This window comes from Mobula birostris, chromosome 3 (assembly GCF_030028105.1).
Source record: "Mobula birostris isolate sMobBir1 chromosome 3, sMobBir1.hap1, whole genome shotgun sequence".
Lineage (NCBI taxonomy): Eukaryota > Metazoa > Chordata > Chondrichthyes > Myliobatiformes > Myliobatidae > Mobula > Mobula birostris.
In genome coordinates this window covers 7,141,979-7,214,067 of record NC_092372.1, presented here as the reverse complement: position 1 = coordinate 7,214,067, position 72,089 = coordinate 7,141,979, and the positions used below count along the sequence as shown (strand labels likewise).

General features: G+C 43.7%; 1 protein-coding gene across 1 annotated transcript; it reads right to left on the bottom strand.

Annotated features, from left to right (window-relative positions):
- Window positions 1-13,208: 13,208 nt before the first annotated feature.
- On the bottom strand, window positions 13,209-61,220 carry LOC140194882 (putative endothelial lipase). The gene is made up of 10 exons (XM_072252187.1): window positions 60,055-61,220; window positions 57,795-57,991; window positions 51,319-51,498; window positions 42,772-42,883; window positions 37,004-37,228; window positions 35,281-35,523; window positions 31,365-31,485; window positions 28,916-29,143; window positions 22,398-22,502; window positions 13,209-13,651 (listed from the first exon to the last, which is right to left on the bottom strand). Exons 1-10 carry the CDS (start codon window positions 60,137-60,139, stop codon window positions 13,639-13,641), a joined length of 1,509 nt encoding a protein of 502 aa, XP_072108288.1. The 5' UTR covers window positions 60,140-61,220; the 3' UTR covers window positions 13,209-13,638.
- Window positions 61,221-72,089: the final 10,869 nt, after the last annotated feature.

Genomic DNA, 72,089 nt, shown 5'->3' with positions numbered 1-72,089 from the left:
TGCCAAATTAGTTTAAACCCACCCGAACAATTCTGACCAACCTGCCCACGAGGATATCGGGTCCCCTTAGGTTTAGGGGTAACATGTCCCTTTTGTACAGGTCATATCTTCCCCAGAAGAGATCCCAATGAACCCCTGCCCCTTGCACCAGTTCCTCAGCCACGCAAATCATCCTATTCTTACCCTCACTGGCACGTGACACAGGCAGCAATCCAGAGGTTACTGCTCTGGAGGTCCTGTTTCTCAGCTTTCTACTGAGCTCCCTAAAATCTCTCTTCAGGATCTCCTCACCTTGTCTACCTACGTCATTGGTGCCAATATGCACCGAGACTTCTGGCTGCTCATCCTTGCCCTTGAGAATGCCATAGACATGATCTGAGACATCTCTGAAGCTGGCATCAGGGAGGCAACATACCATCTGAATGTCTGTATCGTGCCCACAGAACCTTGTCTCTGTTCCTCTGACAATGGAATCTCCTATCGACACTACAGTCCTCTTCATCACTCTGCTCTTCTGAGCCACAGCTCCAGACTCAGTTCCATTCCAGTCCTGATGAACTTGGGCTCACAGTAAATACCCAACAAACTTTGTCACCACCGTGAGAAACCATGAGCCTATGCTGGTGAGGTTGGAAAGGTGATGACGTAAACGGTTAAAGAAGAAAGAATCCTGGAAATAATTTGGAAGGTGTGCAGCTCAGGTGGCTGATGGTTGGGTTGAGTTGTTTTCTGATTTTGGCAATTAACTTACAAATGTTTCATCACCATGCAAGCAGAGACAGTCAGTGCGTTGTTGACTGCTGTGTCCTCCGAATGCTTGGCCTTTATATACTTTTCAATCAGCTGATTGGTCATCTCTTTGGAAACTTAATTATGAAAGGACAATCCGTTTGGTCACTTCTTGGCTGGTGTGTCGTTGACCTTGTAGGCATCTTTGTATGGATTTTCATAGGATGTGCTTGTCAAGTAGAGACACGGAGAGCACTTTGAAAACTTCTGTTTATCATAAGAGAACGCATACAGATCGGATCCTATTCTATCACAGCAAACACCCAAATGCACACAAGAAGATCTGTATCAATACTGTTCTGAAGAGCAGAGACACGCTGCAGCACAGCGGAACGGAAGGATAAACAGGAGAAAGATCTCTTCAAAGTATTTGCACGAAATGAATACCCACGGAACTTCATACAAAGATGCCTACAAGGTCGACAATGCACCAACCAAGAAGCGACCAAATGGGTTGTCCCTCTGTATACTTGAAATATCTTGGAAATGATGGCCCAGCTGCTCCAAGAACATAGAATTTTGGTTGTGCACAAACCAACAGCAACATTGAAGAAAGTATTCCGCAGACCAAAAGAAGGAACTAAACTATTAGACGTGAACAATGTGGTCTACAAAATCCAATGTGGGGGCTACAGGAAATATTACGTCGGCCAAACTGGGAGAAAACGATCCACAAGATCCATGGACATCAACTGGCTGTAAGGGAGCATGACCAACTCTCCCTCGTGTCACCCCATGAAGTCAAGAGGGACACAAATCCAACTGGGCATCTGTGAAAGTCATGGTGCAAGTGAACACACAGCATGCAAGAGAATTCCCAGAAGCATGGTTTTCTGCAAACAACTCTGTTAACAAACTCATAGACCTTGATCCTGTTTATGAGCCAGTGCAGGCTAAATTCCAGATCACGATGCATGGAGTTTGCTACACAGCCAATATGAACAAGATTTCTTCCCCACATCACACTTCAGTTTCCAAAATGTCGACCAATCAGCTGATTGAAAAGTATATAAAGGCCAGGCATTCTGAGGACACACCATAGCGCGCTGACTATGTCTACTTGGATGGTGAAGAAACATGTACAAGTAAATTGCCAAGATCAGAGAATAACTCATCCATAAGACTATAAGACATAGGAGCAAAATTAGGCCATTTGGCCCATCAAGTCTGCTCCACCATTCAATCATGGCTGATCTTCTTTTCCACTCTTCAGCCCCACTCTCCATAACTTTTGATGCCTTGTCCAATCAAGAACCTATCAATCTCTGCCTTATGTACACCCAACAACCTGGCCTCCACAGCTGCCTGTGGTAATAAATTCCACAAATTCACCACCCCCTGGCTAAAGGAATTTCTCCGCATCTCAGTTTTAAATGGATGTCCTTCTATCCTGAGGGTGTGTCCTGTTGTCCTGGACTCCCCCAGCATGGGAAACATCCTTCCCACATCTTCTCTGTTGAAATTTTCAACATTCAAAAGGTTTCAGTAAGATTCCCCCTCATCCTTCTGAATTCCAGTGAGTACAGACCTAGAGCCATCAAACGTTCCTCATATGATAACACTTTCATTCCTGGAATTATCCTCGTGAACCGCCTCTGGACACTTTCCAATGCCAGCACATCTTTTCTAAGATGAGGGGTCCAAAACTGTTCACAATACTCAAGGTGAGGCCTCACCAGTGCCTTATAAAGCCTCAGCATCACATCCCTGCTCTTGTATTCTAGACCTCTTGAAATGAATGCTAACATTGCATTTGCCTTCCTCACCACCGACTCAACCTGCAAGTTAACCTTTAGGGTGTTCTGCACAAGGACTCCCAAGCCCCTTTGAATCTCAGATTTTTGGATTTTCTCCCCATTTAGAAAATAGTCTGCACATTTATTTCTACTAACAAAGTGCATGACCATGCATTTTCCAACATTGTATTTCATTTCCCACTTTCTTGCCCATTCTCCTAAGTCTAAGTCCTTCTTCAGCCTACCTGCTTCCTCAACACTACCTGCAACCAAGAAGGTATCTGATAAGGGAGGACAGTGGACCATGGGAGAAGACAAATGAGGAGGGGACCCAGAGGGGGATGACAGGCAAGTGAGGAGAAGAGAAGGGGGAAGAGGGGAGAAATTACCAGAAGTTAGAGAAATCGAGGCTTATGTGATTCCCTGCCCTCCTTGTTCCTGCCTCTTACAAAGCAGTGATCATGACATCAGTCCAGATTTAACTTGCCAAAACAATGGAATCACTCATTAGGAGAGGGCTGGATGACGTTATCAGAGTTAAAACTGGGGAATGTGATCCTAATTGGATCTGCGCAAAATTTTTAATCCTTGTGGAGTGACAGATGATGTAGCAAACAGTCTAATATATTTTGCTTCTGCTGAGGTTTTCCAGAGGTTTGGAAACCCAGTGAGAACTGCAATCAGGTGAAAGTTCAAAGTTCAAAGTATGGAGGTGTGTACTGTATATTATACACAACCTTGAAATTCATCTCCTTACTAGCAACACAAAAGAAAGAAACCCAATAGAACCCATTAATAAAAGTAAGCGAATAACATTCTGAACTGAAATGACAAACGTGAGTCCACAGCATTGAAGCCAGTCACAGATGATCCAGAAGCCCGTTAGTTGCAGATCACAGCCTCAGTTCAATGCAGAGACGAGCAGAATGGCCAAACATTAGCTCAATCTCCACTCTCGGGCCCAGGCCCCACTGCCTTGATTCGGCCTTAGCACACAACGTTGCAACCGTCCTGCACCTTCGAGACTTCGGTCCACATTGCAGAAATGGCAGATCGTACAGGCGATCAAAAGCTCAACTAGAAAAGGGAAATTACAGCCTATTGATTGCAGTATCATTTCTGAGATAAAGTCTGTTTAATACAGTAATTTTTTATTTTGTGTGTTTTATTTGCTACCAGCAAGTCGTCACTATGCTTCACCAGCGCCATCTTAAACCAAAAAGAGATTCCCTACATAGAGAGTCACTCCTCAGAGATTGACATTTTGTCTGCAGTTGAGAGTCTCAGAGACTATTGATCAATCACACAGCAGCAGAGGGTCCACGCTAGGGAGTTAGTGGGGTTCCTCCTAATGTAACACGTAGCCCCCAGTACCAGACCTCCTGTGGAATGTAAAACGGGGCATATACCAGATTTGTAAATCTCTGGCAATGTTGGAGATCCTGGATTATACTTCCTGCTTCATTCTGGTCACAAGAAACTGGTCAACAAGCAGCCAGGTAAGGTGGGACTCATTGTAACTTTGATGCCTGCTCTGGCTTCAGTGACGTTTACTCCACTACGTGCTGAACTTAGCTCTGGGCTCGGTGATGTTTATTCCGCTGTTTACTGAACTGAGGCCTGCTCCGGGATCGGTGACGTTTACTCGGCTATGTGCTGAACTGAGTCTGACACTGTGGCCTGCTCTGGCTGCTCCAGGCTCCATGTCTGTGGACTCACTTTTGTTCTAAATACTATTTGCTTACTTCCATTGCTTGCATGATTCATATTTTTCTCTCTCTCTGCACGTTGAAAGTTTGTTAGTATTTTTAATGGGTTCTTTTGATTTTCTTTGTTTTGTGGCTGCCTGTAAGGCGACATTTCTCGAGGTTGTATCATGTATACAGACTTCAATAATAAATGTACTTTGAATTTTGAATTTTGAACACTGGCATCAACCAGAGACTGAACAACAACACACGAGAGATTCTGCAGATGCTGGAAATCCAAAGCAACACACACAAAATGCTGGAGGAACTCAACGGGTCAGGCAGCATCTTTGGAGGGGAAAGAACAGTTGATGTTTCGGGCCGAGACCCTTCATCAGGACTGGAGTTTCTAGTCCTCCCTCTCCTCCCACCATCTTATTCTGGCTTTGAACGTCTTCCTCTCCAGTGCATTGAAGCATGCAGTGAAACGCATCATTTGTTTCATCATTCATGATGAGCTGGGTATATAGTGTTTGTTTATTTATTCATTCATTTGTTTACTTGCTTATTTATTTAGAGATACAGTGCGAAATAGGCCCTTCCAGTCTTTCAAGCTTCATTGCCCACCAACCCCCGATGAGCCTGTTTTAACCCAAACTTAATCATGGGACAGTTAAAATCAATCAATTAACCTACCTGGTACGTGGTTGGACTGTGGGAGGAAACTGGAGCACCCAGGGGAAACCCACACATTGCACAGAAAGGACATACAGAGATTCCTTACAGAGGACAGAGGGATTGAATTCCAACCCTGACACTCCGAGCTGTGACACTACACTACTGTTTTACCATGCTTCCAGTGCTGACATATGCCCACAACTCACCAACCCCAACTATAACCCAGTTACTGTAAAGAAATTACAGGGCCAAATATGTTCATTGAACCTACCAGGTCGAGTTGCTGAAACTGACTGAACACATTTATGCAACTCGTTGAACTGTAGTAGGGGAATCAAACACGGTTACTGAAACTCCAGACACTAGGACATGTACATCAGAAGATGAGGAGTTAGTTAATTTTTTCCCTTGGAGCACTGTTCCCTCAAGCTGCACAATTACATGGCCGCAAAGTAACTGAAATGCTCCCACACACATAGCCGTTGTTGCCGCACAGCTGGAATTTTCTTTTATAAATGTTAATATAATACTATAATTAAAAAATTATGCTAATATAATTTAAAATTGTTAATATAATTGTGAAATACCCTATAATTATGTGTTAGAAACCATAGAAACATTACAGCACAGAAACAGGCCTTTTGGCCCTCCTTGGCTGTGCCGAACCATTTTTCTGCCTAGTCCCACTGACCTGCACCTGGAACATGTTGCTCCATACACCACTCATCCATGTACCTGTCCAAGTTTTCCTTAGATGTTAAAAGTGAGCCCACATTTACCACTTTATCTGGCAGCTCATTCCACACTCCCACCCCTCTCTGTGTGAAGAAACCCCCCACTAATGTTCCCTTTAAACTTTTCTCCCTTCACCCTTAACCCATGTCCTCCATTTTTTTTTCTCCCCTAGCCTCAGTGGAGGCTATGATCAATATAATCCACCAATTTTCTAAATAATAAACATACCACAACCTTTACTTCAAAACATTTTAGAGCTTCAGGTTACTTTACATCATCAGTGTTTCAAGTTACAACACTGTTCCAAATTGTAACAATAAACACAATGAAAGTTGGTGCTCATTGGCCTGCTGAACACCGAAGCTGTCTTCTCATATTACAAAAAAAACATGTAAAGTGCTCAGCAGTTTCCAGGCCACGTAAAAATTTCCTGCTTAGAGTATTGATTGGTCTGCGCAGCTGTAAAAAAAAATTAGAGAGAACTTCCTGACACACCTCTGACAAAGACGACATTTCAAAAGCAATTTATTTACTATGAAACACCCTGCAGCTGCAAAGGCACTACATAGATGTCCTGATGAAGGGTCTTAGACTGAAACATTGACTGTTTATTTCCCACCATAGACGCTGCCTGACTTGCTGAGTTCCTCCAGCATTTTGTGTGTGTTCCTCCATAATAATGACTGATTTTCCTTATGAGCCCCTATACCAGTAAAGGCCTGTTTCTCCAGCATGGCCTCTGTAGCGAGCTTCACATTCTTAAGATAAATATTAGCTTTACTTCAAATAAACTCCTCTCGGCCTTCCTCACGGGTACAGAGATCGATTATAACTTTGTCATTGAAGTGTTTGTTACAATCGATGCCTGCACCCGGCTGGAAGCCCGAGAAGAGTTTATTCATCATATACACTAGGAAATCCTTTCTCATTAGCTTTACTTGTCACATGTATATCAAAACACCTTTAAACAAGTTTTGTTGGATTTTTTTAACAAGGGTTTCAAGCCGTCCCCTGGCTACCCAGTTTGACTGAGGATCTCATTAAAGATGGATCCTTCGAATGGTTTCATTTGAATGCTGAAGCACAAAGATTTTTTAAAATTTGAAAGCTTAGTCTGTTTTTTCATGAAGTTACAGGATTAATGTTTAATGTTTTTCTGTATGAATAATTGCATCTTTTACTTTTGATAAAACTTTGTAAATAATTTGCATTGGTATTTTTAATACTGTATTTTTGATATACGAGAATTGAATTTCTTATTTGGATATTGTTTTGTCTAGGTTGGAATATAAATAACCTTGAAACTAATTGGAGCGATCGCCAGGTTTTTTGGGGGGGTTGTCTGTAGTTGTAGATGTCGGCTTTCTATTGGTTGGCCTTCTTTCTTTGGGAAGTGGGCGGGGATATGGTTCTTTTTCTCAGAAGCTGTTTTCGAATTTTTAACCAACTTGTTGCTTGGTTACCATTTCTCAAGGTTTATGGGTTAGTTTCAACTTACATTTTAACCCTTCCTTTAAATAATATTAAAAATGGACCAAACTATTAATTTACTCAGCTTTAACATGAAAGGGTTAAATCCCCCTGTTAAACGTAATAAGATTTTTACTTATATTAAGAAATTTAAGGTTCCTATTATTATCTTACAAGAAACTCACATACGCAGATGTGATAATTTATGTTTTTTCAGCCGTTGGAATGGACTTTGTTTTCATTCTTCTTTTCAAGCCAGATCTAGAGGAGTTTCAATTCTTATAGATAATACATTTTCCTTTGTCCAACATAAAGTAGTGTTGAATACCAATGGACATTTTGTTATAGTTTCAGGAAAACTAGTTAATAAATTAATAGTATTTGCCAATGTGTATACCCCAAATGTAGATGATCCAGGATTCTTTGAGCATTCTTTTTTTCATTTTTACCAGATCTGAGTCTTTATTCTCTGGTGATGGGAGGAGATTTTAACTGTTCACTAGACTCAATGTTAGACTGATCATCTTCTAAACCAGTGTCTCTTATTAAATCAGCTTTGTTTATTCAATCTTTTTATTGAAGTGTGGTATTGTTGATGTTTGGCATTTTTTATATTGTTTAGATAGGGAGTACTCATTTTTTTCCCATGTCCATCATATATATTCCAGGATTGATATTTTTTATCGATAGTCAAATGATTTCATCAGTTCGTTCCTGTGAGCATAAAGAGATTGCTGTCTCAGATCATGCTCCTGTATTTCTATCTTTAAATCTCACTGGTCTTCCTCAAACAAGCAGATTTTGGCATTTTAATACAACTTTATTATCTGTTAAGGAATTTTTTAAATTTCTAGAGAGGCATATTATTTTGTTATTTGAAGAGAATAAAAAGGGAGAGGCTTCTAATCTTATTGTATGGGATACTTTCAAGGCCTATATTAGAGGACAAATTATTTACTATATGCGAGTGAAACAATTAGATCAAAAATATGCTATAGCTCCTGATCCTGTTTTATATAAAAGATGTGTTGAAGTTAAAACTAAATATGATCTTCTGTTAACATATCCAATTGAAACTCAACTTCTTAAAGATAAAACTCAATTTTACGTTCATGGAGATAAATCAGGCAAAATATTGGCCAACCAATTAAAAACTTCTGTAGTTAAACGACAAATTAAAGAAATTTGTAAAACTAATGGTGACAGGACAACTGTGAAACAAATGATACCTTTAGAGAATTCTATTCTAAACTTCATAGTTCTGATTTCCCTAAAGATAGCACCGTAATGAATAATTTTCTAGATCAATTAAATATCCCTGCACTTTCTGCAGATAATTGCAAACAGATGGATTAACCCATTTCTTATGAAGAAATTGCTGAAGCTGTACGTTCATTACACTCGGGGAAGACTCCGGGTCCAGATGGAATTTCTGGAGAATTTTATAAGGCTTTTTCCTCATTAGTTATACTGCAGTTACATTTAGTCTTTTTGGATTCTTGCAAATTGGGTAGCTTGCCTCAGTCTTTCTATGAAGCTTCTATTTTGCTTATCCTAAAAAAGAATAAGGATCCAACTGTATGCTCTTCATATAGACCAATTTCATTACTCAATGTTCATACTAAAATCCTTTCTAAAGTTCTGGCTCGTAAGATTGAAAATATCTTACCTTCTATTATCTCTGATGATCAGACTGGATTTATTAAAAGCCGACATTCCTATTTTAATATACGCCATGTATTAAATGTTATTTACTCTCCTTCTCAGGAGATATCAGAATGTGTGATATCCTAAGATGCTGAGAAGGCCTTCGATCGGGTTGAATGGAATTATTTATTTAAAACCTTAGAAAAATTTAATTTTGGACCAGATTTTATTCAGTGGATTAAATTACTTTATCTATCTCCTTCTGCTCGGGTTCTCACTAACTTTCAAAATTCCAAACCATTTAATCTGCATGGCGGAACTAGACGAGGTTGTCCGTTGAGTCCTTTGCTCTTTGATTTAGCTTTAGTACCCCTAGCCATTGCTTTTCAAGAATCTAATGATATCTGTGGTATTTTAAGGAGAGGTATTACTCACAAAATCTCGCTTTACGCTGATGATATATTGTTTTTTATCTCTAATGTTGAGACCTCGTTACCTTGCGTACTTTCTTTACTTTCTTGTTTTAGGCAATTTCGGGATATAAATAGAACCTACTTAAGTGTGAATTATTTCCTTTAAATAACTTGGTATCAATTAATACTAATCTCCCTTTTAAAATTGTAAGGAATCAATTTACTTATTTGGGTGTAACAGTCACTAAGAATTACAAACACCTGCTTAAAGAAAACGTTCTTACTTTATTGAACCATGTAAAAAGGCAATCATTAAATTGGTCACCTCTTTCAATGTAGTTGATTGGACGAACTAATTCTATTAAAATGAATATTTTACCTAAATTGATTATTTAAAAAAGATTACCTAAATCTTTTTCAAGCTTTACCCGTTTTTATTCCTAAATCGTTTCTTGACTCTCTTGATCCTACTTTGTCCTCAAGTACATGGAAAAATAAACGTCCTCGATTAAATAAAGTTCATCTTCAAAAATCTAAAAAGTCTGGAGGTTTAACCTTACCTAATTTTAGGTTTTATTACTGGGCAGTTATATACAATATCTTACGTTTTGGCTATATTATATTAATCATGTAGACTGTCTGGATGGGTTTCTTTAGAAGCTAACTCTGTTAATAAATTTTCTATTATTTCTCTTCTTGGATCCTCACTTCCTTTATCTGTAAGTAAACTAACTGATAATTTGATAGTTAAACATACTCTGAGGATCTGGATACAATTTAGAAAATACTTTGGTTTATTGAGATTTTCCCTTTCAAGTCCCACATATTCTAACTTTTTATTAATCCCTCCATGACTGATTTAGTTTTTAAAGAATGGGACAGGTTAGGTATTAAATGTTTTTGGGATCTGTCTGAGGGAGGAAATCTTTTTTCATTTGAGCAATTGTCAGCTAAATATAGCTTACCCAAAACTCACTTTATTAGATACTTACAAATCAGAGACGTTCTAAGATCTCAATTATGCACATTTCCTATAAGCTCAGACGAGAACTTACTAGACGTAATTTTTAATTTGACACCTTTTCATAATAGTTCAATATCTAATATTTATGGTATGTTACTGGAGACGAGAAATGTTCCTTTAGACAAAATTAAGAATCTCTGGGAACAAGATGTACAGACATCATTATCTGAGGAAACTTGGAATGAAATTTTTAAACTGGTTAATACTTCATCGTTATGTGCTCGCCATTCCCTCATACAGTTTAAGGTACATAGATCTCATATGACTAAGGATAAGCTATCTCGTTTTTATTCGGATATATCTCCCTACTGTGACAGATGTAATAATGGAGAAGCTTCATTAATTCATCTGTTTTGGACTTGTCCGAGTCTTGAAAAATATTGGAAGGAAGTTTTTCAAACTTTTTCTTTACTTTTCGAAGTCAATTTTAAGCCTAATCCTCTGACGGATATTCGGTATTGTTGCCGGACAAGATATCAAGCTGAAGACATCTGATTTACATGTTTTGACCTTTAGCTCTCTTATAGCTAGGAGGGCGCTTTTGTTTAAATGGAAAGATGTTTCCCCTCCTACTCATGCTCAATGGTTATACGATGTTATGACATGCTTAGATTTAGAGAAGATTCGTTGTTCAATTTCTGAATCTTGTCAAGACTTTCAAACATTGTGGGGACCTTTTCTGAATTATTTTCAAAACCTTCAATTTGTTGTTTAAATTCAGATGTTGGCTATTATTTTTTTTATATGAGAAGGTATTTTACCTTTTTTCTCCTTAATAAACAGCTTCAGTCTTGGTAGGGCAGGGGTCCCCAACCTTTTTTGCACCACAGACCGGTTTAATATTGACAATATTCTTGTGGACCAACCGACGGGGGCGGGGGAGTAGGGATGCCAACTTTCTCACTCCTAAATAAGGGACAAGAGTAGCAGTCAGATACGGGACACTTGTGTTTACCCCAAGAAAGACTACCATGACCATGAAGCCTTGCGTGGGCACCTGTGGGCACATGCATGACGTGCGCATGTGTGTACGTGCCGATTTTTTTTTTCTACAAATCGGTTTTGGCTTAATCTTCCCGATTCTGTTAAATGAAACTACACTATACCTACATAATTTCTACTTTATATAGGCTGTGTATTTATCATATCATTCCTGCTTTTACTATATGTTGGTGTTATTTTAGGTTTTATATGTTATTTGGTATGACCTGGTAGGTTATTTCAAGTTCAACAGTGCATGACAGGGAATGAGGAAAGGTGCAGCTGACTCATATCGTTTCATATCGCCAAATCATATCGTTTCTTCGCGGCCCGGTAACACACGGTTTGCAGCCCGGGTCCAGTGGTTGGGGACCAGTGTGGTAGGGGTTAGATTTTTTTTGTAATAAATGAGTATATTTCAATATAGCTATTGACTAACTTACATGAATACAGGTAATGAGATTGTTATTATGGATAGATGTAACGTAATTGGTAGTTTTTAAAATCTTTTTTGACCTTGTATATATACTTTCTTGTACTCTGTATTCTTGTATGTAGAAACTAATAATAAAAATATTGGAAAGAAAAAAAACTCCGAAACATGTGGTGAAATGCTTCTGGCCAGTTCATGGATCAACACCTGCATTAATGCTGTTTGTTCCAAGACCAGAGGGCACAGAGAATCATGGAGCACACAAGACCATCAGACATAGAAGAATGAGGCTATTCGGCCCATCGAGTCTGCTCCACCATTCCATCATGGCTGATTTATTATTCTTCTCAAACCCATTCTCTTGCCTTCTCCCTGTGACTTTTCAAGAACCTGTCAACCTCTGCTTTAAATATGCCAGATGACTTGGCCTCCTCGCCGATACTGTGCTGCCATGTTCTTCACGTGGAGCTGCCGATAAATCCACGATGCCGAGGAGAACTCAGCTCTCAGTTCCGGGCAGCATGTGGAACACATTGTCTGAGAACTGGGGTATGCTCAGCCGAGAGAACTCAGTAAATGATCGGACTGTATCAGCCAGAACTGTGGAACTGCTCCTGGATGAAGAATAATTAATTGTTTGTGTCTGCCTGTCTATTTATTTAGAGATACTCCGCAGCACAGGTTCCTCCGGCCTACTGAGCCGCACAGGCCAGCAGCCCACTATTTGACCCTAGCCTACTCGCAAGGCAATTTACAATGAACAATGTATTTACTAACCGGTCTGCATTTGGAATGTGGGAAGAAATCAGAGCTCCCAGAAGAAACCTACGTGCACATTTGAAGGAACATTGTTACAGCTAAATAGGACCCTGGTCAGACCCCACTTGGAGTACTGTGCTCAGTTCTGGTCGCCTCACTACAGGAAGGACGTGGAAACCATAGAAAGAATGCAGAGAAGATTTACAAGGATGTTGCCTGGATTGGGGAACATGCCTTATGAGAATAGGTTGAGTGAACTTGGCCTTTTCTCCTTGGAGTGATGGAGGATGAGAGATGAGCTGATAGAGGTGTATAAGATGATGAGAGGCATTGATCATGTGGATAGTCAGAGGCTTTTTCCCAGAGCTGAAATGGCTAACACGAGAGGGCACAGGTTTAAGGTGCTTGGATGTAGGTACAGAGCAGATGTCAGGAGTAAGTTTTTTTTTAATGCAGAGAGTGGTGAGTGCGTGGAATGGGCTGCCAGCAACAGTGGTAGGGGCGGATATGATAGGGTTTTTTAAGAGACTTTTGGATAGATACATGGAGCTTACAAAAATAGAGAGCTATGGGTAACCCTAGGTAATTTCTAAAGTAAGTACATGTTCAGCACAGCTTTGTGGGCCGAAGGGCCTGTATTGTGCTGTAGGTTTTCTATGTTTCTACGAACATGCAGACTTTCTTGCAGATGCCACTGGAATTGAACTCCAGTCTCCGACGCCCCAAGCTGTAATAGTGTCACGCTATCTGTTATGTTACTGTGGTGCCCCAGAACCCATTGAGGCCCACACCCTAGCTACAGTCACAGATGTCAGACAGGGCACACATTTTAATTAATTTCTTCCATTCCAATAATTACAGAAAAATAATTTTATTTTTAGACATAGTCCACATCAAGATATAAATAGCATTTAAACAAAGTCTACATTGTACAAAATTGCAGCAAACCAATATATACAAAACAGACATTTTCTCTTAAATTATCAGTATAAAACTCTATATAACGTACAGCTCTGGAGGTCGCTGCCCTGGCAACCGTAGTGGGCACAAGTGAGTGAACGTGGGCCAACATTCACGGGGCACCTCATTTCATCAATATGCAGTCAAAGATCAGATTGTGTCAGCTAGGAGAAAACTCATGCTAAGCAAGTTCAGTGCGGAGAGCAAAGTGCCCAGCCAGAATCAATTTGTATTCGACGTGACTGCGTTGGCGTTTTCAGATTAGAATCCAGCTCAAGGCATTCTTCAGGTTCCCTCGACGATACGTCAAATTCACTTCAAACATTCATTGTAACAATCTAGAATACAAACAAAAAATGGATGATTAGCTGTATTTATCACACCATCTTTAAAGTTTTTTCCGCCACGCAGTTAATCTGACCGACCATTCTAGTTATTCACCCCTCCCCCACCCCAACCCCTCCATCTAGTACCCCAATCTAAATTATGCACAGCTTTGTGTTGGTGTTGATCCCTGCTGGAAAGTGCTACAGGCCTACTAAAACAAAACTTCATGCCATCCTAAAAAAAAGTTTCTATCACCTCCCCCCCCACCCCGAGGTATCATCATCATTACATCCCATATCGTGTGACATGGGCAATCATGATCTCATGACCATGATCGTTCTTGGCAAATTTTTCTACAGTAGTGGTTTGCCTTTGCTTTCTAGGTAGTGTCTTCACAAGACGGGTGACCCTAGCCATTATCAATACTCTTCGGAGATAGTCTGCCTGGCGTCAGTGGCCGCATAACCAGGACTTGTGATATGCACCATCCACCAGCTGCTCCTGTGCCGCACATGACCATGACCCTGATCAGGGGGCCTAAGCGGCTACTACTCCTTCCAAGGGTGGCATTCAGGCTAGCAGCTTGTAAGGGAAGGAGCGCTTTACAACCCCTTTCATAGCAACCTATCTCCACCCCACCCCCAAGACAGTTAACATAGAAACATAGGTGCAGGAGTAGGCCATTCGGCCCTTCGAGCCTGCTCCGCCATTTATTATGATCATGGCTGATCATCCAACTCAGAACCCTGCACCAGCCTTCCCTCCATACCCCCTGATCCCCGTAGCCACAAGGGCCATATCTAACTCCCTCTTAAATATAGCCAATGAACTGGCCTCAACTGTTTCCTGTGGCAGAGAATTCCACAGATTCACCACTCTCTGTGTGAAGAAGTTTTTCCTAATCTCGGTCCTAAAAGGCTTCCCCTTTATCCTCAAACTGTGACCCCTCATTCTGGACTTCCCCAACATCGGGAACAATCTTCCTGCATCCAGCCTGTCCAATCCCTTTAGGATTTCATACATTTCAATCAGATCCCCCCTCAATCTTCTAAATTCCAATGAGTACAAGCCCAGTTCATCCAGTCTTTCTTCATATGAAAGTCCTGCCATCCCAGGAATCAATCTGGTGAACCTTCTTTGTACTCCCTCTATGGCAAGGATGTCTTTCCTCAGATTAGGGGACCAAAACTGCACACAATACTCCAGGTGTGGTCTCACCAAGGCCTTGTACAACTGCAGTAGTACCTCCCTGCTCCTGTACTCAAATCCTCTTGCTATAAATGCCAGCATACCATTCGCCTTTTTCACCGCCTGCTGTACCCGCATGCCCACTTTCAATGATTGGTGTATAATGACACCCAGGTCTCGTTGCACCTCCCCTTTTCCTAATCGGCCACCATTCAGATAATAATCTGTTTTCCTATTTATCCACATTAAATTGCATCTGCCATGAATTTGCCCACTCACCCAACCTATCCAAGTCACCCTGCATCCTCTTAGCATCCTCCTCACAGCTAACACTGCCGCCCAGCTTCATGTCATCCGCAAACTTGGAGATGCTGCATTTAATTCCCTCATCCAAGTCATTAATATATATTGTAAACAACTGGGGTCCCAGCACTGAGCCTTGCGGTACCCCACTAGTCACTGCCTGCCATTCTGAAAAGGTCCCATTTAGTCCCACTATTTGCTTCCTGTCTGCTAACCAATTCTCTATCCACATCAATACCTTACCCCCAATACCATGTGCTTTAAGTTTGCACACTAATCTCCTGTGTGGGACCTTGTCAAAAGCCTTTTGAAAATCCAAATATACCACATCCACTGGTTCTCCCCTATCCACTCTACTAGTTACATCCTCAAAAAATTCTATGAGATTCGTCAGACATGATTTTCCTTTCACAAATCCATGCTGACTTTGTCCGATGATTTCACCGCTTTCCAAATGTGCTGTTATCACATCTTTGATAACTGACTCCAGCAGTTTCCCCACCACCGATGTTAGGCTAACCGGTCTATAATTCCCCGGTTTCTCTCTCCCTCCTTTTTTAAAAAGCGGGGTTACATTAGCCACCCTCCAATCCTCAGGAACTAGTCCAGAATCTAACGAGTTTTGAAAAATTATCACTAATGCATCCACTATTTCTTGAGCTACTTCCTTATGCACTCTGGGATGCAGACCATCTGGCCCTGGGAATTTATCTGCCTTTAATCCCTTCAATTTACCCAACACCACTTCCCTACTAACATGTATTTCGCTCAGTTCCTCCATCTCACTGGACCCTCTGTCCCCTACTATTTCTGGAAGATTATTTATGTCCTCCTTAGTGAAGACAGAACCAAAGTAATTATTCAATTGGTCTGCCATGTCCTTGCTCCCCATAATCAATTCACCTGTTTCTGTCTGTAGGGGACCTACATTTGTCTTTACCAGTCTTTTCCTTTTTACATATCTATAAAAGCTTTTACAGTCAGTTTTTATGTTCCCTGCCAGTTTTCTCTCATAATCTTTTTTCCCCTTCCTAATTAAGCCCTTTGCCCTCATCTGCTGAATTCTGAATTTCTCCCCGTCCTCAGGTGAGCCACTTTTTCTGGCTAATTTGTATGCTTCTTCTTTGGAATTGATACTATCCCTAATTTCTCTTGTCAGCCACGGGTGCACTATCTTCCTTGATTTATTCTTTTGCCAAACTGGGATGAACAATTGTTGTAGTTCATCCATGCAATCCTTAAATGCTTGCCATTGCATATCCACCGTCAATCCTTTAAGTGTCATTTGCCAGTCTATCTTAGCTAATTCACATCTCATACCTTCAAAGTTACCCCTCTTTAAGTTCAGAACCTTTGTTTCTGAATTAACTATGTCACTCTCCATCTTAATGAAGAATTCCACCATATTATGGTCACTCTTACCCAAGGGGCCTCTCACGACAAGATTGCTAATTAACCCTTCCTCATTGCTCAAAACCCAGTCCAGAATAGCCTGCTCTCTAGTTGGTTCCACGACATGTTGGTTCAAAAAACCATCCCGCATACATTCCAAGAAATCCTCTTCCTCAGCACCTTTACCAATTTGGTTCACCCAATCTACATGTAGATTGAAGTCACCCAGTCACCTGCTGTTCCTTTATTGCACACGTTTCTAACTTCCTGTTTAATACCATCTCCGACCTCACTACTACTGTTAGGTGGCCTGTACACAACTCCCACCAGCGTTTTCTGCCCCTTAGTGTTTTGCAGCTCTACCCATATCGATTCCACATCCTCCCGGCTTATGTCCTTCCTTTCTATTGCATTAATCTCATCTTTAACCAGCAACGCCACCCCACCTCCTTTTCTTTCATGTCTATCCCTCCTGAATATTGAATATCCCTGAATGTTGAGCTCCCATCCTTGGTCACCCTGGAGCCATGTCTCTGTGATCCCAACTATATCATAATCATTATTAACAATCTGCACTTTTAATTCATCCACCTTGTTACGAATGCTCCTTGCATTGACACACAAAGCCTTCAGGCGCTCTTTTACAACTCTCTTAGCCCTTATACAATTATGTTGAAAAGTGGCCCTTTTTGATGCTTGCCCTGGATTTGTCGGCCTGCCACTTTTACTTTTCTCCTTACTACTTTTTTGCTTCTACCCTCACTTTACACCCCTCTGTCTCTCTGCACTGGTTCCCATCCCCCTGTTGTGAACTAACCTCCTTTCGCCTAGCCTCTTTAATTTGATTCCCACCCCCCAACCATTCTAGTTTAAAGTCACCTCAGTAGCCCTCGCTAATCTCCCTGCCAGGATATTAGCAACCATCCTAGTTAGCCCACCCCACCCCCATCACTGCACTGTAAACACTTTCAACTACTTTTTATAATGTTGCTTGTACTGTAAATACTGTACATGCCGGCATTTACGCACATCTGTTCCATATTAAGGGAGAGGAGGTGTTGGAGTTGTTAAAATACATTAGGACAGATAAGACCCCGGGGCCTGACGGAATATTCCCCAGGCTGCTCCACGAGGCGAGAGAAGAGATTGCTGAGCCTCTGGCTAGGATCTTTATGTCCTCGTTGTCCACAGGAATAGTACCGGAGGATTGGAGGGAGGCGAATGTTGTTCCCTTGTTCAAAAAGGGTAGTAGGGATAGTCCAGGTAATTATAGACCAGTGAGCCTTACGTCTGTGGTGGGAAAGCTGTTGGAAAAGATTTTTAGAGATAGTATCTATGGGCATTTAGAGAATCATGCTCAGATCAGGGACAGTCAGCATGGCTTTGTGAAGGGCAGATCGTATCTAACAAGCCTGATAGAGTTCTTTGAGGAGGTGACCAGGCATATAGATGAGGGTAGTGCAGTGGATGTGACCTATATGGATTTTAGTAAGGCATTTGACAAGGTTCCACACAGTAGGCTTATTCAGAAAGTTAGAAGGCATGGGATCAGGGAAGTTTGGCCAGGTGGATTCAGAATTGGCTTGCCTACAGAAGGCAGAGGGTGGTGGTGGAGGGAGTATATTCAGATTGGAGGATTGTGACTAGTGGTGTCCCACAAGTATCTGTTCTGGGACCTGTACTTTTCGTGATTTTTATTAACGACCTGGATGTGAGGGTAGAAGGGTGGGTTGGAAAGTTTGCAGACGACACAAAGGTTGGTGGTGTTGTAGATAGTGTAGAGGATTGTCAAAGATTGCAGAGAGACATTGATAGAATGCAGAAGTGGGCTGAGAAGTGGCAGATGGAGTTCAACCAGGAGAAGTGTGAGGTGGTACACTTTGGAAGGACAAACTTCAAGGCAGAGTACAAAGTAAATAGGATACTTGGTAGTGTGGAGGAGCAGAGGGATCTCGGGGTACATGTCCACAGATCCCTGAAAGTTGCCTCACAGGTGGATAGGGTAGTTAAGAAAGCTTATGGGGTGTTAGCTTTCATAAGTCGAGGGATAGAGTTTAAGAGTTGTGATGTAATGATGCAGCTCTATAAAACTCTGGTTAGGCCACACTTGGAGTATTGTGTCCAGTTCTGGTCACCTCACTATAGGAAGGATGTGGAAGCATTGGAAAGGGTACAGAGGAGATTTACCAGGATGCTGCCTGGTTTAGAAAGTATGCATTATGATCAGAGATTAAGGGAGCTAGGGCTTTACTCTTTGGAGAGAAGGAGGATGAGAGGAGACATGATAGAGGTGTACAAGATAATAAGAGGAATAGATAGAGTGGATAGCCAGCGCCTCTTCCCCAGGGCACCACTGCTCAATACAAGAGGACATGGCTTTAAGGTAAGGGGTGGGAAGTTCAAGGGGATTATTAGAGGAAGGTTTTTTACTCAGAGAGTGGTTGGTGCGTGTAATGCACTGCCTGAGTCAGTGGTGGAGGCAAGATACACTCGTGAAGTTTAAGAGACTTCTAGACAGGTATATGGAGGAATTTAAGGTGGGGTCTTATATGGGAGGCAGGGTTTGAGGGTCGGCACAACATTGTGGGCCAAAAGGCCTGTACTGTGCTGTACTATTCTAACATATCTGTTCTTTAACCTCTAACTTTGTTTTTATATAATTCCTTCATGTTGAATGTTGTTTTGTTGCTTGACACTGACACAGCAAGTTCCTAAATCATGTACTGTGAACATGCAGCACATGGAGAACAAAGTTGACCCTCGATTTGCCACATGTATATGAAAACATTAGGAAGATTTAATACATGTCATGATATTAGTCAGATTAAATACTTGTCATAATAAATCTGGTAAGACGGGAACAATGGTCACACACTCAACATCTCAGCAACAGCTTCTGCCCCTCCACCATCACATTTCAGAACGGACAATGAACCCATGTCCATTAGCTCATGATTTTGCTCTTTTGCACTATTCATTTAATCTTTAAATATATATTTCTTATCATAATTATTTGCAATTTTTATGTATTACATTGTACAGCTGCCACAAAACAATAAATTTCACGCAACATGTCAGTGATATTAATTTAGATTAGATAGATTATGAGGACACTTAGTTCTCGTTTATTGTCATTTAGTAATGCATGCATTAAAAAATGATACAATGTTCCTCCAGAATGATATCACAAGAAACACAAGACAAACCAAGACTAAAACTGGCAAAACCACATAATTATAACATATACCTACAACAGTGCAAAGCAATACCATAATTTGATAAAGAGCAGACCATGGGCACGGGAAAAAAAAGTCCCAAAGTTCCGTTAGCCTCATCATCTCACGCAGGCGGCAGAAGGGAGAAACTCTCCCTGCCATGAACCTCCAAGCACCGACAACTTGCCGATGCAGCACCATTGGAAGCACTCGACCGCAATGGACTCTGAGGCCGTCCGAAAACTTCGAGCCTCCGACCAGCTCTCCGACACCAAGCACCAAGCACTTTGACCCCACCCCGGGCACGGAGCATCAAGCAAAGCCAAGGACTCGGGGCCTTCCCCTCCGGAGATTTCGGACCACACAGTAGCAGCAGCAGCGAAGCAGGCATTTCAGAAGTTTCACCAGATGTTCCTCCGTGCTCTCACGTCTGTCTCCATCAAATCAGGATTGTGCACGGCACCCTACTTAACAAATAACAGACATGACCACCGGAGTGGCCGCTGCGAGCTGCGTCGCACCACCATCTTCTCCTCACCCAAATGAAATTAATGAGGGGGAATCTCATTGAAACCCGTCAAATATTGAAAGACCCAGAAAGAGTGAACGCGAAAGGGATGTTTCCTATAGGAGGCCTCAAAATAGCAGAACAGCCCTTCAGAATGGAGAGCAGGAGGAATTTCTTTAGCCAGAGAGTAGTGAATCCACAGACAGCTGTGGAGGCCAAGTCATTCAGTACATTTTAAGCACAGGTTGATAGGTTCTTGATTAGGCTATGTCCACACTACGCCGGATAATTTTGAAAATGCCAGTTTCAAGTGAAAACGACAGGTGTACACACTAAGCGTTTTTCAAAATATCTCTGTCCACACTAACACGGATATTTGGGTGAATCTCCTCTACTGGGCACGTGGAGGACACACAGAAAACAAGCGAAGAGGAAATGGTGTACTTAGTGCACGTTTGTCCAGTTACAAAGTAGAAAAATTTCAAAGGCATTGTTTTTGGCTCTCACGCAGGAGGACTTAAAACTAAAAAAAAAACAAATACTGGAGCGTATGGAGACAACGGACAGTATGACCCGGCTGATGACGAACATTGAAAAACTGAATAACTCTGTTGCATTAATAAAGCACCTTGTTAAATGTATAAAACGTCTGCATCAGTGTTATCTTGTATTTCCATACAATGTCACATTAGGCTGTTACACATCTATTGTCATAAAAGTACTTGCATAAATAGGTAAACCGCCTTCATACAAGCAAGGACAGAAAACAGGGCAAAGTGAGTATACTTATTTATTCAGTAAGCTATGGGTCGAAGTATTTGGTGAGTACATTTCTAACCCTTCTAGCTTCAGTCTCGTTGCCGTCGGTTCTGAAATTGTTGGGTTACGTGGGGGGTTGTGTTCAAGAAAACAACGAAATGCCGCGCTGCGGCCATCTGTTTCGGCTCGTCATGACAGCATTTTTAAATAGTCAAAAAAGCTCACTTTACAATTTAACTCTCACGTCGTTCACACCGACTGCATGTTATAACAGCCATACGGCAGTGCTTGCGCAGTACCAAGCAGAAACAGAAAAAGCATTGTTGTTGTGGTGTTGTCATGACAGCATTTTTAAATGTCTCTGTTTACCCCGTATACACTACAACGGATATTAGGCATTTTCAGATTTATTCACTCTGGAGACCATTTCTGAAAATCTCCGTTTCCGGGGGATGAAAACGCCGCTTTAGTGTGGACGGAGGGTCAAAACGAAGAGAAAAAGCTTCGTTTTTAAAATTATCCAGCGTAGTGTGGACGTAGCCTTAGTCAAGGTGCCAAAGGGTGCAGCCAGAAGGCAGGAGATTGAGGGTGTGAGGGAAAAAAATAAGCAAATATTGAACGGCAGAGCAGACTCGATGCACTGAATGGCCCAACTCTGCAGCTATGTCTGATACCTCAAGAGTGGGTGGACTTTGTGTTGACTCTATAGCCGCTCAGGAACTGGGTCCTTCACCCGCTCAGGAACCGGCTTTCAACCCGCTCGGGAACCGGGTCTTTCACTACAGGATTTGCCATGTTTGCTTTGCTATTCTAGGAACTGGCTGATCCGACCGATAGTTAAAATATTTTAAAATGAAGTTCAAATGATTAAAATTGTGCATTTTAAAGGTGCATCAGAATGTCTAGTGGATAAGGAAGACCTTCTTCACATAGAGGATAGTGAGAGTGTGGAATAAGCTGCCAGCGGAAGTGGTGGCTGTGGGTTCACTAAAGAGAAACTTGGATAAGTACTTGGAAGGGAAGGGTGAGGAGGCATATTGTCCAGGAGAGGATCGATAGGACTAGGCAGATTAATAACTTGTCACAGACTAGATGGGAAAAAGGCCAGCTAGACTGGGTAATAGGATCTTCCCTCAGGCTGAGGGGCTAATGAATACCCTGCCACCACTGAGGTCTCGTCACTCGGACAGTGAACTGTTTACCTGCATTTTGAATTACATTTTATTGACTTACTTGTGGTAATATTTTGTCCTGTGTGCTGTGTGGATGGGTGTATAGTGATCCAGAGGAACATTGTTTCATTTAGTTGTATATATGTACAGTCAGATGACAATACACTTGGATTTCACCTTTCTGAGCTGTAGTGCTCTATAGCCCTATGAGTCTGTGTACCTGGTTTTATTCTTGACTGGCCAGTGATCCAGACACTTGATATAAGTCAACTCATTCCCAGGCGAGATCTTGGTTGCTGATGGATTGATTGCACAGAATGTATACCTGAAAATAAAAATAGCTTAAAGTTAACATGAAGATGTCTAAACCTCTCCCTCCCTCTCTCTCTCCCTCCCTCTCCCTCCCCCTCCCTCTCCCCCCTCCCCGTCTCCCCCCCTCGCTTTGCCAGTGAACAGAAAAGGAATGGTTCCACCAGCAAAAGTGTAGAGTTTGAGCTTTTGTCCATCCTTATTTTGTAGAAAGTACAACAGTGCAAAACCAAGTTTCTGCACTATTGCCAAGTGCTAGGAATATTTTATTTTACTTTGATAATAAGTTTACTTCAAACTTTCGAAGTTCAAAGTAAGTTTATTATCAGAGTGTGTCTATCTCACCATACACAACCCTGAGATTCATGTTCTTGCAGGCATTCACAGTAGAACAAAGAAATACAATAGAATAAATGAAAAAGTGCAAAGACTGACAAGCAGCCAATGTGCATACAAGACAACAACTGTGCAAATACAAATAATAATTAATAAATAAGTAAATAAATGTAACCGGGTGACCATTGGATCTTATTCAGCATCGTTAAAAGTGTACTTCAGCAGCCATCCGAGTAATGCTAGAATAGTTGTCTGTGCCTTTAAGGGAGACGGTGATGTCATTACGCACGCGCGGGATAGCGGGGAGACCATTTTGCTTTCTGCTGAAGATGTGGTAGGGCGTTGGAAATTGGGTCCCTCCCAAGGCTGGGCATGGTGAGGAAAGATTTTCTCGAGTAAGTGACTCAACGCTGGATTGTGTGACTTGGGCGAAGTTCCTCACCATCCAAGTAGGATTGCCACTACTGTATTTGTACTGTATTAGTTCTGGTATTTTTTATACTGCATATGCAATTCCGTCCATACACAAGGGTGTGGATCGAAAGTTAAACTGGGATTGTAGCAGCAAGAACCGGTTGTAGATTCGTTCATTTTGTTTCGTGACCCTCTTCTGGCACTTAAACATCTAAAACAGATAAAGGAATTAAAACCTGAAAAAGTCTTTGTTGTCCTGAGTGTGTACTTTTTCCCCAGGCTACAAAATAAATAATACTGAGAAGGAGTCGTCGAGTACTTGAAAGTGAGTTCGTAGATTGTGGAATCAGTTCAGAATTGTGGGGAGTGAAGTTATCCTCTCTGGTTCAGGACCCTGATGGCTGAGGAGACATATCTCTTCCTGAACCTGGTGGTGTGGGTCCCGAGGCTCCCGTACCTTCTTCCCGATGGCCGCAGTCACAGTCACAGGAGAGCATGGCCTGGATGGTGGGGGTGCCGGCTGGAGGGGGCTGACTCTGCTCTTCAGCACCAGTTCCAGCACACAGACTGGAGTGCGTTCGCTGCCCGTGCCACCACAGACCCTCAGGTTAACATTGATTTATATACCAACTCTGTCCTTGAGCACATCAACAAGTGTGTAGGTAGAGTGACATCACAAAGACAGATAAAAGTTTTCCCCAGTCAGAAACCATGGATGAACAGAAAAGTTCACCTCCTGCTCAAAGCCAGAGATTCAGCCTTCAGGTCTGGAGACCGGGAGACTTACAGCTCAGCCAGGGCCAACCTGAGGAGGGGAATCTCTCAGGCTAAACACACATACAAACAGAGGATCGAGGAGCATTTCAACTCCTCGGACCCCCAGCGCATGTGGCATGGCATACAGGTCATTACAGACTTCAAACCACCTAGTACTGTGCCCCCTTCCAGCTCTGCTTCCCTCCCTGATGAGCTCAATTACTTCTACACTTGCTTTGACCGAGAGAACAAGGAGGTCACCCTCAAAGTGGATCTCCCACCTGGTGAACTGCCTCTCTCACTTTCCAACTCTGATGTTTGCACCACTCTGAGCAGGGTGAATGTACGGAAGACAGCTGGTTTGGATGGAATACCTGGCCGTGTGCTCAGAGTCTGTGCAGGGCAGTTGGCCAGGGTCTTCACGGACATTTTTAATCTGTCCCTGGCCCAGGCAGTTGTCCCCACAAGCCTCAAGATCGCCACCATCGTGCCAGTGCCGAAGCATTCCACTGCCACGGGCCTGAATGACTTCCACCCAGCTGCACTCACCCCCATCATTGCAAAGTGCTTTGAGAGACTGGTTCTATCACATCTGAAATCCTGTCTGCCCACTACCCTGGACCACCATCAATTTGCCTATCGCACCAACAGCTCAGAGGACGCCATCTCCACGGCATTTCACTCTGCCCTGACCCAACTGGACAGCCCCATCTCTTACGTCAGAATGCTGTTCATTGACTTTAGTTTGGCATTCAATACGGTGATTCCCTCCAAGCTGATCACCAAACTTCACCAGCTTGGTATCAGCTCATCCCTCTGCAATTGGACTTTAGATTTTCTGACCAACAGACCCCAATCAGTTAAGTTAGACAACTCTCACCCTGAACACCGGTGTGTCTCAAGGCTGTGTGCTGAGCCCTCTCTCCTCCCATCTGGGCAGGGCGAAAAGCATTATCAAGGATTCATCTCACCCTAATCATGGACATTTTACTCTCCTCCCATCCGGTAGGCACTGCAGGAGCCTCCACTCCCGCACCAGCAGGCACAGAAAGAGCTTCTTCCCTGAGGATGTGACCCTACTGAACCTCACATCACAGCGCTAAGCAGTATTGCACCCATATTGTACTGTCTCAGTACTTTTATATTTGTGTGCTGTAACACTTACTTTTTATTCGCAGTTATTTTGTAAATAACACTATTCTTTGCATTTCTGGTCAGATGCGAATTGCATTTCATTGGCTTTATATCTGTACTTGGCACAAATGACAATAAAACTGAATCTAATCTAATCTAATGGATACTGTTTTCTTGTGGCAGCGCTCTTTGTAAATGTGCCCAATAGTGGGCAGGGCTTTACCTTTGCTGAACTGCGCTTGATCCATTACTTTTTGTAGGCTTTTCAGTTCTTGCAAGGGGAAGGGTATGAGACGGGGTGGGGAGGAAGAGTCAGATTTCCTAAGTGTTCACTGATATCTGTGAATGCCAGCAAGGTGCAACATTTGGATGTGTCCTTGAAAGGCTGACAAAATGAGAAGAAAAGCAAACGATGCACTTAAGGAGGGCAGAGCGGGATATGACTTACACAGAGAATGAGAGGGCACTGAGGAACGTGATAGACCAGAAGGATCTAGGAATACTGATCCATTGAAAGTGGTATCAAGGGTAGAGAGGGTCGTAAAGAAAGCTTTTGGCACACTAGCCTACATAAATCAAAGTATGAGTACAGGAGTTGGGATGTTATGTTGAAATTGTACAAGACTTTGGTGAGGCCTAATTTGGAGTATTGTCTGCATTTCTGGTCACCTACTGGAAAGATGTAAACAAGATTGAAAGAGTGCAGAGACAACTTACAAGGCTGTTGCTGGGACTTGAGAACCTGAATTAGGGGGAAAGATTGAATAGGACTTTATTTCCTGGGGCATAGGAGAATGAGGGGAGATTTAATAGAGGTATACAAAATTATGAGGGTATAGATAGGGTTTTTCCACTGAGCAGAAGGGTGAAAGGTGAAATGTTTAAAGGGAACATGAGGGGGACCTCTTTACTCAGAGGATGGTGAGAGTGTGGAACGAGCTGTCAGCAGAAGTGGTGGATGCAGATCTGATTTCAACGTTTAAGAGAAGCTTGGGTAGGTACATGGATAGAAGGGGAATGGCCCAGGGGCAGGTCAATGGGGCTACAGTTCAGCATGGACTAGATGGGCTGAAGGGCCTGTTTCTGTGCTGTCATGTCCTATGACTATGCACAGGATATAACTGGATAATAAAAACATTCCCACCAGACAGGGAGTAAACAAGTAGTGTGCGAGACAGAGCCAACGTCTAACCCAATTTACTACCTCATCTTTAATGTCAAGTGATTGAACTCTTTGACCCACTTCCCACATGGGACCTTGTCAAAATCCATGTAGACAACATAAACTGCCTTGCCTTCATCCACTTTCCTGGAAGCTTCCTCAAAAAACTTTATAAAATTGTTTAGACACAATTTGCCACACACAAAGCCACCTCGACTATCACTAATCAGTCCCTGTCTACCCAAATACTTCTACATCGATTCCTCAGAATACCTTCCAATAATCTGACTTGTTCTTAGAGCCTTTCTTACGTAATAAAACAACATTAGCTATCCTCCAAACCTCTGGCACCTAACCCATGGCCAAGGATGCTTTAAATATCTGTGTTCAAACTCCTACAACTTCTTCACTAGCCTCCCACACGGTCCGAGGGAACATATTGTCAGGCCCTGGGGATTTATTCCCCTCCAATTTGCCTCAAACCAGCAAACACCTCCTCCTCTGTAATCTACTCAGGGTCCATGAAGTTGATGCTGCGTTGCCTCACTTCTACAGACTGTGTCCATCTCCTGAGTACATACTGATGCAAAAAATCCATGTAAGATCTCCCCACAAAATGCTGGAAGAACTCAGCAGGCCAGACAGCATCTATGGAAAAAGGTGAAGTTGACATTTCAGCCTGAGACATCGACTGTACCTTTTTCCATCGATGCTGCCTGACCTGCTGAGTTCCTCCAGCATTTTCTGCGTGTTTCTTGGATTTCCAACATCTGCAGATTTTCTCTTGTTTAAGATCTCCCCAGTCCTTTTTTGGCTCCAAGTATAGATTACCACCCCGATCTTCCAGAAGACCAATTTTGTCACTTGCAATCCCTTTGCTCTTAATATATCTGCCGAAGCTCTTGGGATTCTCCTTCATCTTGTCTGTCAGAGAAACTTCATGCCTTCTTTTAGCCCCCCTGATTTCCTTCTTTAGTGTTCTCTTGCATTTCTTATACTCCATAAGCTCCTCATTTGTCCCTACCTGCCTAGACCTGCTATGCACCTCCTTTTCCTTAACCAGGGCCTCAATCTCTCTCAAAAACCAAGGTTCCCTTAACATGTTATTCTTGCCTTTATTCTGACAGGCACAGAAAAACTCTACTCTCAAAATTCAGCTTTTGAAGGCCTCCCACTTACCAAGTACACCTTTGCCAGGATACAACCTGACCCAACCACTGTCGCGATGAGGCCAGTCTCAGGTTGGAGGAACAACACCTTATATTCTCTCTGGGTGGCCTCCAAACGATGGCATGAAGATCGATTTCTCGAAGTTCTAGTAAGGTTCCCCGCCCCACTCCCCCCCCCCCCCCCGTTTCACCATTCTCCTCTCTCACCTTTTCTCCTTACTTGCCCATCACCTCCCTTTGGTGGTCCTCCTCCTTTTCTTTCTTCCAAGGCCTCCTATCCTCTCCTATCAGACTCCCCCTCCCACAGCCCTTTATCCTTTTCACCAATCAACTTCCCAGCTCTTTACTTCAGCCACCATTTCTGGCTGAGACCCATCATCAGGACTAGAAAGGAAGGGAGCAGAAGACAGAAGATGAGGAGAGGGGAAGGAGTACGAGCTGGCAGGTGAAAGGTGAGACCAGGTGAGGGGGGAATGTGGGTGGGTTATAGGTGAGACCAGGTGAGATGTAGATGGGAGGGTGGGGCAGGGGAGGTGAAGTAAGAAGCTGCAAGGCGATATGTGGAAGAGCTAGAGGGCTGGAGAAGAAATCTGATAGGAGAGGGCAGTGGACCACAAGAGAAAGGGAAGGAGGAGGGACACCAGAGAGAGGTAATGGGCAGGTGGGGAAAAGAGAAAGGTTAAGAGGGGAGCCAGAGTGGGGAATGGAAAATGCAGGAGGGGAGGGGAAGAATTTACTAGAAGTTGGAGAAATCAAAGCTCATAAAACATAAGGAGCGTAATTAGGCCATTCAGCCCAACAAGTCGGATCCTGCATTCCATTGTGGCTGATTTTATTGTTCCTCACGATCCCATTTTCCTGCCTTCTTCCTGTAACTTTTGACACCTGAACCTATCTATCAATGTTTAAATATACTCAATAACTTGGCTTCCAAAGCTAGCTGTGGCAATGAAGTCCTCAGATTCACCACACTCAGGCTAAAAAAATTCCTTTTCATCTCTGCTCTGAATGGACGTCCACTATTCGGACATCGTGTCCTCTGGACCTAGACTCACCCACTGCAGGGAACTGTAATGAATTCTTTGGACCTGTGCAGGGCGCCAGACAACATTGGGTGCTGAGGTTTTCAGAGCACCCAAATTGGTTAATTGTTGTTTAAGGACAGTCATTAATCGTTTAGAGTTGCTTGTGCTCATCTCGAGCAACTCGCTCTTTGTAATGCGGTCTCCAGATGCCTTCTGTTTACTGTAAGCTTGTTAATTTTGATAGGCTCAGGGATTCCATCTTGTTTTCATTATAACCAGATGCCTGATTAGCACTAATTGCAGAGTCTAGTTTTGAGAACGTTATCTCTCTCCCCCTCCCTACTCATTGTGAAGGTGGTGTCATGGTTGTGTAGCAGTTAGCACTATGCTACCTATCGCCAGTGCCTTGATGCCCTTAGAAGGTCATACTCACTTCTTCTGTGTTTCCCCAGACTTCACTCGTATCTTCCTTATCTCCAGCTCATTCAGATCTGTGTCCCAATCAGAGGGCGACCCGTACCACAAACTTTTCAAATTTGTCCAAAACGACCACGACGAGGTGGGTTTCTCCCAGCTCAGTTTAATCCTCAGCAAGTCCCCGATCTCCTCCTCCAGGTAGAGGAGAAAAGAATGTGTTCTGTTTGCACTAATTTGTTCAGGCCTGAAAGAAAGCATTCATCTCACATTGAGAATAGAACGTAGAACAGTTTGATTTCAATATTTAAGAGCTATTTGGGCACCTACATGGATGGGAGGGGTACGGAGGACAATGGTCCAGGTGGTGGTCAATGGGATGAGGCAGAATAACAGCTCAGCACACAATAGATGGGCTGAAGGGCCTGTTTCTGTGCTGCAAAGCTCTATAACCATATGAGCACCAGCCCTTCAGCCCACAATCTTAAGCCAACCTTTTAACCTACTCCAAGATCATTCTAACCCTTCCCTCCCACATAGCCCTCTATTATCTTTCATCCATGAGCCAATCTGAGAGTTTCTTAAACACTCCTAACGTATCTGCCTGTCCCACCACTGCTGGCAGTGCATTCCACGCACACACCACTCTGTGTAGAAAAACTTCTGACATCCCTATGTTTCCATCCAATCACCATCTACATGCTTACATGCTCTTGTATCTCCATGTAGGTGCTTAAACATTTTAATAAAGTTTTATTACTTTCTAATTTCATCAGGTTTACCTGATGTCCACATTTACCTTGACTCTAGTAATCCTTGAAGGACTTGAGGGAAGATTTAATAGAGGTATATGACATTGAGGGATATAGACAGGGTAAATGCAAGTTCATGTTTTGTTGAAGTTGTACAAGACTTGACGAAGCCAAATTTGGAGTACTGGGTGGAGTTTAGTTCACCTACCTACAGGAAAGATGTAAGTAAGTTTGAAAGAGTACAGAGAAAATTTACTAGGATGTTGCTGGGACTGAAGGACCTGAGTTATATAGAAATATTGGATAGGTTATGACCAGATCCCTTTTATACTCAGAATACAGAAGATAAAGTGTAGATTTTATAGAGGTATATAAAATTACAAGGGGTACAGATAAGGTAGATGCTCCTAACTGAGGTTGTGTGGAACTACAACCAGGTGTCATGGGTTAAGGGTGAAAGCTGAAAAGTTTAAGGGGAACATGAGGGTAAACATCTTCACTCAGAAAGTCGTGAGAGTGTGGAACGAGCTGCCAGCACAAGTAGTGCATGCAAGCTCGATTTCAACATTTTAGGGAAGTTTGAATAGGTACATGGATGGTAGGGGTATGGAGGGCTGTGGTCCCAGTGCAGGTCGATGGAGCAGGCAGTCTAAATGGTTTGCATGGACTAAATGAGCCTGTTTCTGTACTGTACTCTTCTATGACTCTAAGGCGGTTTTGCACTGAGGCTGAGTGAGACCAGATCTAGAGGTCATAAGTTAAGGGTGAAAGATGAAATGTTTAAGGGGAACATGAGGGCGAATTTCTTCACTCAGCGGGTGGTGAGAGTGTGGAACGAGCTGCCAGCAGTAGTAGTGGATGCAAGTTCGATTTCAATATTTAAGTGAACGGGGGTTTGATTGGAATATTTATGGTCAAGGTGCAGGCTAATGGGACTAGACAGAACAATCGTTTGACACAAGCTAAATGGGCCAAGGGGCATAAGTGTTCTAGGAGTGCAACCACTCGAGTCAAGTAGATTCCAAGATGGCGCTGGCAACACATGGCAATGTTCTGTGGACTGCTCAAAACCTCCAGGTATACTTCGGAGCTACTGGCGTTGGAAAGTGCAGCCTGCAACTTCCCTTTACGTAACATCCGTCCATCTTGTAGTGTGTGGTTTTCCATCGATTCTATCATGGTTTCTTTGTATTTACTGTGAATGCTCACAATAAAATAATCTCAGGGTAGTGTATGGTGACATATACGTAGTTTGAAAATAAACTTACTTTGAACTTTGTGCATGATGTTCTCCTAAAGGTTTGGCGTGCTCTCTGACAAGAGAGAATTTTAATTTGGACAAGTACATGTGGGACTTTCAAGAAACTTTGAACTCTTTTACTGTGCCATGGACTGTTCTTCATCAAGTTATGGTATTGTTGCACTGTTGTAACTATATGTCATAATTATGTGGTTTTGTTAGTTTTTTCAATCTTGGTCTGTCTTGTGTTTTGTGATATCACACCGGAGCAATATTGTATCATTTCTTAATGCATGCATTACTAAATGACAATAAAAGAGGACTGCGTGTCCTCATAATCTAAAAAATCTACATGGACTAGATGGGCTGAAGGGCCTGATTCTGTGCTGTAGTGTTCTACAAGTCTATGACTCAATAACACATCCCTGCACCCCCCCCCCAGTCAGGTTTCAGACACACCACTTTACTCTACATACATTTCGATACTGGTCTTCCTGCTGTCGAGTGCAGTGCCATACAAGTTGACATTCAGTTTGGGGTTGGAGTCTTCTATTGCTGTTGCACTGAATAAGTGCATCTTTAGCTGATAGTGGAACACTGAAAAAGATAAAAGGCAGAGAATGATGTTACTCCCTGTGCACGACACCATGATACAGTTTCAACGTTCCTGCACAACCCAGCTGTGACTTTGGAGTCCAAGGTAAGCGTCTCGGTAACGCAGTGGCTAACACCACGCTTTACAGTACAGATGGCTCGGGTTCAATTCCTGCCACTGCCTGCAAGGAGCTTCTACGTTCTCCCCGTGAAAATCTGGGTTCCCTCTGGGTGCCCCAGTTTCCTCCCATAGTCCAGATGTCTACCGGTTGGTGGGTTAACTGGTCGTTGTAACTTGTCCCGTGATTTAATTTGGATTAAATAATCCGTGGTTGCTGGGCAGAATGGTCAGAAGGGCCCATTTCGAGCTGTATCTCAATAAATAAATAGAACTAACAGAACAGTGGAGGGGGATGAGCATTGATGTAAGATTATTATCGAAGTACACGTCACCATATACAACCCTGAGGTTCGTTTTCTTACGGGCATTCTCTGCTAATACAAGAAACACAATAGAATCAATGATAGACCACGCAAAACAGGACAGACAAACAACCAATGCACAAAAACAAGCAAACAAACTGTGCAAATACAAAATGAAAGAGAAAGAAATAATAATAACAAAAATAATAAGTAAATAAATAACGAGAAAGTGAGATGAAGAGTGTTTGAAAGTGAGTTCACAGGTGGTGGGAACAGTTCAGTGTTGTGTTGAGTGAAGTTCTGGATAACCCTACATTGGGACTGGAGGGGGAATTGAAGGGGACAAGCAGCCCAGGTGACGGGTCTCAGCCTGAAACATCGACTGTTTATTTCCCTGCACAGATGCTGCCTGACCTGCTGAGTTCTCCAGCATTTTGTCTGTTGCTCTGGATTTCCAGCATCTGCTGAATCTAAGCACAAGACCCTCCAGACGCTGGAAATTCAAAGCAACACACACAGGATGCTGGAGGAACTTGGCAGGTCGGGCTGCATCAGTGGAAATGTCGACATTTCAGGCCGAGACCATTCTTCAGGACTGGAAAGGAAGAGGGAAGTTGCCAGAATAAGGTGGTTGGGGGAAAGGGAAGGAGAATAGTGAGAAGGGAAGTCTTATGGGTGGAGGGGACAGGAAGTGAAGAAAGAGGCTGACAGGCGATAGGTGGAAGAGGAAAAGGGCTGGAGAAGAAGGAATCTGATAGGAGAGGAGAGTGGACCGTGGGAGAAAGGGAAGGAGGAGGGGTATCGGGGAAGGTGATAGGCAGATGAGGAGAAGAGGCCAGAGCAGGGAAATGAAGAAGAGGGAAGGGGGAGGGAAAAATTACCACGAGTTGGCAAAATTGATGTATATAATCTGCAGAATCTCGAGTTTATAACATAACAGTGGTTGTTACCCTTACCACAGAAGGAGGAGCTTAGGAGAATTAATGGCACCTCCTTCGCTTGCATCTTCAGAAACAGCTCTATTTTTATCTTTAATATCTCTATTTTTCCCTTTCAGGGCTCTTTTGAAGACCCTGAACTGGATTCACACGCTGACTACGGTTCTTTGCAGGAATGGGACCCGCTTTCGGGGTTTCACGACTGACCATTATTCAGCACGCCAAGGGCGCGGCCTAAGAGCTCAGGAGGGCTGAGATCTCGTGGCTCTGGAGACTGGCGGATCGAAGGTCACTGTCCGGGCAGGAGATCAGTGTGTCATGGGAGATGGAAGATCTAAGGCTGTGTGCCCAGAGACCCGAGATCTTCAGGCACAGAAAAAGCGACGCTACGGACTTTTAACATCATAAACCAGCGAGTTGTTTGTTGTGTCTCTCCTCCCACTGTGAAACGGGGACACCTCTTTCCCTTATTAGGGGGAGAGAGAGCCTGTGGTATGTTGAATACCAGGTGAACAAGCAGTCTTTGGAGAACTGCAAGTCTGTCTTTGCTGTTACTTTGCTCACGTTTGAGTGCTCGGTGGCAAATGCCAATTTTTTTTTGCCGGTGAGGGGAGGGGGAATCGTTGCTTGCTGCCGCTTACGTGCAGGAGGGAGGGGAGCCGGGGGGGACTTCGGGGTTCTAACTTTTAACTGTCATTCATTCTCCTCTGTTTTTTTGTGGATGGTTGTGAAGAAAAAGCATTTCAGGATGTATATTGTATATATTTCTCTGACATTAAATGTACCTTTGAACCTTTGAAACAAAGGGCCCCGCCTTCTCAGTTAACAGGTGCAGGAGGTTTCGACATTGACAGAATCAGTGGAGTGTCAGATTTCCCTTCATCTCTCCATTTACTTTACATTGTGGAATGCAGTGAGTAAAGGACAATTTGAGAGGGGTTTCCAGCGATCCAGTTTCTTCAGTAACGGTGTACACACACAAACAAGGCGACCTGGACCCACAACACCTCATCAGGCAAGGCAGCAGAGCAGCATCTCTACGTTCTGAGTAGCCTGAGCTGCATAGGGCTCCTCTGTCCCAGTCTAACCACCTTCTACAGTACTGACATTACAAAGCATTACGGACATTGCAAGGCATCAGGTCACAAGACTCTACATAGGACAGTAAAAACCACAGAGGATCACCATGTCCCCCTTCCCCCCCAGTACTGATATTTACCGGGAGCATTTTATACGAATGCCTTGAAGCATTGTTGACCATCCCCACCAACACCCATCCCACAGTCTCTCTGACCCACCACTGTCAGGAAGGAGGTACAGGAGCATCAGGACTGGGACTGTCAGACTGGGTAACAGCTTATTCCCTCAGGCTGTGAGACTAATGAATACCCTGCCACCACCGAGGTCTCGTCACCAGGAGAGCGAGCTGTTTACTGTTTACCTGTGCTGTACACTACATGCACTCTGAATTAACTTATCTGTGCAACATTCTGGTTTATGTCTGTGTGTGATACATGTTGTGTGGGTGCACAGTAGTCCAGAGGAACGTTGTCCATATATACAACCAAATGAAACAATCAGATGACAAAAAATTTGAACTTGAATTTAACCCAAGCAGTCCTAGTCCACTGGAGGCAAAGAAGGCCTGTCCTGTGGTTAGACAACTGTGTATGTGTGGGGCTCGTTTTGCAATCTTTCACCTTTAAGATTATAAGATAGTCGCCCATTTTTATTACACTTCGTAATTTTATTTTTAAGATCACCCCCTCAACCATCAGGCTCTTGAACCAGAGCGAATAACTTCACTCAGCCCAACATTGAACTGATTCCACAACCCATGTACTTAAGCCGTTTAAATATCATGATTTCCATATTATTGGCTGGTTTATTTATTATTACTATTATCTTTTCTCTTTTTGTATTTGCACAGTTTGTCTTTTGCACACTGGTTGCTTGTCCGTCTCTGCTGGGTGTGGTTTTTCATTGGTTCTACTGTGTTTCTTTGTATTTACTGTGAATGCCCACAAGGAAATGAATCTCAGGGTTGTATATGGTGACATATATGTACTTTGACAATAAATTTACTTTGAACTTTATGGGACCCACTGTCATGCCAGACTAAATTGAAGTCTAAAGTTTATCTCTCACATGTACATTGAATGCACCGTTTGCATTAACAACCAACACAGCCGAGGAGGACCTGGGGGCAGCCCACAAGTGTCACTACACACTCTGGCACCGACATGGCGTACCCACAACGCTCAGCAGAACAACACAGAACACAGCAAGCCACAACCAACAGCAAAACAAGCCCTGCTCCTCCAACCCACCCAAGCACATACACAGCCTCTAACCCCACAACCCCTCAGCCTCCAGCGGACTCACACTCAAACACTGAACTTTCCACTTCCCCCGTGTGACAAGCTGGATAACTTACCTTTAAAGGGCATGTCCGCCCTGGTCTTCAGGTACATCCTTTTTATACGTTTACTTCTGATTTTATTCACATTGTAGCCTAATTTGTTGCAACGGTTCTTCCGGCAGCTGAGGCACATCCCCTTCTCAAACGTCTTGGTGTCTGGACAGCGATACACCCAACTCTGCTTATCCTGATTGAGGATGGAGTCGACGAAGAGGTGCACAGAGCGTTCATGGTCACAGTAAACCACTTCACCCAGATCTGCCAACGGAAAGAAGGAAAGTAACCTAATACTGAGAGCTGATACTGTGGCATTCTCCCCCTCAGGGAGCCACCCAGGTACAGATCTACAAATCTACAAGACCACAAGACAGGAGAAGAATTAGGCCATTCGGCCCATCGAGTCTGCTCCACCATTCCATCATGGCTGGTTTATTGTCCCTCTCAACCCCATTCTCCTGTCTTCTCCCTGTAACCTTTGACACCCTGACTAATCAAGAACCTGTCAACCTCTGCTTTAACTATACTCAATGACCTGGCCTCCACAGCTGTCCGTGGCAATGAATTCCACAGATTCACATCCCCTTAGCTAAAGAAATTTCTCCTCATCTCTGTTCGAAAGGGATCTCCCTGTATTCTGAGGCTATGCTCTCAGGTACTAAACTCCCCCCACTATGGGAAACATACTCTCCACATCCACTCTATCTGTGCCCTCTGGTCCCAGACTCCCCTACTCCCCCACTAAGGGAAACACGTTCTCCACATCCACTCTATCTGTGCCCTCTGGTCCTAGACTCCCCCACTATGGGAAACACGCTCTCCACATCCACGCTATCTGTGCCCTCTGGTCCCAGACTCCCCCACTATGGGAAACACGCTCTCCACATCCACTCTGTCTTGTCCTTTCAACATTTGATCTGTTTCAATGAGATCTCCCCCTAATTCTTCTAAACTCTACCGAGTACTGGCCCAGAGCCCTCAAACACTTCTCATACATTAACCCTTTCCTTCCTGGGATCATTCTCATGAACTTCCCCTGGACCCTCTCCAATGCCAGCACACCCTTCCTTAGATAAGTGGCTCACAATACTCCATGTGCAGTCTGACCAATACCTTATAAAGCCTCAGCAACACATCCTTGCTTTTATATTCTAGTCCTCTCAAACTGAACGCTAACATTACATTTGCCTTCCTCACCACTGACTTAACCTATTCTTCTACAGTTGGAATTTTTAACTCTAACTTGTATATCAATGACATATTGACATATCTATATTTAATACTAAGGGATGCAGACTCAGTTGCCAATTTAAACACCAGCTCAAAACCTATTTATTTAGCCTCACCTTTAACTAACATCTTTGACTTTCATTTTCAAGTTTTTTTTAATTGTATTTTCATGTTTGCAGTTTATCCCATTGTAAACACTTTGAACCACATCGTTCGTATGAAAAGTGCTCAGTAAGTAAGTTATTATTACTAACAACAGGTAAATACAGGAGGGGCACTGTTCTGTCTAATCTGTGTGGAGCACAGTCTCGCAGTGACTGAAATGCTCTCACACACATAGCCTTTGTAGACGTGCAGCTGGAATTTTCTTTTATATAATGTTAATATAAAGGGCCATGCAGTTTTCAAACCCTGTAGACATTTTCTGCGCAGAGCAATGGTTGTTCCATGTGGCTGTAAAAACAATTAGGGGAATATTGAGGAGAGGATACAATAACTACAGAACACTTACTTCCACTGGCTATGGCGTTAAGGATATTGTGAAAACCGCAGCCGGGCTGGAAACTGCCACCGTTTGGATAAACATCAATATGACCAATGGGCCGCTCAATACCAATGCTAACTCCCAGCGTATTGTAGGCAAAAGTATGAAGCACATCCACAAAGTCTGCATCATCTGGGGAAAGTCGCCTATCTGGGTCTTCACCTTCAAACATGGGACCAGCTGGATCCAAGCCTGAAATGAAAAATATACACACCTATTCAAAGAATTACCTGTGATTTAGTCCAGGGATTGGGTTCAAGATCCACAAGGTAATGTTGAAGCTCTCTAAAAACTGTTTAGTTCTGGTTTCCTGATGAGGGATCCCACCCACCCTGCTCATGGACTGTTTGTCCCACTCCCATCAGGGAGGAGGTTATGTAGCATCCACATCAGGACCACCAGACTCAAAAACAGTTCCTTTCCCCAAGCAGTGAGACTGATCAACACCTCCACCCACTGACCCACCTCTCCACATCCCCAGTCACCACTACTTTACCATTTCTTGTCAGTCACTTTATGTACAGACACTCCTGTGCCTAGTGTCACTTTATGGACATAAATTCTATGTAAGCTAAACCCAAGAGATTCTGCAGACTTGGAAATCCAAAGAAACACACATACAAAATGCTGGAAGAACTCAGCAGGCAAGGCAGCATCTATGGAAATGAATAAACAGTTGACATTTTGGATCAAAACCCTTCAATAGGGCTCAATATGTCGTGAGAGACCCCAAGGGTAAGAGTGACCATAATATGGTGGAATTCTTCATTAAGATGGAGAGTGACATAGTTAATTCAGAAACAAAGGTTCTGAACTTAAAGAGGGGTAACTTTGAAGGTATGAGACGTGAATTAGCTAAGATAGACTGGCAAATGACACTTAAAGGATTGACGGTGGATATGCAATGGCAAGCATTTAAGGATTGCATGGATGAACTACAACAATTGTTCATCCCAGTTTGGCAAAAGAATAAATCAAGGAAGGTAGTGCACCCGTGGCTGACAAGAGAAATTAGGGATAGTATCAATTCCAAAGAAGAAGCATACAAATTAGCCAGAGAAAGTGGCTCACCTGAGGACTGGGAGAAATTCAGAGTTCAGCAGAGGAGGACAAAGGGCTTAATTAGGAAGGAGAAAAAAGATTATGAGAGAAAACTGGCAGGGAACATAAAAACTGACTGTAAAAGCTTTTATAGATATGTAAAAAGGAAAAGACTAGTAAAGACAAATGTAGGTCCCCTACAGACAGAAACAGGTGAATTGATTATGGGGAGCAAGGACATGGCAGACCAATTGAATAATTACTTTGGTTCTGTCTTCACTAAGGAGGACATAAATAATCTTCCAGAAATAGTAGGGGACAGAGGGTCCAGTGAGATGGAGGAACTGAGCGAAATATATGTTAGTAGGGAAGTGGTGTTAAGTAAATTGAAGGGATTGAAGGCAGATAAATCCCCAGGGCCATATGGTCTGCATCCTAGAGTGCTTAAGGAAGTAGCCCAAGAAATAGTGGATGCATTAGTGATAATTTTTCAAAACTCGTTAGATTCTGGACTAGTTCCTGAGGATTGGAGGGTGGCTAATGTAACCCCACTTTTTAAAAAAGGAGGGAGAGAGAAACCGGGGAATTATAGACCGGTTAGCCTAACGTCGGTGGTGGGGAAATTGCTGGAGTCAGTTATCAAAGATGTGATAACAGCACATTTGGAAAGCGGTGAAATCATCGGACAAAGTCAGCCTGGATTTGTGAAAGGAAAATCATGTCTGACGAATCTCATAGAATTTTTTGAGGATGTAACTAGTAGAGTGGATAGGGGAGAACCAGTGGATGTGGTATATTTGAATTTTCAAAAGGCTTTTGACAAGGTCCCACACAGGAGATTAGTGTGCAAACTTAAAGCACACGGTATTGGGGGTAAGGTATTGATGTGGATGGAGAATTGGTTAGCAGACAGGAAGCAAATAGTGGGAATAAATGGGACCTTTTCAGAATGGCAGGCAGTGACTAGTGGGGTACCTCAAGGCTCAGTGCTGGGACCCCAGTTGTTTACAATATATTACTTAGACAAGGGAATTAAATGCAGCATCTCCAAGTTTGCGGATGACACGAAGCTGGGTGGCAGTGTTAGCTGTGAGGAGGATGCTAAGAGGATGCAGAGTGACTTGGATAGGTTGGGTGAGTGGGCAAATTCATGGCAGATGCAATTTAATGTGGATAAATGTGAAGTTATCTACTTTGGTGGCAAAAATAGAAAAACAGATTATTATCTGAATGGTGGCCGATTAGGAAAAGGGGAGGTGCAACGAGACCTGGGTGTCATTATACACCAGTCATTGAAAGTGGGCATGCAGGTACAGCAGGCGGTGAAAAAGGCGAATGGTATGCTGGCATTTATAGCGAGAGGATTCGAGTACAGGAGCAGGGAGGTACTACTGCAGTTGTACAAGGCCTTGGTGAGACCATACCTGGAGTATTGTGTGCAGTTTTGGTCCCCTAATCTGAGGAAAGACATCCTTGCCATAGAGGGAGTACAAAGAAGGTTCACCAGATTGATTCCTGGGATGGCAGGACTTTCATATGAAGAAAGACTGGATGAACTGGGCTTGTACTCGTTGGAATTTAGAAGATTGAGGGGGGATCTGATTGAAACGTATAAAATCCTAAAGGGATTGGACAGGCTAGATGCAGGAAGATTGTTCCCGATGTTGGGGAAGTCCAGAACAAGGGGTCACAGTTTGAGGATAAAGGGGAAGCCTTTTAGGACCGAGATTAGGAAAAACTTCTTCACACAGAGAGTGGTGAATCTGTGGAATTCTCTGCCACAGGAAACAGTTGAGGCCAGTTCATTGGCTATATTTAAGAGGGAGTTAGATATGGCCCTTGTGGCTACGGGGATCAGGGGGTATGGAGGGAAGGCTGGGGCGGGGTTCTGAGTTGGATGATCAGCCATGATCATAATAAATGGCGGTGCAGGCTCGAAGGGCCAAATAGCCTACTCCTGCACCTATTTTCTATGTTTCTATGTTTCTAAAAGCTATCATATGTATTTACATTTATTGTGGTTTTTATTATTATTGTGTTATTTATCTTATTGTGTCTTATGCTGCATCAGATCCGGAGTAAAATTATTTTGTTCTCCTTTATGCTTGTGTATGGAAATGACATTAAACAATCCTGAATAGGAAGATGTGGACACTTTAGAGAGGGTGCAGAAGAGATTTACCAGGATGCTGCCTGGATTAGAGAGAGTGCAGAGGAGATTTACCAGGATGCTGCCTGGATTAGAGAGAGTGCAGAGGAGATTTACCAGGATGCTGCCTGGATTAGAGAGAGTGCAGAGGAGATTTACCAGGATGCTGCCTGGATTAGAGAGAGTGCAGAGGAGATTTACCAGGATGCTGCCTGGATTAGAGAGGGTGCAGAGGAGATTTTCCAGGATGCAGCCTGGATGAGAGAGGGTGCAGAGGAGATTTACCAGGATGCTGCCTGGATTAGAGAGGGTGCAGAGGAGATTTTCCAGCATGCTGCCTGGATTAGAGAGGGTGCAGAGGAGATTTACCAGGATGCTGCCTGGATTAGAGAGGGTGCAGAGGAGATTTTCCAGGATGCTGCCTGGATTAGAGAGGGTGCAGAGGAGATTTACCAGGATGCTGCCTGGATTAGAGAGGGTGCAGAGGAGATTTACCAGGATGCTGCCTGGATCAGGGAGGGTGCCGAGGAGATTTACCAGGATGCTGCCTGGATTAGAAAGGGTGCAGACGAGATTTACCAGGATGCTGCATGGATTAGAGAGGGTGCAGAGAAGATTTACCAGGATGCTGCCTGGATTAGAGAGGGTGCAGAGGAGATTTACCACGATGCTGTATGGATTAGAGAGGGTGCAGAGGAGATTTACCAGGATGCTGCCTGGATTAGAGAGCATGTCTTGTAAGATATAGGAGCAAGATGAGGCCATTTGACCTGTCGAATCTGCTCTGCCATTCAATCATGGCTGATCTTTTTAAAAGTTGAGTGAGCTAGGGCTTTTCTCTGGAGTGGAGGAAGATGAGAGATGACTTGATAGAGGTATACAAGACGCATAGATCCAGTGGACAGCCAGGGACTTTCTCTCAGAGCTGAAATTCACTAATACCAGAGGGCATAATTTTAAGGTGAATTGGAGGAAAGTATAGGGAGATGTCAGAGGCACTTAAAAAACACAGAGAGGTGAGTGTATTGATTGGCCTGCCAGGGGTGGCGATAGAGGTAGATATACGAGAGATAGGCTCTCAGATAGGCACACGGATGATAGAAAAATAGAGGGTTATGTAGGAGGGAAGGGTTAGGTTCATCTTAGAGTGGGTTAAAAGTTGGCACAACATTGTGTGCTGAGAGCCTGTACTGTGCAGTGGTGTTCGATGTTTGATGTCCATTGTCCCTTCACCCCGTTCTGATCAGCCTCTCGGTGCAAAGGGAGGCAGTTCTTTTGATCAATGCTCATGATGCTTGAAAGGGTTCACTATTTTTTCCCCAAAATACATGCAGGCTTTTTTTCACTGAGGTTGGGTGAGACTGGAAGTAGAGGTTATAGGTTAAGGGTGAAATGCGAAATATTTAAGGGGGACCCGAGAGAAAGGTTCTTCACGCAGAGGGCGATGAGAGTGGGTAAAGAGCTGCTAGCTGAAGTGGCCAATATGGGTTCCATTTCAGAATTAACCAAGTACATGGCAGGACTGTAGGGCTCTAGGACTAATTACTCCGCACTTCCTTGGGGGTAGTCAGAGTATCTCCACACCCCTCCCCAAGCGAAAGCTCTTCCCATCTGAACCCGAGCAAATTAACTTTATCTGTCACATGTCCTTCGAAAATTAGCAAGGGCCAACACAGCTCGAGGATGTGTTTGAGTGCCATCTTGTACCTGGCGCTCACAGCTCACTAAGCCTAACTCGTCGGCCTTTGGACTGTGGGAGGAAGCCAGAGAGCCCGGAGAAGGTACAAACACCGTACTGACAGTGCTGGTAATTAAGCTAGTGCCGTAAAGCGTAACGCCAACCATGTCGCCAACAGCAGTGGTACCGTATCATTCAACCATCCCGGCTAAGCCTATTACAGCCAATTTTATCAAATTCATGGACAAACTTTCCAAAGAAAAATCGCCTCAAATGTAACTAAAAGTTGGAGAACAGGCAAAAATTCCATTGAGCTGATCTCAGCCGAAGCCAAGTTCTCCTCTGACCAGAACAGAACAATAAAACCAGAGATGTGTGCACACTCTCTGGAGTCCAGTTACCTCAGGAATGGCAATTTCCTTCCACACCCCACAGATGTACTAGGTTAGCATGCATCAGTAGTGAAGAATTCAGAAGAGAAGCTGATGGGCGTCTGAGAGACAGTTCATTGAGTAACAGGAGTATTTATTTAGAGATACAACGCAGAACAGACCCTTCTAGCCCAACGACCCGCATCGCCCAGCAACACATCTGCTTATCACCGGCCTAATTGCAGAACAATTGATAGCGACCAGTTAACTGGGACACCTTTGGACTGTGGGAGGAAACCCAGCGACGGGGGAAACCACAAACGGTGCCAGAATTGAATTCCAAACGCCGGGACGCCCGAGCTGTAACAGTGTCGTGCTAACCTCCGCGCTATCGCGGCCCCCGCATCACGTGAAGGAGAGAGACTGGAAGTGAAGGTCGGCCAAGCAGACAGCCACGTGGACCTGTCGGCTGACTGGCGGGAGTTAGAGTTCATACCTGTGATCCGTCCAATTCTGTTCCTTGTAGCTTTCCCAGCAAATCCTGCTACGTGGGCACCCAGGCTGTAGCCAATCAAATGCAACTTCTGAGGGGAAAAACGGGTCTCCTGCTGCAGTGGAAGAATTGCAGACAGAGAGTTAAACAACTGCAGAACATGCAACAGTACTGCATGGCAGGCTCTTTCACCCACCATGCTGTGCTGATCTACACACAATGGCTGCTTTATTCGGCACACTTGCTCGTTAATGCAAATATCTAATCAGCCAATCATGTGGCAGCAACTTAATGCATAAAAGCATGCAGACATGGTCAAGAGGCTCAGTTGTTGTTTAGATCAAACATCAGAATGAGGAAGAAATGTGATCTAAGTGACTTTGACTGTGGAATGATTACTGGTGCCAGATGGGGTGGTTTGAGTATCTCAGAATCTGCAGTATCTCCTGGAATTTTCATGCACAACAGTCTCTGGAGTTTACAGAGAATGGCGCAAAAAACAAAAATACATCCAGTGACCAGCTGTTCTGTGGGCGAAAATGCCTTGCTAATGAGAGAGGTCAGAGGAGAATGGCCGGACTGGTTCAAAACTGACAGGAAGACAACAGCAACTCTAATAACCACAAGTTACAACAGTGGTGTGCAGAAGGGCATCTCTGAATGCACAACATGTCAAACTTTGAAGTGGATGGGCTACAGCAGAAGACGACCACGGACATACTCAGGGGCCACTTTATGAGGTACAGGAGGTAACTAATGAAGTGGCCACTGAGTATAATTAAGCCTGTAATAGCAACAGCTGGTAAAACTCCACCTTGCCCAGAACATACTGGCGTAATTCTACTCTGCCATCATCGAGAGCATCCTTACATCAGCCATTACGGTCTGGTTTGGTGCAGCATCTTCTCACAGTGTATGAAAACTCCAGAGAACTGTCAAGGACATCAGTAAGGCCATTGGCCTCAGTCTCCCACCACTGCAGGACTTGCACATGTCCAGGACGAAGATGTGGGCAGGAAAAATCATTGCAGACATGACCGACCCAGCAAACTGCTTTTCATAAAGCTCCCTTCTGGGAAAGCGCTATAGGGCTATTAAAACAAAAGCTTCACACCACCTTAAGCATTTCTTCCTCCAGGCAGTTAATCTGATCAACCATTCTAGTCAGCCACCCCCAGCCCCTCTATCTCCTGTCACTGCACCTTGAACATTTTAAACCTTTTTTATTTTCTATATAAGCAGTGTTATATTTGCTGGGATTTATGCACATGTTGATCCATATTCATACTTTAATCTGTAATTTTATATACACTTCTTTGTAATCGATGAATGTTGTCTTTGTTGCATGTCACACCCTGACCAACACACCACAGCAAATTCCTGATACTTGTAAATATACATGGTGAATAAAGCTGATCCTTGGTTCTCGAAATAAATGCATAACTAAATGCATCCCTATTGCCTACACAATATCCAAAATCCCTGCATTCTCTGCACGATTCATGTATGAGTTTAATAGCATCTAATAACTGGTTAAGGCTACATTTACTGGCCAGCCTAACTGCCCATAAAGCAGAAAAAATTATGCAGATGGAAACACCAGTGCCCAGGGATGGGAAAGTCTGCACAAAATGATGAACGCATACACCAACCCTGCTCGTGGACTGTTTGTCCCACTCCCATCAGGGAGGAGGCTATATAGCATCCATGCCAGGACCACCAGACTCAAAAACAGTTATTTTCCCCAAGCAGTGAGACTGATCAACACCTCCACCCACTAACCCATCCCTCCACACCCCCAACCACCACTACTTTATCATTTCCAGTCTGTCACTTTATGTACAGACACTCCTGTGCCTAGTGTCACTTTATATACATATAATCAATGTATATAAGCTATCTTATGTATTTATATTTATTGTGCATTTTTATTATTATTGTGTTCTTCATCTTACTATGTTTTTTTGTGCCGCAACAGATCTGTAGTAACAATTGTTTTGTTCTCCTTTAGACTGTGTACTGGAAATGACATTAAACTATCTTGAAATGAAATGAAATGAAATACTCTTAGTATTAGTTTTATCTGCACAATTTGTCTTTTGTATATTGGTTGTTTGACAGATTTGGTTTGTATGTTTTCTTCATAAATTTTATTTTAGCCTTAATTGTCTGCAAATGCCCACAGGAAAATGAATCTCAAAGTTGTACTGATCATTCATCGGTACTTTGATAATAATTTTTTACTTTGACGTTGCGATTGTACACTTGAAGACAGAAATAATTATAGTTAAATTAAACTAAATGCATTAGATTTTGGAGAGGGGGTGTTTACATTCATTGTACCAGAACATCACACCATCACAAGATCAAATGCAGAACAAATCTGCCTCCAGTCAATCTCCTTCGTTACAGCACAACCATCACTCATCTAGGACTGCTTGCTGCTTACACTAGCCATCCCTGCAGCCTGAGAAATTATTTATTTTTGGTTTTATTTAGAGATACAGCACGGAACGGGCCCTTCCGGCCTAATGGGACCTGTTGGCCAGCAACCCACCAATTTAACCCTATCCTAATCACAGGAGAATTTACAGTGACCAATTAACTGGTACATCTTTGGACTGTGGGAGGAAACCAGAGCACCCGGAGAAAACCTACGCAGTCATGAGGAGGACATGCAAACTCCTTAGTGTCAGAATTGAACTCTAAACTCTGATGCCCCGATCTTACTAGTGGCGCACGAACCACGACGTTACCATGACGTCCTAAACTTAACCTGCCTGTGTCAAACTGGGCTCTACGCAACCGAGATGGGAGAGATCAAAACCAAGACAGTAACACACCAATGCTGGCAGCTGTAGCTGGATGTCATCGAGTTGCAGTGGCAATGGGACAAGTTTGCTGGCATCCCATCTCCACCTATATATAATTTTTAAATGTTAGATCAGTTGGAGGGAACAACATTGTGATTGGTTGGCTCTGACGACCATTTCCTCAGCCCACTGCTTGTGAACAAATTGAAATAAGAGCATGAAAAAAAGTTAATGATTCCTCCAGACACGGTGAAAGTTATCCATCCATGGGATCATAATCCCCACTGCCTGTCAGTACTGATCAAAAACAGAAAGTCATTACACTGACGTACTTGCCCACTAAATGAGGTAATGATTAAAGTCTTACACACTGCAGGCTATGAGTGGAGGCAGATAAAGCCACAAGTCAAAGGAGCAGAATGAGGCTATTCAGCCCATCAAGCCTGCCTCACCATTCCATCATGGCTGATTTATTAACCCTTTCAATTCCATTCTCCATCCTTCTCCACGTAACCTTTGACACCAAGTAAACAAGAATATATCTACCTCAGTTTTAAATATACCCACTGACTTTCTACCACTGCTGTCTGTGACAACGAATTCCATAGGTTCAGCACCAGCTGGCTAAAGAAATCTCTTACATCTCTGTTCTAAATGGACACTCCTCTATCCTGAAGCTGTGCCCTCAGGTCCTAGACTTTCCCATGGTAGAAAACATCGCTCCACATCCATGCTATCTAGCCCTTTCAGTATTTGTTGTTTCAATGAGGTCCACCTACCCATTCTTCTATGCTTCAGTGACTTCAGGATCAGCGCCTGTAAAAACTGCCCAACACATCGCCGGCACCAGCCTACTCACCAACAAGAACATATACACAAAATGGTGCCGGGTAAGAGCCAGTAACATCATGAAGGATCCTACCCACTCTGCTCATGGACTGTTTGTCCCCACTCCCATCAGGGAGGAGGCTACGTAGCATCCACACCAAGACCACCAGACTCAAAAACAGTTACTTTCCCCAAGCAGTAATGTTGATCAACACTTCCACCCACTAACCCACCCCTCCACACCCCCAACCACCACTACTTTATCATTTCCTGTCAGTCACCTTATGTACAGACACTCCTGTACCTAGTGTCACTGTACGGACATACAATCAATGTATTATTACATATCCCGTGAGCATCATGCAATTATCTTGTGATGGGCATGATGTAATTGGCTCATGACCGTGGGGTGATGTTATGTCACCTGATGGCATGTTCCAAACAGTATTTAAACAAAGCCCACCAAAGTGACACTGTTCTCTTTCTTATTTTTAGTGCAATGTTGTTGTTGCCGGTCGGATGTTTGGAGATGACATTGGTTTTGTTTGTTGCATGTTTATTTTTCCCTTACAGTCCAGTATTGGAGGGTGAAGACATGACCAGAGTTATCCGAGCAAAGGATTGGGTAACGTTAATGTCGCTCAGCGTCTTGGGAATGATCGACCTTTTTGAATTTGTTCGGGAATTGTGGCATGCACATTTGAGTGAAACCCCTACCAGGGCGGGGAGGTTTGTGCAGTGACCACCCTCCAGCCAAAAGGCCAGTTCCTTTATTTCATCGTGATTCCTTAGGACAAGGCATTTCTCGGCTGAGATCGACCGATTCGTCATTACTTCAAAGGAATCATTATTTTGGGGAAGTCTCTCCTTAATGACTGTATAAATCACATGGACTTTTAAATTTACCACTTTAAGTCTGTGCTTGGATGAGAACTCGTGAAGAACAGTTTATAGGTTTGACTGTTTGTTCGATATAGTCGCCTAACTGTTAACTTCCGGTTAAATTAGTCGTTGGTTTACTTTTTGATGTTTTGAGCAGAGGTTAATAAATGTCGTTGTTTATTTTATGAAAACTCGACTCAAATTTATCTCTGTTGCTGCTGATTCATAACAGTATACAAGCTAAACATGAGAGATTCTGCAGATGCTGGGAATCCAGAGCAACACGCACACAGAATGCTGGAGGAACCCAGGTCGGGCAGCATCTACAGAAATGAAGAAACAGTCAACGCTTCAGACCAAGACCCTTCTTCAGGGCTCAGCATATCAGCTATCTTGTATATTCAATATACAAGGTATCTTATGTATTTATATTTATCATGCTTTTGTTATTATTGCATTCTATACCTTGTGATTTTTTTGTGCTGCATTCGGTCTGGAGTAAAAATTATTTCATTCTCCTTTACACTTGTGTACTGGAAATGACATTGAATAATCTTGAATTTTCAAACGCTCCTCATCTGTTATTTAAGTTATATATTTTAAATTGACTGTCTAGGTACAATAATTTATGCTCTGAATCTTACCAAACAGAAGTAAATCACAAAGGGGAAAAAGGGCATTTCTTGGCTTTTCTCCGCCAAGAGGATTACATCCTCGTCGCAGGGTTTAGAGGATTGCGTGCCTGAATGACCCAGAGAGCTCTGTTGTCTGGAGTCAGAGCTTTATGCTTTGGCTCTTGGTAGGGTCACCCATGCCAAACAGGTCAAAGGGCAGAGGCCAGGCTACGAGTGGTCCATTGGACCTCCAGGTTCGAGGGTTCAGCTCAGGGCTAACAACCCTGACTGGTCAAACAAAACTGTTACGGAAACCGCAATGAAAATTCCTTCTACACCTGAGTGCGATGGTATTCCTGAGTCTCCACCCGGGACTTGTATGGCTGACAGGAGTGAAAACGGAAAGGAAGCTACTGGAATGGTGTAGGAAGCCCTGAACACCGCCAGAAATGGAGCATCTTCATTGCTGCCCTAAATGCCAGCAGCATATCGGGAAGTCAAGACTTCGCTTTCCGGATGTAATAGGTAAAGGATTGTCAACATTCCTCTCCTTCCTGATCATATACTTTTAGGCTAATGATTAGAATTGCCAGGAGATTTGACATTGTTTGCTTTGCCGACAGCAGAAGTAGACCGGAGTCATGGTCAAGGCCAAGAACAGCTGTTAGAAGATAACCGGTACAGCACAGGAACGGGCCCTTTGGCACACTATGTTGTGCCAAACCAAAATGGGCAACCTAGCTAATCCCCTCTGCCTACACAATGTCCATATCCTTCCAATTTCCTCACATTCATGTGCCAACCTAAACATCGCTTAAAATTTCCTAATGTATCTGCCTCTACCAGCACCTTCCAGTCACCCACCACTCTGTGTGGAAAAACCTGCTCCTTGAAATGACCGCCTTTCACTTTAAATGCATGTCCTCTGGTACTCAACCTTTAACCCTGGGAAAATGATACTGTCTGTCTACTCTGTTTCTGCACACAAATTAGCTATGAGTAATTCTGCTCCAACGGAATCTTATTTATTATAGAACATAGAAGACTACAGCACAGTACAGGCTCTTCTCTTGCACCACCAGTGTTGAAACTAGTCCACACATTCCTGAACGTCACCATCGGTCACTCAATCAAAAGTGTTTTCACAAGACCTAGGAGTAGAATTGGGCCATTTGGCCCATCGAGTCCGCTCTGCCATTTCATCATGGCTGATTTATTATCCCTCTCAACCCCACTCTCCTGCCTTCTCCCCATAAAGTTTGACACCCTGGCTAATCAAGAACCTATCAACCTCCACTTTAAATACACCAAGTGACTTGGCCTCCACAGCCACTGTGGCAATGAATTCCACAGACTCAACAACTTCTGGCTAAAGTAATTCCTCCTTACCTCTGTTCTGAAGGAATATTCCTCAATTACTAAATTATGTTGCCTTTTCATAATCTCATACATTATTTCTCTTTTTGTGCTTGCTCTGTTCATGACATCCTCGTTAGATATTCGTTTGGTCCATGATATTCTTTGCATCCTCCTCAAAAACCACATCTCTGCTGCTTCAATTCATTTCCTCATGTTATTAGATATTGTCCAACATTCTGAGCCATATAACATAACTGGATAAACATAACATTTCAGTACTCTGAGGCTAGTTTAATATTGGTCAGTATACTCTTCATTCTCGTAAAGGTGTCTTTTGCCATCCCTATTCTTCTTTTGATGTCCATGTCGCACCTGCCATCTGATGTCACCCAGCTTCCTAAGTAGCAAAAGTTCTGTACTTGTTTTATGTCTTCCCCGTTTATTCTCAGCCTGCAGATAGGATTCTCCTTCTTTTTGGATATCACCATACAGTCTGTCTTTTTGCAAGTGATAGATAGATCCATCTTTGCACTTTCTTCAACAACTATATCAATTAAGTTTTGTAGTTCTTCCTCCGTATTTGCAATGTCATCCGCATATCTGAAATTATTGATGTTTTTACCGCCAGCTTTGATTCCCAAGATGTCTCTTATTTTTTGTAGTATTGTTTCACTGTACACATTAAATAAATCAGGGGAGAAAGCACACCCTTGTCTAACGCCTCTCTTGATTTTCATAAACTGACTCACTTCTCCATCTATTCTTACAGCGGCAGTTTGTTCCCAGTACAGATTTCTGATTAGGCGGAGGTTCAACAACTTCTGGCTAAAGTAATTCCTCCTTAACTCCGCTCTAAAGGAATATTCCTCAATAAGATCCCCACTCATTTTTGTAAACTCCAGTGAGTACAGGCCCAGAGCCATCAAACATTCCTCACATGTTAAACCCTTTCATTCCTGGAACCACCAAATTCCACTGAGCATTACTGGACACACATCATTTCAACCCAACCCACATCACTCCAAACAGCCTTGGGCTGCACCCCCTCTCGGGGGGGGGGAACGGCCACCATCAGGGGACCTGAAGACCCACACTGTGGAATTCATTGCCACAGACGGCTGTGGAGGCTAAGTCATTGTGTATACTTAAAGTGGAAACTAATGGGTTCCTGATTGGTCAGGGTGTGAAAGGTTACAGGGAGAAGGCAGGAGAATGGGGTTAAGAGAGATAGTAAATCAGCCATGATTTGGAGACTCGATGGGCCCAATGGTCTAATTCTGCTCCTATGTCTTATGGCCAGCTATCCCCCTCCATTCTATCAAAGGGTTACAAGCTCAGCCATCTCCACCATGGACAACATCCTCCCTATCAAGGACATCTTCGAAAGCTGAGGCTTTAAGACCGTATCATCCATCGTTAGACCCTCACCACCTGGGACGTAACTGCTTCTTACCACCGCCAAGGAGGAGGTCCAGGAGTCTGAAGACATACACACTCTCTACGTTTTAGGAACAGCTTCTTCCCCTCCGCCATCGGGTTTCTAAATGATGCATAAACACTAGCTCACTAGTTTGATCCCTTGGCACCAATTTATTTTTTATATTTCTGATTGGAACTCACCTATTTTTGTGCATTGCACTGTAGCGCTGCCGCAAAACCACACATTTCATGACGTATGTCAGTGGTAATAAACCTGACTCTGATTTACACACACAGAGTGCTGGAGAAACTCAGCAGGTCAGGCAGCGTCTATGGAGAGAAATAAAGAACCTTCATCTCCGCCCATCCACCTGGTCTCAACTACTTATCATCTTCTAGCTTGTTCTCCTTCCCCAACCCCCATCTTCTTATTCTGGTATACTCCCAATTCCTTTACAGCCCTGATGAAGGGTCTCGGCCCCAAATGTTGACTATTTGTTTTCTCTTTTCCGTAGATGCTGCCTGACCTGCTGGGTTCCTCCAGCATTCTGTGGTGTGTTGCTCCGGATCTCCAGCCTCTGCAGAATCTCGCGCTTCCGACTCTGAATGTCTACATGAGGGTTCTGAAGACTTACCTCCAGCCAATCAATTAAGACGGCAACCTCCTTCCCGACCACCTCAGAGTTGTTGGCCGCCACGGTGTAAAGCTGATGTGCACGTTCCAGCCAGTTCACCACGATGATGTTGGCGTGAGCTTCTTGCTTTTCTAAGGCTTTAACCATGCCGCTGATCCAAGATTCCATCAACCCCGTTGTCTACAAAGTAAAGCAACAATTATAAAAAAGGGCACAGCCTCACCTTCCACGGGCAGTTTCTTCAGTGAAATTTGAACAGTTTAATTATTCTCTTTTATTTGGAGATACAATGTGGAACAGGCCTTTCCAGCCCAACGAGCCGCACCACCCAGCAACCCAATAATTAATGCTGGCTGAATCACAGAACAATTTATAATCTACTAACCAGCAAGTCTTTGAACTGTGGGAGGACCCTAAAGCACCTGGAGGAACCCCACGTGCTCACGGCAAGGACGTACAAACTTCTTGCAAGCCATGTCATAATTGAAATCCGACACCTCAAATTGTAATATCAGCGCGCTAACCACCACGTTGCCATGGTACCGATGTCTTCTCCGATTTCCACGATGAGGGTAACTACCTATGACATGCACTCGGTGACACTTCATTGGAAAACTCCTAACCAAATAACGTGGCCACTGAGCGTGTGTTCATGGTCTTCTGCTGCTGCAGCCCATCCACTTCATGGTTTGGTATGTTGTGCTTTCCCAGATGCTCTTCTGCACAACACATGGTTATCTGAGTTACTGTCGCCTTCCTGTCAGCTTGAACCTGTCCGACCATTTTCCTCTGACCTCTCTCACTAACAAGGCATTTTCACCCACAGGGCTGCCGCTCACTGGATGATTTTTGTTTTTCACACCATTCTCTGTAAACACTAGAGACTGTTATGTGCGAAAATCCCAAGAGATCAGCAGTTTCTGAGATACTCAAACCACCCTGTCTGGCACCAACAGTCATTCCACGGTCAAAGTCATTTAGATCACATTTCTTCCCCATTCTGATCTTTGATCTGAACAACAACTGAACCTCTTGACCATGTCTGCATGCTTTTATGCATTGAGTTGCTGCCACAGGATTGGCTGATTAGATACTTACCTAAACAACATGTACCTCTAAAATAGCCACCAAGTGTAGTTGACTTGGTGACTGTTATTCAGACCTCATATCAGAATGGGGAAGTGTGATCCAAGTGACTTTGAACGTGGAAAGATTGCTCAGATTTACTTGAACCAGTTTATACACAGAGTAAGCGCAGATAAGGTCAAACTCAGGTCAACTACAATACAATTTATAGGCATTAGAGCAGGGGGCGCGAATAGTTGACCAAGGCAGCTCAGCACATACTTTTCATTGCTGGTATCAGTAACACCAGGCAGCTGACATCAGATGAATACTGATCCTTAAGCCACATGAATCATTCGCAGAAGGGCAGATTCACACTCGGAGGATCTCACCACTTAGTAACCCCTCTCCACTCAATGAAGGGTCTCGGCCCGAAACGTTGACTCTCTACTCATTTCCATTGCCTGACCTGCTGAGCTCCTCCAGCATCTTGTGTGTGTTGCTCTAGATTTCCAGCATCTAAAGAAACTCGTGTCTATATACTTTGACCTGTCTTATAAGGTTTAATCTATTCTGCTGAATCTTATATTAGATTAAGGTAAGATTAGCTTTATTTGTCACATGTACATCGCTTGTGTCAAATCAAATCAGTGAGGGCTGTGCTGGGGGCAGCCCACAAATATCACCCTGTTTCTGGCACCAACATTAGATCATAAGAAATCGGAGCAGGAGTCGGCCATCTGACCCGTCAAGCCTGCTCTGCCATTCAATGAGATCATGGCTGATCTGGCCATGGACTCATCTCCACCCACCTGCCTTTTCCCCATAACCCGTAATTCCCCTACTATTCAAAAATCTATCCAACTTGTCTTAAATATATTTACTGAGGTAGCCTCCACTGCTTCACTGGGCAGGGCCCACAGCTCACTAACCATAATCGGTACATCTTTGGAATGAGGGAAGGACCAGGAGGACAGAAGAAGCCCATGGGTTCTCTGGGAAGATGTACAAATTCCTTACAGAGAGCGGCAGGAATTGAACCGGGACCTCACAGCCGATGCTGTAAAGTGTTGTGCTAACCACTATATTACCGTGCTACCCTTCAGCATAGCACCTACTGCCAAACAACATGGATATTTGCAGCTAGTCAGTGTAAAGTCTACCATACAGACAGCTGCGGAGGCAAAGTCATTGGGTATATCTAAAGCAGAGGCTGATGGTTCAAGTTCAAGTTTAATTGTCATTCAACCACACACGGAAACCCATCAATACGAACAAATGAAACTGTGTTACTGTGTTCCTCCTGGGCAAAACACAGTACCAACAGTCACACACAGCACAAGGCACATATAAGATAGCAAGCACATATAAACATTAGTAAAATACAGTCACACAAAAAAATATATAGTCCAAAACCCTGAGTCCATGAACATTGCAGCAACCTGCATCGAACACAACACAGTTTGACGTCCACCAAGCGAACACTGGAGGGCAGCACTGAGTCCAGCTTGGACACCACACAACCTTTGACACCCTGACCAAAAAACTATTCCTATACAGCAATAGGTTCTTGATTAGTCAGTGTCAAAGGTTATGGAGAGAAGGCAGGAGGATGCAGTTGAGTGGGATAATAGATCAGCCATAATGGAATGGCAGAGCAGACACGAATGGCCAAATGGCATAATTCTGGTCCTATGTCTTATAAGTCAATTTCTACGTCGGTCTCTTAAACTATATCATATTATAAATTGGAAGTTAAAATCTTAGGCGATAACAGCTGGCAAAAATGTTATGTGCTTTGAGCCACAACAGCGGTAATGTCATAGAATTATTGAGTACTACTGCACAGGAACAGGCCCTTCAGCCCATCTAGACCATGCAAATCTGTTATTTTGCCTCATCCCATTGACCCACACCCAGATCATAGCCCTCCATACCCCTCTGGATACATAACTATCCAAATTTCTCTTAAATGTTGAAGTCAAAGGGGGCAATAGAATGGAATTGAGAGGGTTATGAACTGGACATGTTGAATGACAGCGCAGATGCGATAGGCTGAGTGGCTTAATTCTGCTTCCATGTCTTATGGCTTAAGGTTACACTTGGCAAGATGGGTGAAACAGTGGGAAAGCTGCACTGGCAGGCAGAACCACATGCCCACATGGAGAGGAATAAACAGTCCACTTTTCGGGCCAAGACCCTTCATCAGGACTGGAAAGGAAGAGGGAAGAAGCCAGAATAAGAAGGAGGGAGGTGGGAGTGGGGGAGGAGGACAAGCTGGAAGGTGATAGGTCTCGCCAGCTGGATCGGGGAGGGGGAAATGAAGGAAGAAGCTGGGAGGTGATAGGTGGAAAAGGTAAGGGTAAAGGGTTGGAGAAGGAAGAAAATGCCCTCTACACCAGGCAGACCCTGATGAATTTCTTCTGCACCCTCTCCAAAGCCTTGACACCACTCCTATAATGGGGCAACCAGAAGAGTATGCAACACACAACCATCTCCCGCTTTCCACAGGGATCGCGCCCTTCTCACCCATCCCTCCCCGCTGATCTCCCTCCTGGCACTTACCCTTGCGAGCGTAACAAGTGCCAGACCTGTTCCTACACCTCCTCCCTCACTACCATTCAGGGCCCCCAAACAGTCCTTCCAGGTGAGGTGACACTTCACCTGGGAGCCTGTTGTGGTCGTATACTGTGTCCGGTGCTCCTGGTATGGTCTCCTGTATCAGTGAGACCTGACATAGACTGAGAGACAGCCTTGTCAAGCACCTTCGCTTCATCCGCCATGAAAAGCAGATCTCCCAGTGGCCACCCATTTCAATTCTACGTCCCCATCCCAAATTTCAGTCCGTGGCCTCCTCTACCATCATGGTGAGACCACACTCAGGCTGGAAGAGCAACACTATATATTCTGTCAGGTAGGTAGCCTCCAACCTGATGGCATGAACATCGATTTCTTGAACTTCCACTATTTGCCCCCTCCAGAATAAACATCAACTGTTTATTCATTTCCATAGATGCTTCCTGACCTGCTGAGTGCCTTCAGTATTTTGTATTTGTTTGTGAAAACCAATGAAATACAGTAGGAGGGTTAATCTCTTTCCAATTCAGCAAAATGGATCTTCTAGCCATTAGAGTAAGAATGCAATCATCCTACGTGCTGAAGAGGTTAAATAATTTGAGTCTATCATTGGTAATCCAAAGATAGCAGAAATTGGATGAGGTTGTAAGTCTATATTCAAAACCGTTGAAATAATATCAAAAATATCTTTCCAATATTTTTCCAACAAAGGACATGACCAAAACATGTGAGTTAAAGAAGCTATCTCGAAATGACACCTATCACATATAGGATTAATATAAGAATAATAACGAGATAGTTTATCTTTGGACATATGAGCCCTGTGCACTACTTTAAACTGTATCAACACATGTTTAGCACATATAGAGGATAAATTAACCAACTGAAGAATTGAATGACATCACAAACTATGATGTGTTTGAATTTGGAAAAAATTAGAAGTGCGGTTTATGACCCTTCCATTAAATTTGAAAAAACTTGGAGGCCATTCATTCAGCATTTTCATATGATATAATTTGACCATTTCCAAACTTATTTTATTTCTCTGTATTGTTGGTTGAGAGGAATGGAGTCGTCAACGCTAAGATTTTCTTCTTCTCCATTTTTAAGTTGTTAGAATTGCCCAAGTATTTTAGTTTAGTTGACTAATTCTGTTTAGTTTAGTTTTTTTTTTGGGATGGGGTTTGTTTTTTTCTGTTTTTTTTTCTTTTTCATGATTTTTCTTCTGTTTTTTTTTGTCCTGTATTATTCATTGTTATCCTACACGATTGGGAGTTTTATCAATTTATACTATTTGGTCTTACAATTACTCATTTTAAGTACAACAATGTATCTCCTACTATTTGTATTATTGCAATGTTACGTTTTTATTTTATGAAACTAATAAACAGATTGTAAAAGAAAGGAAGTATTTTGTATTTGTTGCTCTCAAATTGATTTGGTTTTTTTTTAAGACCACAAGACATAGGAGCAGAATCAGGCCATTCAGCCCATTGAGCCTTGTCCTTGATTCCATCATGGCTGATTTATTATCCCTCTTAACCCTTTCTGCCAGAGAGAGGCTATTCTCTCCATAACCTTTGACACCCTGACTAATCACGAACTTATCAATCTCTGTTTTAAATATACCCTAATTTTTAAAATCTAACCAGGGTTTATTGTAAAAATTGGTAACAATTCATGATTAACTTCTGTGTTTGTTGTGAAAGCCACTAGTATGGTGTCATGTGCCCTGTGACACTGCTACAATTGGCTTCTTCAATGCACCTGTACATATCGGTACTTCTGAGAATTAACTCGACTTTGACTTTGGAAAGAATGCAGATGATGAAGAGTTGAAACTAAAATAAAAAGTTGGATACACTCAGCTGGTTGGGTAATGTGTATAAAGAGAAAGAAAGGAGTTAGTATTTCAGGTTTTGTCAGATCTACAGTCTTCAGCTTCCTATAAGATGGCGGCAGCATGGCACAGCGACCTCTCCAGGTACAAGCAAAGGTGTCCTGTTCGTCCTTGATGATTGCCAGACACTGCTGGATGTTAAGAACATCAGGTACTGCAGCTCTACCCCGTCAAAGAGTTGCCAGATAGTGGAGGAGCTATCATAATGATGCGTGTAACATGTGCCTTGTGCTGTGCATGACTGTTGGCAGTGTTTTGTTGTTTCATTTGGCTGTATTTGTGAATATTGAGTGATAATTCAACTTGAACTCGAACTTGAAATATTGTTGACTTCTTCTTTACTCTTCAGTTTAACCTGCTGAACATTTCCAAAATCCTAGCCTCCCTGCAGTGAGTTAGGTGATCGGGATTCTAGCGGACACAGCATCTGATATTTGAGTTTAGGAAGGGGACAGGATGACAAGCAAAAAATAGAATGATGTGCAGTCACACACTCCCAATCTAGATCAAATGCCTGGAGCCACTTTTATGTCGGAAGGTACACTCAGTGGCCACTTTATTAGATACACCTGCTCGTTGATACAAATACCTAATCAGCCAATCATGTGGCAGCAACTCAAAATATAAAGGCACGCAGGCATGGTCAAAAGGTTCAGTTGCTGGTCAGACCAAACATAAGAATGGGGAAGAAATGTGATCTAAGTGACTTTGACTGTGGAATGTTTGTTGGTGCCAGATGGGGTGGTTTGAGTATCTCGGAAGCTGCTGATGTCCTGGGATTTTCACACACAACTGTTGTACAGTTTATAGAGAATAGTGTGAAAAACAAAAAAAACTTTGACATTGTTATGGGGGCACCAGGGCACAGGACCTTTGAAGGCCACTCGCCCATGCTTCAGGGACAAGTTTGGATTTAGCAGAGTGCGTAACTCACCGTCCAACCATGAATGATGATGAACGTTCTGGAAGTCACATTGAAGTTGCATTTCTCCAGACTTTCGCGTACGCCTGCAATGATGGCACAGTGCTTTCCGTCTGTATTTGTTGAACCGTGAAGGTTAAATCTCGTCTGAATCGTTCTGTAACGTCGATGTGGGTGATTGTCGTGCAGCACATCCTGAACAGCTTTGCCTATAAGGAACACGCAGAAAGGTCAGTTTGTAAAGCTACCGTTAAAGTTGCAGCTAAAATGAAGTAAAATAAAACTGGTCTCAGAATTCAACATGGATAACTTTCGATAACTGGTCTTAAACCCCAAGGCTGTGTATTGTCTAGAGGCAGAAAAAGATTCAAGGATTTCTCAGTGACATTGGACTAGGCTATGAGTAGACAATTCTGAAGCTTTAAACTGTTGAGTTAAAATCAACCAAATGAATGTATTTTCTCTACGATGTACAGTCCACGGTTTGGACCGAAACCCTTCAGCAAGGGTCCCGAACCCTTCTCCATAGATGCCGCCTGGCCTGCTGAGTTCTCCAGCATTGTGTGAGTGTGTTGTTTAGCTGTATTTGTCACAGGTACCTCGAAACATACAATGATTTGCACCGTCGTTTGCGATGTGCTGGGGGAACATGATTTTTAAAGAAAATACCTCTGAAAAACAATACTGACACTCCCCACATGAACAAATGTGCAAAGCATCTCAGTATCTACAGTATATTGCAGCATTTCAAATGCGTGGTCGGGGAAGCCGTCGAGTCAGGGGCTGGAAGCGTTTACCTGTGAGACAAACCCCGCCCTTGAGCCGGAGATCGCTTCTAGTTCGCAGTCCGAAAATCCCACGTGTTTAAACACTCCCAACACACGTTCTCCTTGCCCTTATCCAGGAAACTGCATCACCCAGGGAGAGACTACAAGGCATAGGAGCAGAATTCGGCCGTTCAGCCCGTCGGGGGCTGATTTCCTATCTCTTTCAACCCCATTCTTCTGCCTTCTCCCCGTAACTTTTTGACACCCTGACTGATCAAGAACCTATCGATTTCCATCTTAAATATACAGCACCCAATAACTTGGCCACCCGTGGCAATGAATTCCACAGATTCACCGCCCTCTGGCTAAAGAAATTTCTCCTCATTTCTGTTCCAAATGGACGTTTCCCTATGATATATTAAAATCAAATAATAATCGTAAGTGATTCTGCAGATGCTGGCAATTTTGTGCAACACACACAAAATGCTGGAGGAACCCAATAGGTCAGGCAACTGATTTACTGAGTTCCTTCAACATCTTGTGTGCGTAGTTCAGCGGGAGTGTTTGCTGGTATCGGAACAGGAAGAGTGATTTTCTGCTTTCATTACACTCCAAACTTGACCGGGAGACAGGTGGAAGTCTCGTCATGCCAGCAATCTCAGAAGAGTTCGTTGGCTGTCCGACAGTGACAGGAAATCTGTACGGGAGAGTTTTTTTAAAGTGGAAGGGCAGTTCCACTCCCTCGACCTTGGAAGTCCAGGTGCAGGTACGGTCAAGAGTCACAAAATGGGGTCTGTATTGGTTGCCCTGGATGAACATGACTTCCCTTGCCTTGCCGTGCCCTTCGCTCTCCGAGCGTTACGGAGCCGCCTTTCTGGTCGTTGGATCTCGCTGTAGATCTCGTCTGCCCCGTCCGCCGTTCCTGACTTCACATGCTAAGACAGGCGTGCCCCTATCTCACCGGGGTATGAGGCCCGCTGGTTACTCCCGCCTGGCTTAACACACCTGTCGAAGCGGTGTGGCCACTGTCGCATGCAAACAGGTCCCTGGAGCCACAGGTGAGAGCTGAGTGTCCGGCGGGGACCAAAGGTGAGTGAGCTGCCCCAGAACGGATGCAAGTTCCTCCACCAGAGGTGCTACCCCTCCCTGGACACCCCATACACAGCGAGATCCGACCACTGGGAAGGCGGGCTTGGGCTCACCACAAGGCACAGAGGATGTCGTGGTCACCAAGGAAGACCCCACACTGTGACAGCTACCCGTACCACTGGACCCGGACCTCCGAGGTCGGGAGAGTGGAACTGTCACAGTTTTACACATTCATGTGCGGGCAGCCAGCAATTCAGGGGGTTAAACCGAATGAATATCTTAGGCAATGGAAAATTCTGAGGTGGCGAGACATTATTTCTGAAAAGTTTCCAATGACACACTTTGTGCACAATGGAACATAACCAGTTTAAACAAAATAAGAAAGTTAATTATAATTTTAAAGTGCATCCCCTTACCAGTGAGTGCATCCTTGGACGTTATCTCTGCGAAGCCGGCAGAAAGCACAGACAGAAGACTGACACACAGTGTGAAGCTGTTCATCGCAGTCTCGCTGACTCGGGAGTCGGATTTAATCAGTAAATCATCGGGGCTGTTTAATAAATACGTCGCGAAATAACCGGCGAGCCGAGCCGGGTGATCTCAAAAGTTTGTGCAAACTGTTCCCCCTCGGCTCTAGCTTCTCAAAGGAGCGCGTTGCAATTTTTTTTAGCCAACGCTAGTCTTACAATTGGCTTTTTAAACCGATTTTTTCAGTCATCCGACATAGAGATTTGACTAATTTATTCAGCGGCTGCTTTCGCATTGGTCAAACCCAGAAGGCGGAGTCCGGTTTATTCAAATGCTATTTATCCATTGCTGAACGGTTGTCAGTTTCTGTTCGGGCATATAATCTAGATCTCATAATTTCCCTCGAGACACAAGGGAAGATGTAAATTTGAGTCATGGCTCCTGAAGAAGGCAAACTTCTTAGAAAACTGTGTAATCTGATTTCAGTTAGGTGACATTCCAATTACAGTAGCGTGATTTTGGGCAAGCGACATTCCGCGGACATGAGCTTTCGGTTGAATGAGGTGGAATTCACGCAGTAAAGCTGTGGGACTCCGGTATCTCCATAAAAGCATAAAACGGAGGTGCAGAATTAGGCCAATCGGACCATCAAGTCTTCTCCGCATTAATTATTACCCCTCTCCTACCTTCTCTCCGTCAGCTTTGAAATCCTGACTAATAAAGCACATATCAGCCTCCACTTTAAATATCCCCAGTGGTTTAGCCTCCAGAGCCGATTGTGGCGATGAATTCCACAGATTCGCCACACTCTGGCTAAAGAAATTCCTTCTCATCTCCGCACAAGTGGATGTCCTATTCCGAGGCTGTGCACTCTGGTCGTGGACTTCCCACTATTGGGAACATCCTCTCCACTTCCACACTATCCGGGCCTTTCAATATTCGGCAGGTTTCAATGAGATCCACCCTCGTTCTTCTAAACTCCAGAGCCATCAAACATGCCTCATACGTTAACCCTTTCGTTCCCAGAATCATTCTGGAGAACCTCCTCTGGACCCTCTCTAACGCCTGCACATCTTTTAGACAAGGGGCTCCAAGCTGTCTCAGGCATGGCCGAGACTAACCTTTGCCAGTCTTTACTAGCCGCGAGGTGCGGCTTGTATTAACTTATAACGCAACAGTAAGGCAGGACGAAATAAAGAAAGAGAGACATTCCTAAAGCAAAAGAGAAGGCGGGTACAGGAAACGAAATTATTGAGGGATTCGGCCACGAAGTGATTTCACAAGTTGCGCAATGTAAGCAGTAACAGTTGCCGAACTAGGTTCTGCACCTGTAACAATAGAAAGCGAAACTTATTGAGGTCACCTCGATTTGTGGAGAAAGATTTTATTTTAAATGAATCCTTCTTTAGGACCCTTGTGACCAATTAATCTACTAACCCGTACAGTTTTGGACGTGGGAGCAAACTGCGGCACCCTGGGGAAAGCCCACGTGGTCATGGGCGAAGGTACAAACTCGTCACCGACAACGGCGGGAATTGAACCGGATCACTGGCGCTGTAAATCGTTACACTAACTCTCACCGTACTGCCCCTGCCGTTCTCTTCTGGGGGTTTTTTTACCATAATTTTTTCTGCATTGAATCCTTCTGTAGGATTAGCGTACAGCGAGACAGCAATCGGAGTTCAATTCCCCTTATAAAGAAGGCATTTGTCAAACTGTGCGGAGTATTGTGAGCAGTTTTGAGCCCCTTGTCTATAAAAAAAATATGCCGGCATTGGAGAGCGTCAAAAGGAGTTTCGGGAGAATGATTCCATAAATGAAAAAGGGTTAACGTGAGGAGCGTTTGATGGCTCTGGGCCTGAGGAGTTTAGAAGAATGAGGGAAGTTCTCATTGAAACCTATCAAATATTGAAATGCCTAGATAGGGAGGATGTGGGGGAGTCCAGGACCAGAGGGCACAGCTTCAGAAAAGAGGGATGTCCCTTTAGAACAGAGATGAGGAATTTCTTTAGCCAGAAGGTGGTGAATCTATGGAAATCACTGCCACAGACAGCTGTGGAGTCCAAGTCACTAGGTATATTTAAAGTGGAGGTTGATAAACACGTTATTAGTCAGGGTGTCAAAAGTTAAGGGGAGAAGGCATAATACATCAGCCATGATGGAATGGTGCAGAAGATTTGATGGGCTGAATGGCCCGATTCTTCTTATTCTTATGGTTATGGTTTTTTCCAAGGCCTGATTTCCCTGGAGACTGTCTACCCTGTTCAGGATTCTTTGTCCTGTGGGTCTAGAAAGTCGTGTTGTGCTTTGTTTTACACTTTACACCGACCACTAATAGGGGTTGACTTCCCACCGCGGTCTGTACAGGGTTTGTCCGTGACTTTCCTCCAAACGTTCATATTTGCTTCCTCGTTCCAAAGACCAACTGACTGCAGACACGCTATGTTAGCACCGGTCACAGAGTGACACTTGCGGTCTGTCCCCAGCACATCGGACTGGGCATCGTCACAAATGATGCATTTCAACTGCTTCTGTCGATCTTTTCAGGTACCTGAGAAAAATAAAGCTAATTTTCTCACGTTCTTCCGCAGCACCCATTCGATTGCTGCTTCACCTGTCAACCTTTCCTGCTGGATTGCTTTTGGATCATGGAATAATGATAAAGATTTAATTTTTGACTCTCTCATATCTGGGATCAGCCTGTCAGGAAGGAGGCACGTGCATTTGGAGATCCCATCAACCTTCTAAAGAGCAATGAGGCCCCACATTCCCCCAATAAATAGTTCCTCATATTTCTTGTCAGGAAATGTCGAGGAGGCTTGACCCAAAAGCAGAGCGACAGATGTGATTACAGGGTGAGCAACAACTTTAACAATAGACTGGAAAATAACAAGCCAGGAGGGGCCACTATTCAAGAGAGAACACTAACTAAGCACAACAGGCAACCAGGTAAACTTTCAGAGGGAGGGTGAAAGCTCAGAGCAACTAGTTGAGCACAGCTGGTTCGATGAGTGAACAAGGACTGTGGATGAAAACGGGTTAAATAGGCTGCCGGTGGTCAGTTAGAAATGGGTGGCAGGTGAATCCATTTAGCTGGGTGCAGACTGGGAGGTGCTGGGCACGCGCAGACTGGGAGGTGCTGGGCACGCGCAGACTGGGAGGTGCCGGGCACGCACAGACTGGGAGGTGTCGGGCACATGCAGACTGGGAGGTGCTGGTCACGCACAGACTGGGAGGTGTCAGTGAGAGCACCATGACATTTCTGTTAACACCATTACAATTCTTCTCCACATCCCCACTTTTGCCTTAATATCCTTCTGTAATGCAGGTGACACCGCCCCTCCCCACTCCGTGTTATGGACATTACTGGCGTTTCTAGGATATTTCAAGGCATTACAGGCACTACAAAGATCACAAGACCCTACAGAGGACAGTAAAACCCACAGAGGGTTTCTTGTTTTGTGGCTACCTGTTAGCAGACAAATCTCAAGGTGTATCATTTATACATTATTTGATAATAGATGTTCTTTGAATATTTGGATCATATTTATGGCAATATATTGTTTTCTGTGCTGTGTGTGATACATATTGTGGGGGTGCGCTGTGGTCCGGAGGAACATTGTTTCATTCGGTTGTATCCATGTACAGTCAGATGACAACAAACTTGCACTTGATCTTGACGTTACATAAAATCGTCCTTACATAATTCACAGAGAAATACCTAAAATATTGAGAAGTGGGAGAAAATCCACTCTCATAAAGCTTTTGTGAAGGAAAAGTAAATAAATCAACACTTTAAGTAATTTTTCTCTGCTTGCGTTTCTTGATGCATGCCCAAATGATGAGATGTCATGCTACAGAAAACCCTGACAGAGTCTGGTTTCAAAAAGAACATAATCCCATACCCCCGAACAGCTTCTTACCTCACCCTCCAACATCGCATTTGGAGATGGGGCTTCTCAAAATACGATCTAACTAATACTCAATAACCTTCCAAATCTGAAAGGCTGAGCAAGTTAGTGCTCTTCTCTCTGGAGCGCGGAGGGATGAGAGGCGACTTGATAGAGGAGTACAAGATGAAAGGACAGCCAGAGATTTTTTCCCAGGGCAGAAACCTGATATCGGGAGGCACCATTTTAAGGTGTGTGGAGGGAAGTGTAGGGGGTCGGATGTTACAGCTAGGTTTTGTTTACACAGAGACTGGTGGGTGCATGGAATGAAGTGCCGGGGTGATGAGAGAGACAGATACATTAGGGACATTTAAAAGAGTCTTAGATAGGCACAAGGATGATGGGAAAATGGAGGGCTATGTAGGAGGGAAGGGTTAGATTGATCTTAGAGTAGGGTAAAAGGCCAGCACAACATTGAGGGCCAAAGGGCCTGTACTGTTCTATGTTCTAGATTCACCCACATTGGAAATCATTCCAAGCATCAGATTCACATTGGTTATGTTCTTGTTCCGCTGTAATGCAACTTCTAATAACTGATGTATTTTAATTCTACATCCCATTCCCATTCTGATACATCTATCCATGGCCTCCTCTACTGTAAAGATGAAGCCACACTCAGGTTGGAGGAACAACACCTTATATTCCGTCTGGGTAACCTCCAACCTGATGGCATGAACATTGACTTCTCTAATTTCCATTAATGCCCCACTTCCCCCTCGTACCCCATCCATTATTGCCCATCCTCTGGGCTTCCCCCCTCCCCCTTTCTTTCTCCCTGGGCTTCCCGTTCCATGATCCTCTCATATCCCTTTTGCCAATCACCTGTCCAGCTCTTGGCTCCATCCCTCCCCCTCCTGTCTTCTCCTATCATTTCAGATCTCCCCCTCCCCCTCCCACTTTCAAATCCCTTACTAGCTCTTCCTTCCCTTAGTCCTGAGGAAGGGTCTTGGCCCAAAACATCGACTGTACCTCTTCCTAGAGATGCTGCCTGGCCTGCTGCGTTCACCAGCGACTTTTGTGTGTGTTGGCTCTACTTAAAGTTCCCTTTGTTCTTCTGCCTCACCTAGATATACTCCTTCCAGCAGACGAATGATCTCTCTATTCTACCTGGGTTTAAGGTATTTGTTAATTATTTGTTTATCTTCACCTTTGGTGTATTACAGTCCTCTATAATATTGACTCTCCCTGAAATGGTGCTTTAGATTCCATTTGTCATCTTAGAGTATAATTTAAAAGATCCTTGGGTACTGCGGTAGCATAGCGGTTAGTGTGATGCAATGACAACTCAGAGTATCAGAGTCGGAGTTCAATTCTGATGTCATCTGTAAGGAGTCTCTACGTCTGCCCCGCGGAATGCGTGGGTTTCCTCCGGGTGCTCCAGTTTCCTCCCACAGTCCGAAGACCTACCAGTTAGTAGATTACTTGGTCAGTGTAAATTATCCCGTTAAATCAGGAGCTGCTGGGTGGCTCTTTGCGCTGTATCGCTGTTACTCTGATCAACCATTCTAGTTAGACCCCCCCCCCAAACTATTACCTCGTCTGTCACAACCAGGGGCTCCCCTGCAGAGTCTACAGATCCCCGCAAGCGGGCTGCACAGCAGATTCAGCAATTGTGCTCATGAATATGCATGTGTCAGCTAATTATTATTTCATTCTAGCGTGTTTAACTCCCTTCTTTTCGTTGTAGCACTCGTTGACACTTGGGCAAAGCACAGCAACATTACGCGACCTGCTTACAATCGGCCTTGCCTGAGAAAGTGGACTGTCGAGTCGTCTGTCGCTGAAAACTAGCGGTATTCATTTTATATTTAGGTATTCCTTTCAGCTGCGATGTTAGCATCCAGTTTTCCCTTTAAGAGTTTTAGTTAACGGCCCTGTTTGGCCTAGCATTTTTTTTTTCTTTCCCTTAAAATCCTGTTCACGTTGAAATTTGTGAACTATCGACCTGCTTCAGCAACTCTCTCTCTGCACTTGAGACAGATCCAAAGATACTGACACCATCACTGCACTGTAAACAGTTTAATCCACTGTTTATAGCCTGTTTACATTGTAAATACAGGCTGCTTGATGTATTTATGCATGTTTTATTTCATATCCGTACTTTAACCCCTCACTTTAATTTATATATAATTATTTATTGTTTATAACTACTGAATGTTGTTTTTTGTTGCATGTTGGTCCCTGACCAAGGCACCCCAGCAAATTCCTGATCTGTGTATATGGTGAATAAAGTTGATCCTTGGTCCACAACATTAGTAGCCTCCACTCTGATAGCATGAACATTGATTTCTCTAACTTCCAGTAATTTCTACCACTCTCCCCCTTTTCTCTTTTTCTACTCCCTGTTCTGGTTCCGCTCCCACCCCTTCCCCTCTCCTGCCCATCACGTCCCCCCGGTGCTCCTCCCCTTCCCTTTCTCCCACAGTCCACTCTCCTCTCCTGTCAGATTCCTTCTTCTTCAGGCCTTTAACTCTTCCACCCATCACCTCTAAGCGTTTCACCTTATCCCCCTCCCGCACCCACCTGGTTTCACCTATCAGCTGCCAGCTTGGCTTCCTTCCCCTCCCCCCACCTTCTTATTCCTTATTCCCGATGAAGGGCCTCGGCCTGAAACGTCGACTGTTTATTCCTCTCCATAGATGCTGCCTGACCTGCTGAGCTCTTCCAGCATTTTGTGTGTGTTGCTCTAAAATTGGCCTCGTTTCCTTCAATCTAATTATGATTTTTTGTATATAATTTAATTCAAATCTAATTGTGCTTTTGCGTATAATTTAATTCAAATCTAATTGTGCTTTACTGTGGTATAATTTAAGTGTGATATATCTTTTCCTTGTGAATGCTGCTTGAATGATATTAGTTGCCTGTGATACTAACTCTGCCACGGATGGTCCCAAGCCCGGCTGTGAAAGGAGGAGGACTGGTCATAGGACTAGCAACTCCATCGGGTAAAAACCCAGCACTATAGAAATGCCAGCAGAAGGTCCCAAGTCCTCACCCCTGGGAGAGGAAGGATCTTCGAAGATGGGCTACACCCTGGGGGCAATTTGAGAGAGTGGTCTTAGAGGGGGAACCCTGACGAGCTGCAGTGGCAGCCCTTGCCCCGGTAAGCAGAAGGAGACGGCTGTGATGCTGCTGTGAGTAAGTTTTTCATTGCACCCATGCGTACATGTACTTGTTCAGATGACAACAGACTCAACATTGACCTTGACTTTCTGTGTTGCTATGTGTCATTTAGATTTCAGTGCTTAGCTACTCCGAGCACATGATTAGCACAAGTTCCCTGATCACATGCAGGTACTGACACGGTATTCGGAGATGGCCAAGCGCAGGAGGAATGAACAATTCACTGAGTGTTAACAGGAACTGTACAGAACAAAAGGAAAGTAATAAACGCTGGGGCAACAGGGTCATTAACTAAAACTCTCAAACTGAAATCTCGCACCATCACTGCAACTCAGAAGCTGTAACTTCATATTACATTAATACCACTCCTTTGCGGTGTCCATCTAAATTGTAATCTTCTTTCCTGGAGTGTGAACTACAGTATAGTAATCAGGGAGCATTGCCGTCGCTGTGCTTCAGTCAAGACTCGACAAGACTGAAACGAGAGGAAGGGAATGAAATGGAATCACAGAGAAACCCAAATTGGCTGGAATGTACATTCTCACGAGTGTGATTGCCCACCCCTTTCAGCTGTCCACCTGCGAGGGTGCCCAGACTCCACGGCAGATTCCACGATCTGCCATCAGATTTCTGAACAGACATTAAACCCATCAACACCACCTCTTACCTTTTTTGCACTACTTACTTAATTTAACTTTTAAATATATATATATATATCTACTGTAACTGGTAATTTTTATTATGTATTGCAATATACTGCTGGCACAAAACAATAAATTTCATGGCAAATGCCAGTGATGTTAATCCTGGTTCTGAGAGTCTGTAGTTGTGACAGATACAGTGTGGACTGTACGTTTTTCTGAAATTGTAACCATATGTGCTATTTGTCTTATACAGTGTGGATACTGATAGATGGCTTAATTCACTTCTAATAGGAGATCCTTCATGTTACACAGAACCAGATTTGTCTGCACCTTTTTGAACATAGAACGTACTTCCTGTACCTAATAAAGTGGCCACTGTGTGCACATTTGTGATTTTCTGCTGCTGTCGCCCATCCACTTCAAGGTTTGATGTGCTGTGCATTCAGAGATGCTCCTCTACAATCTGTAGATTGCTGGCAAGTTGTCTAGGTCAAACCTGATTTTTAACCATGAACTCCAGAGGGCAGCAGTGAGCAAACACCATGGAGCAGCACTGAGCAAACACTGGAGAGCAGCACTGAGCAAAGACCATTGTGCAGTACTGAGTGAACACCAGAGGGCAGCACTGAGCAAACACTGGAGGGCAGCACTGAGCAAAGACCATTGTGCAGTACTGAGTGAACACTAGAGGGCAGCACTGAGCAAACACTGGAGGGCAGCACTGAGCAAAGACCATTGTGCAGTACTGAGTGAACACTAGAGGGCAGCACTGAGCAAACACTGGAGGGCAGGGCAGCACTGAGCAAAGACTGTTGTGCCAATACTGGAGGGCAGCAAAAAATACTGAGGTAGTGTACATGAAAACTTGCCCATTCAGAAATCTGATGGCAGAGGGGAAGAAGCTGTTACTAAAATGTTAAGTGTGGGTCTTCAAGTTCCTGTACTTCAATCTTGATAGTAGCAATAAGATGATGGGAGTGATGAGCACTCTGTGGTCAAAGGCCAGTAATCCCTGTGGACAGACATTAGGTCAGATATGGTGACATCGCCAGAGCAGTAAGTCGCCAGGATGGCCCACGACAACTATATCTTCCTTTTACACTATCCTTTCCAGTCACTATGAAATATCGTTTGAGTGGGATTTCCATCTTGCCTGTAGAGGCTGCTAACTACCCCCAGAATGTAGAGTTGTCCATCACTGTCACACTATGTTTTGTTCTCCCCTTTGCAGGTTTCTGATCGACGTGCACCGGCCTGTATTACAGTGTCTGTCGTTACTCCTCGTCCCTGCAGTAAGACCATTCCAGGCAGAACTTGTCTGCATCTCAGACCTCCTTGTATCAGTCTTTGAGCCTGAGCTTTCTGGGTCTGAGACATCAGGGCTGAGGGGGAATTTCTGTTCAGTTCTTAAAGCTAAAGATAAAGATCAGATTTATTCTGGCTTCCTCCCCCTTCCTTTCCAGTCCTGATAAAGAGTCTCGTCCCAAATCATCAACTGTTTATTCCCCTCCGTAGATGCTGTCTGACCTGCAGAGTTCTTCTGCCAATTTATGTGTGTATCAAACACTCAGCTTGTTCATAGTTGTGCTGATGAAGGGTCACAGCCCGAAATGTCAACAGTTTAATTCCCTCCATAGATGCTGCCCGACCTCAAAATAGGACGTTCCTTTAGAACAGAGGTGAGGAGAAACTTCTTTAGCCAGTGGGTGGCAAATCTGCGGCATTCATGTGTAGTGATTGAGTATATTTAAAACAGAGGTTGATAGCTTCTTGATTAGTCAGAATGCCAAAGGTTACAGGGAGAAGGCAGGAGAATGGTGTTGAGACAGAAAATAAGTCACCCATGATGGAATAGTGGGGCAGACTTAATGGGACAGTGGCCTAATTGTATGGCTTGTGACCATGTGCAAATTCCGCATTTCACTGCATGGTTCAGTGCCCACATGAGGAATAAAGCTAATCTTCATCTGCCTTAAATGATGTGGCTGGAATTCCGTTTCCGTTACCAATGGAATCTCATTGGCCAGGAACAACATCGACCCACTTGGTGTTAGGTTGACCTAACGCTGTGCATGCCTGACAAGGGCTGAATGGGACACCGACCCTTCCTCGCAAATAGTTATCTTTCTGGCCACCGGTCAGATCAAAACAACCATACAGAAAACAAAGTCTGCACACAACAATGAAACACAGCAGAACGGATCGGAATCTGAATCAGGTTTAACATCACTGGCATTTGTCGTGAAATGTATTGTTTTGTGGCAGCAGAACATTGCAATACACAATAATAGAAACAATCAATTACAATAAGAAATACATATATATATAATTCAATTAAGTAAGCCATGGCAGAAGAGAGCAAAGAAATAAATAGTGTTCACGGGTTCATTGTCCATTCAGAAATCTGATGGTGGAGGGGAAGAAGCTGTTCCTGAAACATTGAGTGTGTGTCTTCAGGCTCCGGTACCTCCTCCTTGAAGGTAACAATGGGAAAAGGAGAAGAGGGCATGTCCAAGGTGATGGGGGTCCTTAATGATGGATGCCGCCTTTTTGAAGCTCTGTCTTTTGAAGGTGTCCTCGATGCTATGGAGACCAGTGTCCATGATGGAGCTTGCGACTTTCTGCAGCTTTTTCTGAGCCAGGGCAGTGACCCCTCCATAGCAGAAGGTGATGTAACCAGTTACAATGCTGATAAGCCCACAGCATCAGCAAACTTGGAAAACACAAAGCATAGCTTTTCCATGAACATTTTGTGTGCTTTTGGTGAAATGTCCACAACAGTACCGTATTTGGTAATTTATTTATTTTGGCTTTCTTTCTTTTGGCAAAGTGAATAGGAATAAGGAACCTTGGTTCTCAAGGGATATTGCAACTCTGATAAAGAAGAAGAGGGAGTTGTATGACATGTATAGGAAGCAGGGAGTAAATAAGGTGCTTGAGGAGTATAAGAAGTGCAAGAAAATACTTAAGAAAGAAATCAGGAGGGCTAAAAGAAGACATGAGGTTGCCTTGGCAGTCAAAGTGAAGGATAATCCAAAGAGCTTTTACAGGTATATTAAGAGCAAAAGGATTGTAAGGGATAAAATTGGTCCTCTTGAAGATCAGAGTGGTCGGCTATGTGCGGAACTAAAGGAAATGGGGGAGATCTTAAATAGGTTTTTTGCATCTGTATTTACTAAGGAAACTGGCATGAAGTCTATGGAATTGAGGGAATCAAGTAGTGAGATCATGGAAACTGTACAGATCGAAAAGGAGGAAGTCCTTGCTGTCTTGAGGAAAATTAAAGTGGATAAATCCCCGGGACCTGACAGGGTGTTCCCTCAGACCTTGAAGGAGACTAGCGTTGAAATTGCGGGGGCCCTGGCAGAAATATTTAAAATGTCGCTGTCTACAGGTGAGGTGCCAGAGGATTGGAGAGTAGCTCATGTTGTTCCGTTGTTTAAAAAAGGATCGAAAAGTAATCCGGGAAATTATAGGCCAGTAAGTTTAACGTCGGTAGTAGGTAAGTTATTGAAGGGAGTACTAAGAGACAGAATCTACAAGCATTTGGATAGACGGGGACTTAATAGGGAGAGTCAACATGGCTTTGTGCGTGGTAGGTCATGTTTGACCAATCTATTGGAGATTTTCGAGGAGGTTACCAGGAAAGTGGATGAAGAGAAGGCAGTGGATATTGTCTACATGGACTTCAGTAAGGCCTTTGACAAGGTCCCACATGGGAGGTTAGTTAGGAAAATTCAATCGCTAGGTGTACATGGAGAGGTGGTAAATTGGATTAGACATTGGCTCAATGGAAGAAGCCAAAGAGTGGTAGTAGAGAATTGCTTCTCCGAGTGGAGGCCTGTGAATAGTGGTGTGCCACAGGGATCAGTGCTGGGTCCATTGTTATTTGTCATCTATATCAATGATCTGGATGATAATGTAAATTGGATCAGCAAATTTGCTGATGATACAAAGATTGGAGGTGTACGAGACAGTGAGGAAGGTTTTCAGAGCCTGCAGAGGGACTTGGACCAGCTGGAAAAATGGGCTGAAAAATGGCAGATGGAGTTTAATACAGACAAGTGTGAGGTATTGCACGTTGGAAGGACAAACCAAGGTAGAACATACAGGGTTAATGGTAAGGCACTGAGGAGTGCAGTGGAACAGAGGGATCTGGGAATACAGATACAAAATTCCCTAAAAGTGGCGTCACAGGTAGATAGGGTCGTAAAGAGAGCTTTTGGTACATTGGCCTTTATTAATCAAAGTATTGAGTATAAGAGC

Excerpts from the sequence above, each read along its gene's own strand:
- LOC140194882 (XM_072252187.1), bottom strand. The coding sequence starts at position 60,139 with ATGAACAGCTTCACACTGTGTGTCAGTCTTCTGTCTGTGCTTTCTGCC. Across the intron at positions 29,144-31,364 it reads AGGAAGACCAGTATCGAAAT|GCCTGAACAAATTAGTGCAA; the intron begins GTATGTAGAGTA and ends GCTTTCTTTCAG. Across the intron at positions 22,503-28,915 it reads TCTGGGGAAACACAGAAGAA|GTATACATTCTGTGCAATCA; the intron begins GTGAGTATGACC and ends TTTTATTTTCAG.